Source organism: Hyalella azteca, unplaced genomic scaffold, assembly GCF_000764305.2.
Source record: "Hyalella azteca isolate HAZT.00-mixed unplaced genomic scaffold, Hazt_2.0.2 contig14782, whole genome shotgun sequence".
Lineage (NCBI taxonomy): Eukaryota > Metazoa > Arthropoda > Malacostraca > Amphipoda > Hyalellidae > Hyalella > Hyalella azteca.
In genome coordinates this window covers 1-66,241 of record NW_025944657.1, presented here as the reverse complement: position 1 = coordinate 66,241, position 66,241 = coordinate 1, and the positions used below count along the sequence as shown (strand labels likewise).

At 37.3% G+C, this 66,241-nt stretch overlaps 4 protein-coding genes across 6 annotated transcripts; 2 read left to right on the top strand and 2 right to left on the bottom strand.

Annotated features, from left to right (window-relative positions):
- Positions 1–17,331: 17,331 nt before the first annotated feature.
- Positions 17,332–28,336, top strand: LOC108668816 (carbohydrate sulfotransferase 3). The gene is made up of 8 exons (XM_018156068.1): positions 17,332–17,351; positions 18,046–18,141; positions 18,776–18,924; positions 19,679–19,805; positions 25,907–26,051; positions 26,551–26,654; positions 27,101–27,235; positions 27,719–28,336. The coding sequence occupies exons 1-8, from the start codon at positions 17,332–17,334 to the stop codon at positions 28,038–28,040; spliced, it is 1,098 nt and encodes a 365-aa protein (XP_018011557.1). The 3' UTR covers positions 28,041–28,336.
- Positions 28,337–34,375: 6,039 nt separating this feature from the next.
- LOC108668818 (golgin subfamily A member 5) lies at positions 34,376–48,202 on the top strand. 3 transcript variants are annotated; one of them, XM_018156071.2, is made up of 15 exons: positions 34,376–34,634; positions 34,873–35,110; positions 35,565–35,727; positions 35,929–36,019; positions 36,676–36,779; positions 37,130–37,230; positions 38,926–39,044; positions 40,376–40,516; positions 41,443–41,548; positions 42,249–42,436; positions 43,287–43,491; positions 44,213–44,311; positions 45,044–45,202; positions 45,763–45,835; positions 46,522–48,202. In XM_018156071.2, the coding sequence occupies exons 1-15, from the start codon at positions 34,471–34,473 to the stop codon at positions 46,803–46,805; spliced, it is 2,235 nt and encodes a 744-aa protein (XP_018011560.1). In that variant the 5' UTR covers positions 34,376–34,470; the 3' UTR covers positions 46,806–48,202. The 3 variants fall into 3 exon arrangements, with proteins under 3 accessions (XP_018011560.1, XP_047740123.1, XP_018011559.1); XM_047884167.1 differs by having other exon boundaries at positions 35,929–36,041; positions 36,677–36,779; positions 45,059–45,202; XM_018156070.2 differs by having other exon boundaries at positions 35,929–36,041; positions 36,677–36,779.
- LOC108668819 lies at positions 47,972–49,578 on the bottom strand. Its single transcript, XM_018156072.2, has 2 exons — positions 49,426–49,578; positions 47,972–48,859 (listed from the first exon to the last, which is right to left on the bottom strand). Exons 1-2 carry the CDS (start codon positions 49,502–49,504, stop codon positions 48,546–48,548), a joined length of 393 nt encoding a protein of 130 aa, XP_018011561.1. The 5' UTR covers positions 49,505–49,578; the 3' UTR covers positions 47,972–48,545.
- A 1,479-nt stretch (positions 49,579–51,057) lies between these two features.
- On the bottom strand, positions 51,058–59,356 carry LOC108668817 (RNA-binding protein Pasilla; the record flags this gene model as incomplete). Its single annotated transcript, XM_018156069.1, is given in 6 exon segments — positions 51,058–52,301; positions 56,275–57,003; positions 57,208–57,441; positions 57,862–58,015; positions 58,649–58,797; positions 59,201–59,356. Coding segments are annotated over 6 exon segments (1,451 nt in total), but the record flags the coding sequence as incomplete, so codon positions are not given.
- Between the last annotated feature and the right edge of the window lie 6,885 nt (positions 59,357–66,241).

The window sequence follows — 66,241 nt, the reverse complement described above, 5'->3', positions numbered from 1 at the left end:
GGCTTAAACCGTCCCCTTTTATATGCCTATTAATCAGCATTAAAAGTTATGGAGGCGCGCGCCTTTTACACAATACTTATTGATTTCGGTCCCTATATAGACCTGCAAATCTTAACGATTAATTAAACATTGAGTTTCAAATACTATTTTGTTCAACTATTTTAATCTCAGGATTGATACTTGAATATTTACTGAAGCAAAATGGTTAGGTAAACGGACAGCAAAATGCGAGTGGCCGCAACTCTTAACGCCAATACATCTTTAAATTCATCAGATAATATCTGACTTTATCAGAGGTAATTGAGAAAGAAAACGATAAAATAGAAACCCATTTCTTTCTGAAAGTTTAATACAAGGGTCAAAAATACATACAAATCCTAAGAATTGGTTCATCGATCCTATACAGTCAAATGTTCCATGTACAATCCGTGGGTGCTCTCCGTACAAATGCCAACTCAGCAACCCTCAAGAAATTATATAATGAGTACATTAATGTACTCAATAGCCCATCTTGAATACGAAGCAGTTTTCACAGACATGCGTCATCTGTGTCGAGACATCAGCATCAACACTGCGAAATGAATGAATGAATGAATGAATTACGGATCGCATCTTCATTCGAAGCATTAATCGCGCTGAAAATTCACGGAATCAACATATATAATTAGATAATTTGGATTTATACATTAGCTTTAAGTATATATCAGCCTTATTTATATATCAGCATAGTCAGTAGTGCTTAACGGCAATGAAGGTCAAGTCANAGGTCAAGTCAAATATATAAAAACCTGCATATAAAGAGCAATCTCCCAGCAATATGAGTTTTACATTGCGTTTTATAGCCCTGACTCATCGGTCGGCTCTTCCATGAGACCGAGGACATTGCAGAGAGCAATTCAATACAGCACCACCTCAATAATGCTGTCAAAAGGCTTGGTCGTACAGCTTTGTGTGAAGACTCAAAAGACGAACGTAAGAACAGCTTCACGTATACGCGTATATTTTACGTATTGCCACTATAGTTCACGGTAAAATGATTCGTCTAATACACGACTTACCATGTGGATCAGAAAATCTCAATATCTGATACTGCACAAATGAAGAATTTAGTAATTATATAAAGACGTTGAATTTTTATTACGTTTGCCGGTCTGGGCCATATAAAAATAAATAACAGATTTTTTCGGTGAATCTAAAAATAAAAATTTTTGAGGTTTCAGCAGTAAAAGAAGTAGAAATGAAAAATATACTACACATTCAAAATGTTTAAATAATTGAGAGGTCAGATGAAAAATAGTAATAATTAGTTAGATCTGTTTTGGTTCATATAGCCTACATACTGTAGATCAGGGGATAAAGAGAAGAAAGCTGAGAATAACGATTCAGTTATCAGAGACTTAAATCTGTTTGCTTATATCGTTTTCTTGGTTACGGGATGACGAATATTTTAATAACAGTGAAATTCAATTCCGCGGTTACAACATAATCATGCCTCAAACTTCTATGTACATTGAATTGATTAATAAATAGGTACAATAAATCTGATACCATGGAGCACAGTTCCAACAAGAAGCTCTTCAAGTGATCTCACGCCTGGTTTATACTCATCAGAGAACTAATGTAAGTCGGAAAAAGAATGTACTACAAAAAATAAATAACAGCATAAGATGCAACATTACAAATGAGTAAATAAAAGCCGAAAGCGCAGTATTACAAGAGAATAAATAAAAGCAGAATACGCATCATTACAAAAGAATAAATAAGAGCAGCAGACGCAACATTACAACAAAATAAACAAGAGCAGAATACGCAACATAACAAAAGACTAAATAAGAGCAGCAGAGGCAACATTACAACAAAATAAACAAGTGCCCCATGGCATCGTAAAGCAGCGGTCCTCCAGCCCACGCTACCACACCGCAGAACGAGAGCCGCTGTGAAGCCGTGCACCCATGCACAGCGGCGCGTCTATATAATTGTGGTTCATAGTCTTCAGTGACGATGAAGAAACTTATTGAAATATTCATATTATCACTATTATAATCAATATCTTATAATCTTCGAAACTAGCTTTCGTGGCATAGTTGATACCGTAATTAATCAGATTTGGGATAAAATCTCTCATTAGATTTTTAAAGCAATAAAACCATGACAATCCAAGCCGTAACAAGCTACGGTATAACACAAAATGACAAGGCAGTTTAACGCTCGATAATCTAATATAAGTTACAGGGGACGGAGCCTGTAACACGCAATAGTATAACGCAGGGTGACAAGGCAGTTTTACTCCGAAATTGGCCGCCGAGGGGAAAGAGACTGGATTGTAATTTGGTACAATGTGGCTTAACAACTTTCGCTCCCCTCGCTTTCAACCCCCAAAAGGGAAACTGACGTCCTAACTCTTAGCGGCAGCAACCCAACGAATCTGGCAGCCCGTTTTTCCGGAGCCACTGAATATTTTCTGACAGACCTTCCGCTGGCGTGCAGGCACTGATTGCAACACACCTTGATAGTCTTTAGCGTGTAGCACCAGCTATCTTGATCATTAATCATTCAAGAGGTCACACATTTATGTCTAAACTGCATATCACGCATTCCAAACAAAGTTTTTTGCAAATGGTTACATGCAATATAGTTGTATTGGTAAATAGACACACCCTGAAACTGGTGTTCACTATCGTACTTAGATGGCACCTGCTAATCACTTATCTCTGCAGGATAAATTCAGAAACAGGTTATTAAGGGTCACGCAGCCTAGCCTATATAATGTATATATTTAAGGGAATAATATATGCAGGGAAGGTTCCCCAGGTCAGCCTCAATAAGCCATGCAAAAAAACGACGCTACGCAACAAAGGTAAAAAAATACTATAGGGTTGGTCATCCTTTATCGCTAACGATGGCGTGCGGTGTTCCAGGGTTTGATTTATGAAATTTTCATGCATCTAGANAACATCTAATCAACGTTATTTCAACGAAATCAACTCGTAATCAACGTATTTTCGACGTCATTTGCCTGCAGAGCAACGCTCGACGCCATGAAACGTTTTCCGTCACGGGTGCGTATTATTGATTTTTGTTGTTAAGCCTCAAAGGTCGAATAAGAGATCGATGGCAGACCGCGGGCATCGATTAAAGAAGACCGTGAGAGCAGAGTAAGCTGGGCAGACCGTGGGTCCCATGAGAGCCAATTATTATCAAACACTTCATCCCTCCCGGGTCCCAGTCAACTACAAACCAGTCTTGTTTTCAACTGAATTCAACTGAAAACTAGTTTTATAGTTATTCAATCCAAGATGTCTTCCGTCTTCTATGTCTTCCTCAATGAGATTTTTTTCTAAGCCTGGTTGGTTTTAGCGACAACTTTAAGAGCCCCGTGGACGCGCTCAGCTTTTATTTTTTACATCACACACATGTAATGTAAACATACAATTTCGGTGTTTGCACGATAACCAGTTCTGATTACACTATCAATTCCAGATATCATTTGTAAAAAAAGTAAATTATTTCCATAGCAAATAACTAATTTCTATTACATTAACTCAAACAATGTTGTTTTTGTTACTGACATAAAAAGTGTACTCGTAGCCAAGTTACTCGGGACGAGCAATAACTGAAATGACCGCCCGAACAGCCTCACATGGCGTCATTACAGCCATAAAGAAACGTCCGCTAACACTGTAGCACTCGGTAAAAAATATGGGTCACATTGATCAAATAGTGACATGCTTTTTGCACGTAGCACTTATACGCTCTTTTGCCGAGTCATCCTTCAAGATGACCCACAAAAGGTTGAAAGTGCATCGCTATTGGGACAAAGACTGAATCACTTCACTTACAGTGAGCTCAGTTGTGGTACAAATAGAGGGAAAACTTGTTGCATTAATAGATAAGTCAAATCGCACAAAAAGAACACAATGAAAAAAGGAAGATGCGATATAATTAGAAATGTTGAAAGTTAAGAACATGGCCAAATTTATATGGAACAAGAAGTTAATATTAGATGGTAGGAGAAGAGTGATTTGAGATTAATTTATGAATTATTGAGTTATTTGATTAATGATAATCAAATGGGCACGATCAAGACGCGTATCATCATCATTCCTGCAACGCATAACCTCTGCACCACACATCACACACGCACATTACATATACATACACACACGCACATCATACACACTCACATCATTAACACACACGCACATACACACTTACATCAGACACACCAGACACACTTACATCAGACACACCAGACACGCACATCAGACACACCAGACACGCACACCATCACTTGTTGCACGTAGCAGTAATACACTCTTTTGCCGGGTCATCCTTCAAGATGACCCACAGAAGGGTGAAAGTGCATCGCTATTGGGACAAAGACTGACTCACTTCACTAGTTTACTTATAGTTAGCTCAGTTGCGGTACAAATAGAGGGAAAAATTGTTAAATTTATAAATATGTCAATTATATCATTATACAACAATTATAAATATGCCAAACAGAACAGAATGAAAAAAAGAAACTGAGATATACTTAGAAATGTTGAATAGTTAAAAACACCGCCAAATTTACATGAAACAATAAGTTAAAATTAGAGAGCAGGAGGAGAGTGTTTTGAGATTAATTATTAAATCAATGAACAATTTTATTATTGATAATCAAATGAGCAAGACGCGTATCATCATTCCTGCAATGCGTACCCTCATCACCACACATCAGACACGCACACCAGACACACTCACATTAGACACACCAGGCACACGCACATCAGACACACACACCAGACACACTCACATCAGACACACCAGGCACACGCACATCAGACACACCAGGCACACGCACATAAGACACACCAGACACACGCACATCAGACACACGCACATCAGACACACGCACACCAGACACACTCACATCAGACACACCAGGCACACGCACATCAGACACGCACACCAGACACACCAGGCACACAGGCACATTAGACACACCAGACACACACATCAGACACACCAGACAAACGCACATTAGACACACCAGACACACTCACACCAGACACACTCACATCAGAGACACCAGACACACGTACATCAGACACACCAGACACATCAGACACACCAGACACACCAGACACATCAGACACACCAGACTCGCAGGCACCTCAGGAAGCGTCCAATTGAAGCCTGGGTCGCGCTGCTCTCTCAAGCAATTACCCTCACAGCTGAGGGCAGTTCAGCTCACTCACCTCCTGCACTGTCCACAAATCAGCAATATATTCACAATAACCATTTTCAACTAAAATGGAAGAAAAAAATATAAAACATATCAAATGATCCCTTTTAATGGAAACACTTTTTTACATCTTATGATGTTGATGCAAAATTTTTGCAAATTCGGTCAATACTTCATTATAAATTGTGTTGCGATGGTAAAGATATTAAAGCTATGACATTTATCAGGTAACGCGTTATAAAGCATAGAATCGAGTTTCGAAATATGTTAACATTGCAGATTTGTTAAAAAATAAAGCATCACAGTAAGACCCATAGATGATTTTTCTCAGAAATTATATCCCAAGAGTACTAATTTAGGGAGAAATATATGAATATACTGTATTACACTTATCTCGCATGACTTACATGACTGGGGCCATACTTTCAAAATTCGCTAAGTGAACGTAAGTACTTACGCTCTATTTTCTTGTCTATGATTGGTGGATTTTGCTTGAAAGGCCGTCAATGATTGGCTGATGAACTTACGATCTCTTTAACTTTTTTTTGAAAGTATAGGCCCTGGCCTAAACAAACACAGCGTGTATCACGACACACCGTATTTTATCTCGCGCTCGATCTCGTATACCTATAGAAAATATATAATTACAGCTGCGGAAAAAAACCTCGCGAGTCCCAAATGTCTGGTAATATCGGACTTAAGGAATGAAGAAAAAACAGCATATCATTAAAAATTTGTCAACATGATAGGAACAAGGAAGGGAATACAGAGCTGAACTTAACGTATTTATTAAACCTAAATGTGTTAAGGTAATTGACAAGATAAACCATTTTCTCGACTGTGACATTAGCACAGAAATCACTTAATTTGTAAAATGCTTGCAAAATTATTACGACGAACGTGATTCTGCAGAATTCCATAGGGAATGAAGTAGAAATATAAAACTGCAGTTAAATGCGGCATGAGTAAAATTAGATATTTCATCAATTAAATATTTTATCGATCAGATACGTTTTTCAACAAAAAATGACTACTGCAACAACAAATCGACAAAAAGTGTTTGGTATCGAGAAAAAAAGTGTATAAAAGCATCATCGGACGCCAGTTAACGTAAATGAGAGTGAGAGTGAACACTGCACAAGGCCGTGCGATTGAGACAAGCTATAGATTGTAGTCCAGCAGCCGTACAGCCCGTACTATAAGAAACTACACGTATAGCGTCCGATTTCTCGCCCTGTTATTGGTGATTTTCGCTCAATTCTGTTCTGTTATTATTGATTTTCGCTCAACTCTGTTCTGTTATTATTGATTTTCGCTCAACTCTGTTCTGTTATTATTGATTTTCGCTCAACTCTGTTCTGTTATTGGTGATTTTCGCTCAACTCTGTTCTGTTATTGTTGATTTTCGCTCAACTCTGTTCTGTTATTGGTGATTTTTGCTCGAAAAGCCGGCAATGATTGGCGGACGGAGTTAAGTTACGAACTTTTCACTATTTTCGACAGTTCCCTGGCAGAGCGGCACGCAAGGGATGATTATACACGTGCGAGGTTCGCTGATACCATCACCACAGCCTCTGGAAACTACCACCTCCGCATGACTGAGAAGCGCTTTCCTGTGTCATGAATAACATGGATTGTCCAATTTTTTTTTATTGTCCAATTAACTGGAGCTCTGAGCTGCGGTTATAACTGCGAAATTTCAACCTAACAAATGGGTAATAGACAAAAAATTGCTGCAAGGTCGATGTTTAATCAACTCTGAAATGACTTATGGAGTTAATCTCTACATATATAGAGATTTTGCTTCTCGTGCAAAAATGTCCTGATCACTTGATAACAATATTTGTAAAGATTTCACTGAGATATAAGCAAAAGAGTAATACAAATTGGTTCTTACATGATGACGGGCTTATGACGAACACTAGTACTAAATATATAAAAGGGAGCAATCCTTCAGTGTTTAAAATAACAGAAGTTCGCAAAAAGAAAAGACTAAGATTATGAGAATAACAAATTTTGAACACATACAGCATTATGTTTGAGTGTATTATATCCTATATTGATTCCGTATACTGTGGTAGAGTATACATTTTATATACTGTATGCACTAGAGTATATTGAGAATATTATAGATATTTCATTTTATATATGCACTAGAGTATATAGAGTATATTTACTTTTGTATATCAAATATCGTGTTAGGGTAGAGCAGATATCAAAACTTTGTTATTTTCCGACATGAAACTTTAGTTCATAGAAGCTTTGTTAAAGAGCTCATGATAGGGAAAAGAGATTAAATGAATTAACGAGGCAATCCATCAGTAATCATGGCAGAGCTCAACGAAGCGTCATACATCAACAGTAACTACGAGTAGCTGTAGTCTACCGCAGCAATTACCTGGAAGGTAACTAGCGTTACTGACCGGTGAGAGTGATGAAGATGAGGTAGGTTAGTCATCTATAATTTCAAGCTTAGATGGAATCTAATCAATCTATACTTAGAACCAAATTAATTTCATATACCTAATATTTGGGTTCAATGTTATCAGTTTTTCATTCACGCTCATGTTAATTTCAATTTCTAGATCAAGGTTTTGTACGGATTAGTCCTTTCTTTTCGATGAAAATCCCGTATAGAACTGAAAACAATAATTTTTAGGTCCGTGAACATTACACGTTTTGTCGAAAACATCGTTTCCAGCGACATGCTCCAACGATTATTGCATAAAATTCTGCAAGAAAAAGCCCTTCATTTCCATTAAACTCATCATCTAACAGTCAATTTCCAATCATGTACAACAATATGGCTTGAATTGGCTTAAAGATGCTATAATTTCACGTCAATCAGGTCAGTTAATGATATTTTACATCGTTAGTTGATGATCATGAGAGTTTCATGTTCCGCATTCGACAATAATAAAACACAACCTATACTAATGGCATACATGCAATAAAACTGATTCAAGTCCATAGTTGCGGTTTATACACGCGCGAATAATCATCACAGAATGCATTTGATTAAAATTTTTCAGGGAATCGAGAAATTATTAATTCAGTTCACTGTTGGTCGATCGGAAGGCAGGTTTCAGGAAGTAATTTTCATTTATTAACGAAGTTTCGAATGTAACATCATTCATAAATAATGAAATTTTGTTAGAAATAAGTACATAATACACATAAATATCACATAATACAAAAATTTAGAACCAGGCAGTGCCATATATTTAGAAAGCAATATGGGATCGAAGACAGAAGCTACAAGTTGACCCACATATATCTTTATGTGCAGCGCAGAGGGAGGCTCGCACAAAGCATGTTCGTAATTATCAGAAGTGCGACTTGCCCACAGCAGACATCGTTACACTATTGATTACACGATGCAGTTGGCGGCGGTATAGTATAGATAGTATAGTATACTATACTATATATAGTATACTATACTATATATAGTATATAGTATAGTATAGATCGGCGGTATTATAGATCTACCGTTATCTACAACTGGTGCATTATGGGGCATGTGCATTAAGCTCTTCAAAATATGCTACCACTTAGTAGAAATAATTCATTGATGATTATGGAATCGAAAAATATTTTTAGATGTGTAAACAGGAGAAAAATATATTAGACATACTCTTACTTTTGAGAATGAATATAGACATGCAACGGTTTTAACGGATCTCTTGAGTTCGGTGTTCCTGACACATGCAAATTGCAAACGAAGTCATGACGTCGAATTTAGTAAGAGTGTACGCTTACCGCAAGTAATGAGGGTAACTTTGATAATAATAATGATTTGTTCATCCATAAGCAGAAGAGAAGACCACTCAGGGAATACATTTGTACTGTTCTCATTAAGAGGACGAAAGATATATTCTGTTCGCATTGTGCCCTTGTTAATTGTACACTCAGCAAAATGAATGGCAAATACTCTCCAAATAATTATATTTTTGCACACAACACAAGCAGAAGAGCGGACGTAGCACTAATGCACACTTCTATCAAGAACTGGGTCAGGGGCCATACTTTCAAAACTCGCTAAGTGAACGTAAGTACTTACGCTCTATTTTCTTGTCTCTGATTGGTGGATTTTAAATAACTGATTGGCTAATGAACTTACGATCTCTTAACTTTATTTGAAAGTATAGGCCCAGGACGATCAGTGCAAGTAGTGGCAAAAGATGCGTTGTTATTAGGACAAAGTGTGGCTCATTTCTCTGCGTATACGAGAGGGACAGCAGTCTCTCCTCACGTGTAACAGAGGAAGCATTTGACGTGAAAATAACTGGTGCTACGGAGGACATGCTTCGCTCCGTCCAATATCATCGATCTTGGTAATTGTCACAGCCAGCTGTACTACGCATGCTTGAGGGCAACTATAACGCCAACACACTTATTTTAAATTTATGTTTATTTATTTAAATTTTTGGGAACATTTCTCTCATCATGAATTAAACGACTAGTCGACATTTATCAATTGATAAGCCTTCTTTTATCATTTAATAATCATTGATAAGTCTACTATAGAAGGCAATTTATTTTATTTTCAACAAAGATCTAGATTATTATTCAACAATCGACACCTAAAAAGAATATTTATGCTTTATTATAAAACGCTCATGATTAATAACACAAACCCATAACAATAACAACAACTAATTAACATAATAATAACAAACAAATATCAGTAACTTCATCCAAAGCAGCATAACAATAACAACAACTAATTAACATAATAATAACAAACAAATATCAGTAACTTCATCCACGATCGAACTACGATGAGCAGGTGAAATAATTGTCCATTGTCCTAGCAGACCAAGAGGTGAACACATCCCAATAATTATAGGTAATTACTATATATCCTAATGTTACTCAGATAAATAAATGGGTCGTGTTGTCCAAACTGTGTCACAGTTGCTTCGCCTAGCACTGATAACTCACTTTTTCACGCCAAACTGTGTCAGGATGACCCACATAAGTACAATAATACATAGTTGTTTATTTATTCATTTATTTAATTATTTTAGACATACATTTAGGTATTTTTAGACATACATTTAGACATAGTCTCATTAATTTCTGTGAGTGGACCCGTTATGACCAGCAATGAAGTTCCGTGTTCCCGAATATTTCAATTAGCAATTAGAGGAATTAACGGTCGTGGGTGGCGACAACCCTGCACATTCCCCAGCATCCGTAGCGCTTATGAATCATAAGTCGAGTTAGCTTAATACATTTGGGCAAACTCAAATTTACTGCAGTTCAGCACCAAATGGAAAGAATATATTATAAAATAATATTTAAATGATTTATAATGTAGCATCCAATAATTTTGATCTGAATACAGACATATAGTTTCAATTTTCGCTTTGGTTCAAAAAAAGTTCTCAAGGTTTTTTTAACGGGCGGCAAAAGAGAAGAAATCTTTTAAATCAACATACAATTTTTCATTCAATGATATTGGAAACATTAACATCGCTCGTCGTCGAGAATCAAATGTCGCATATAACTTTCTTCTTACAATAGAATAGAAGTGTCGACACTGAAGAAATTATCTTTGTTCAGTGGACAAGTCCACATACATTCACGTTCATCAGCACTCACAACCACAACAGCACTAACAACAAAAAAAATAAACAGAAAATATAAACAAAAAATATCTCAGTTCCCCCAGACATGGGAAACAGTGAGCCTCGTCTGTTCGGCGCCGAAGAGACTACAAAGAAAGCAAATTGGTTTCGAAAGCGTCGCACTGAACACCGCAGACTTTAGCGAGATGGAGGGGCGATATGAGCGAGGCACCCTCTGGTCCTCTCCCTCTCTCCAGAGTCCCAGACTATCTCAGCCAACCATAACAACTCTGACGCATCGCCTCCATACATCCTTATTTGTTTCAATAAGAAATTTGATATTTCATTGTTTTGGAAATACTTTATATTTTGGCTTTTCAAAGATAAGTAACACTTCCTCGTTTCCTTATGAACTTTCTTCATACTTCAAAGTTTCCATAATATAACACTTCGGATAACACTTCAGTAAGAACTTAGATACTTGGGCGTTTCAATAGAGATGTCGATATTTTTTTCGTTTTAAGGGCAAATATATATCGTAATGTCTTTTGTTATAACTCTCGATTATGAATATTTTAAGAGTCTAGAAACCATTGAAATGTCCGCTCGATGTCGAGCCAATCCAATGGTATTTCACTATAGCTTGCTTGAGATGCAATTAACTTTGAACTAATTTCAACAGAAGTTGATAGTCAATGTTGATCTTGCAATGATCTTCTCTTTGATTCTAGATTTTATTTCCGTTAGCTCCAAGGAATGTAGTTGCGGTATGTGTAGCGATACACTGCCCAAATTCCATGTATTTAACGAGATGTCATTTGTAAACCGTCTAAATCAATAGTTTATTGGATGATTAACTGACTTATAGACTGTTTAGTAACCATCTATATTATGTCATTAAAAGGTTCACTGCCAGTCAATATTATATAACTTAAAATTACCCTATATGGGCTCTTTTACTCTTTTTCGGGGAAATAGAAAGGCAGCGGGAACAAGCTGTACGAAAAAATAAATTATTAAGTGTAAATGTGTGTGAACGAGTTATTCACATATGCATGCTTGGGGGACCAACTGGTCTAAATAATGGGATATCGGCAAAAACTTATATATAATACCATAGTTGCTAATGATTGTCTTGCTTAAACGTACGTGTGTGAGGCGACCCATACGAGATCTTTATCACCAATAATCATTTTCAATTCAAATTCATATGTGAAAAAATAGTGCCTTTTTCCATAAATGAGAAAATGCGTTAAAAAGACTTGTTCTAAACTTTATGTAAAACACCAATGGAATTTCAAAGAGTTTCTTTTCTTCTCAGCCCACCATTTTAACCAATTCACTCGTATATTGTGAAGACCAAGCTTATAAAACGCGTCTGAAGTTCTTGCCTTTCAAAAATCTGCTCGATATGCGACCGGTATTACGGTTGAGCGTTGACAGATCCTTTATGTCGTCCTTACAACCAGAAGACAACTGATTTCATTTCATCTTCATCCCTCGACGTCTTGACGGTTAGTATATGTTAAAGTAATTTAATCGAGTTTAAAGTAATTTAATCTTGAAAAGTGCTATGATAATCATTGTTAAGCTAAAGTCATTTGATCGTATAAAAATATAACTCGGTACTCACTGCAATGAGCGACAGAGAGCGCTTTCTCTCAAAATCGACGAAAACGTGAAGTCACGGACGGACGGACATGACGAGCACAATAGCGCCTTTTTTCAATAAATGAGAAAATGCGCTAAAAATAATCGTCGTAGACTTTATTGAAGAAAATACCTCCAATTCAACCAACGTTGAATTTGGAGAAAATATTAAGTTTGAAGCATATACTAATGAATAAATGTATACTTTAAATGTTTATGTTTCAAAATGTTGAATTTTAATTTCTGACTTAAACTCCTGCTTGCAATGCCTTTTGGTTGCATACGTATAGAAATCATACATGACCTCCAAATAATATATCTGCTACTTTGATAATATAAGCTGATAATATAAGATGATATTATTGTTAACAAATAAGTTTTCCTAAACACAGATCCTGAAATTATATACAAACATCTGAAAGAAGCTGTATAATAAAGCCTTTACAATTTGCACATGTGGACTATATATATATATTGTAGTAATTGTACATTGTACAGTGAACGAGAAAGAAAGAGACTGTGCAATGTACATGTACACTGAACGCAGTAAATTCTAGTAACAGGTGTGCAGCGCTGATAAGGGATGGTCCTATAGTCACCCTTCTATACACTTAGAAAAATGAATGGGTCATATAGTCCAAATAGCGACACGCAGTGTACAATACAATACGTACAATACGTAGTGTACAATACGTAATGTACAAATAGTTACCTCTTTGTACGTAAAACTGCTGCACACTTTTGCCGAGCTAAACTAGTACAGGGTGCCCGAAGCAAGCGTAAAAAGTGTATAGATATTTGGACGAAGTCTCACATATTTCTCCAAGTGTGTGTAGCATCCAAGTAATAAAGTTACGAAAATCTTATTTCAGTGAAGCTGAACTTAATACCTATTCATGATACGCGATCGTGATGCATGGTAACCTGCATGACGGATACTCTGAAAGCCTGGTAACTAGAATAACCTTCAATTATCAACATAAACTGGGAGCGCAGCCGTGCACTAATAAGCCCTGAATCGAATGCCTTGGATCTCTCCGGGCATCCACCAATCAGCCGCGAAAGGAACCTGCTATCCGTAGCCGACCCTTGACATCATTCTGCTTTGAAAATTTTGAGCTCTACACCCCTCAGACACGAGGTCGAATAGCATAGAGTCGAATGGCCGTCCACCACTGAACGTTGCGTCGAAGCATCACTTCATACCCTGGCCTTCGCTCGAACTGGAACTTGCGCGCAACAGCATGCGACCACTCGGTTTTGTCCTCCTCCGGCCTTGCATAAAACCTGCCGTGCACCACCAGACCGCGGATCGAATTTATAGTCACCCTTCTATACACTTAGAAAAATGAACGGGTCATATAGCACAAATAGCGACACGTAGTGTACAATACGTAGTTTATAATACGTAGTGTACAATACAATACGTACAAAACGTAGTGTACAATAAAATACGTACAAAACGTAGTGTACAACATAATACGTACAATACGTAGTGTATAAATAGTTACCTTTTTGTACGTAGAACTGCTGCACACTTTTGCCGAACTAAACTAATACAGGGTGCCCGAAGCAAGCGTAAAAAGTGTATCGATAGTTGGACGAAGTCTCACTTATTTCTCCAAGTGTAGCTTCCAAGTACTAAAGTAACGAAAATCTTTTCACGATTTCAGTGAAGCGGAAGTTAGAACCGCGATCGTGAAGCACAGTAACCTGAGGGTTTCTCTATAAGCCTGGTAACTAGAATAAGTCACTTATCAAAATAAACTGAGTACAAAATAGAAGGGTCATTCAGTTGCAGTGATATTTGTTAAATTTGAGGTCATATCGAGCAGCCCGCGCGCCTCAGCAGCGATGACAATGACGATGAAATTCACTGCGCACTGGTAATTGCAATGACGTACCGGATGTATTGAACAGAGCAGGCAACTCTTAATCTTCATGATGTGAAATAAAAAATAATCTTCATGATGTGGAATAAAAGACGACGTAAAGTAGGATGTCCGTTGGCGCTCATACGTAGCAACAATAAAAATGTATATTTGTAAACAACAAACTGAAAGGAATAAACTGTCATATTATTTGCATACAATGATATATGCCTTTGGTTGTAATTTTAGAACAGATTACATCAATAAAGTTTTAATATAAGCAAATAAATCAACGTTAAAGATCAAAAATTGAAAAAATGAGGTTTCACCAGATGTGAATTTATTACATGAACTCACAGTACTACTTAACAACATGCCTAACTGTTGCATTATACAGGGGAAGATGATTTATGAAGCATATTACAGCTGCAGTGGCTGCGCATATACGGAGGCTGCATTACTCTAAAGTTCATCGGAACGTGAGCGGTAGGTCCGGAATAGCGGAAGTCTAGCGCTAGGTCCGGAATAGCGGAAGTCTAGCGCTAGGTCCGGAATAGCGGATGCAGCGAATGGCCGTCCCGTTATCTCTCCAACGCCTTTGTCCGCTTGCTACGTTTGCACAAAACACAAAACTAGAACCAACAGCTTGCATAAACCAACATATGTCATAATAATGTCATATATAATTTTCGGTGCATCAGTTCCAAAAAAAATATTACTCAGTACCTACTCACTACAGTGCGTAACAGAGAGCGCATTTTCTCCGAATCGACGAAAACGTGAAGTCACGGACAGACGGACGGACGGACATGACGAGCACAATAGGACATTTTTTACATAAATGAGAAAATGCGCTAACAACCAATGTCGGCACAACATAATGCAGGAGAAAAGTAAGTGCACTGAATCGCTGAAACTTCCTAAAAAATTACCTGGACATTACTGAAAGGAAAAAATTACTGATAGGAAGAAATATACCAGTAAAAAATGTCTGAGGTCTGCTCTCAGAAGGATGCCAATATAATTAATTCAGCAGGCGGTTATAAACAATTTGGGGTCGCGGCAATAATAGCGACTAGGCTGTCGCTCTCCTATTATTATGGCTGATATTGTTGACCCTCCAAGTTATTAGAGGTTATCAGGCGGTCATTACACTTATGACGTCGAAGGGTACACTCATAAAAATTTGTGGAGACTTTGGTCATATAGTGATGCATTTTTTATCCTTGTGTGTGAGTCATCCTGACTCAATTTCACCCGGTAGAAGTGCGTATCAATGCTACGGGTAGAAAATGTGTCACTTTATTGACCCATTCATACTTTATTGATCTCAAATAACGGGCTGCATGTACCTATTATAAACATTATACATATATAAAAAAGAACGGACGAAAACCAACATAATGCAAAGAAACGCCAATGTTCAATATTACAATCAAGGCAATCATATATATAACATGAACTACCCATATACATAAATAATTGAGAACAAAAGTTTATGAAATAACAAACCATGTAAACAACAAAAGCATAAAGATACACCGAAACTATCATAAGCATTCGACCCTATACGTACCTCAACACATAAACAAATGCCATTGTTTCATAATCCAATCAAGGCAATAATACAATATGGAGCACCCAAATATATAAATAATTGTGAACAAAGGTTTCTGAATGTGAAGATAATCGTGGAAATTAATCTATGGAGAATACGGCAGTGATGTTGTAATTCAGGCAAAGCATGAGGTCGTACAGCTGAAATCGTATGATTTACCGTCTTGCTGAACATGTTAATTAGTTCATGTGCAGATGTAAAAAAAATAATGCTAATCGCAGCCACGCATACTAGCAGGATTATAAAAAATATATATAAAAAAGAGAGCGAAATCCAAATTAACCAATGAAAAAGAGGGTATAAAATGAGGGTATATGGAAAAAAAGGGAAAAATAATAAGGGAACGAAAGAGGTTGGAAGGAGGATGATTGAGATCGTAGGCATAATATTTGGTGCAAAGGGAGAGGAGAAGTGAGGCTGGGCGGAAAATGAGACAAAAGTGTCCGGAACGCGGGCTCCTATTGATTAAAGTTCACATGAACAGGACACGCCCGTCTTAATTTGATCAAAACCTTGAGTCTGTCTGCAGCTAACACGGCAACACGGCTGATGTTGCAAGCACATGACACACGGCAACACGGCTGATGTTGCAAGCACATGACACGGCAACACGGCTGATGTTGCAAGCACATGACACGGCAACACGGCTGATGTTGCAAGCACATGACACGGCAACACGGCTGATGGTGCAAGCACATGACACACGGCAACACGGCTGATGTTGCAAGCACATGACACACGGCAACACGGCTGATGTTGCAAGCACATGACACACGGCAACACGGCTGATGGTGCAAGCATATGACACGGTTATCAGTGACACGGCTAACAATAAGTAATAATTATTACACTTAATACGTCGCAAGCTAAGGTGAAACCACTGATTCAGTTGACTTCGACGATGCTACGTATTAACCCCGTATTTTACAATATAACAGTAAAAACGGAGTAAATAAATTAAATAAAAAAATCGAAAGAGTAATAAAATATTCTCAGAATTGTTACGGTCACTTCAATGTTTGTCAAAGCTTTCATTTGACCGTTCAGCACACACATACAATTTACCTTCATGGAACACTGCGCACAATGACAACCATATCTGAAATCAAATCCAAAAAAGCGAAGTGGAATAATCAATAACAAAGGAATAATCCATAAAATTTATGGTATGCAGAAGAACTGTAGGCGATGGAGAGGCAAGCTACACGTAGCTATTGTACTCGGAATGTAGACTATTGTGAGTAGTACAATGCGAGCAGGTTAGATAGACCTGCAGTAGAGTTAGAGCTATTGTACTATGTTCATAAAATCTTGTCATCTCACTCATGAACCCTAGTGACTTTATTTATCCAGAGAGGAATCTATGGCATGCATGAGAAACATACCACGATGGACTGCTACCCCATTAGGTGAGAAAAAATTAAAGTTTAATTTCTTCAGCATTTGTTATGAGTAATTTGTCTAGGAGCTCCAAGGCAATCAAACGGAAAATCACGTTTTGATATGCAATATCATTACAAATGGACAATATTTTTCGGTTCTGTAATTGTACTTTAAGCACTGACATCTAAGTGATTATCTAACAGATAAATAAACGGAGAGAGAGAGCCTGGTTTTCATCCTATTGCTCGTTCTGTGAATATAAACGAGTGTAAAATATTTTCCAACATTTCTCTGAAAACCATCTGCACAATTAAACCGAGTTCATTTTCTCCGTCAGTCTCGTATTATTATATCTCTTATTATTCTTATTGTTGGCGTATTATCGCGTCACGCCAGGTTTTCAATTACAAGTCCATTAGGCTATAGAACTATGCATGTGTTTCAGGCACAGTGGACATCGTCCCTTACGTTCCGCCTATGCAGGGTATAATATACGATACATTATACCCTTACGTTCCATGCAGGGTATAATCCCCACCACAAAGAGCTTCCCCGCGCCCCTGGTGAGGGTGGCAAAGCTGGAGAGGTTCTCAGGACTCCCAAAAAATGTATTATTATATCTCTTATTATTATTCTTCTTGTTGCCGTATTATCGCGTCACGCCAGGTTTTCAATTACAAGTCGATTACGGAACACTATGGAACTATGCATGTGTTTCAGGCACAGTGGACATCGTCCCCTACGTTCCGCCCAGGGTATAATCCCCACCACAAAGAGCTTCCCCGCGCCCCTGGTGAGGGTGGCAAAGCTGGAGAGGTTCTCAGGACTCCCAAAAAACTATCGATTGATCAGCTTTTAATTCAGCTGCTGATTCTCGCTCAAACTTACGCTGAAGAGCGCCGAGTGGCTGTAAAATACTTATAAATTTATGATGTCCCGTTAATTTTTAGCCAGGAGTAATTTAGTTATTTGCTCTAGGCTATCATTGATCACTGCCGGTTGGGTCACGGTAAATAACCATAGACGTCGAATGATGAAACAGGCACCACAAAACAACATTATACATTCGCTATGCCAATAAACATTACATCACATCACAACATTTCAGTTGGCTTCACCCCTCACTATACTCTCTGCTTCATCACATTACACCTCTTAACACCCACTGCACACTGCACCGCACCTGCTAGTGCAACTACACAACACATCACACCGACTATCACATTACACCACTCACTGCCACATTACATTACACCCACTAGCTCATTACATTTCAGCCGCTCCACACCACATCAAACCTACCAACCTCACACATAACACCCATACACAACCGAAGTACTCCGTTATCACTCCGATTCCTCACCCATAGCTCCGATTAACTCCCTCACCCCTCTCTCCGATTCCCAAACATCACATGCACCCATTGTTACCCTATCCTGCTATTGCCTAGACTCTTCACTAGCACTAGCAATCCATCACACTACAAGCATATACCCACATCAAACACCACACATGCAACTCGCATCCAGCGCCACCCGCAGCAGCGCTCACGTTTCAGCGTCCGAGTCCGTTGGACTGGACGTACAAAGCGCGATGCAGGCAAGCGATGCTGGCGCTCGAACCTCCCTTCCCGGCAAATGACGTTGAAATAATCTTGATTACGAGATAATTTTGATGAAACAACGTTTAATCAACGTTACCTAACGTAAGATGACTGGAGGGTTGCGTGTAAAAACATAACCGACGTAAGTTTGGCATTGCAATCGCTAGGCCCGTTCNAACATACCGGAAAGTAGGTTCGGCATTGCAATCGCTAGGCCCGTTCAGTTGCAGAGGCGCAAGCTATCTAGAACGCAATCAGCGGCATTCGAGGGTCTGGGTTGGAATAATTCGCCTGCACATGCGTAAGTCCTTGCAGAACATGCGTTAACAAGTGCTGCATTTAGCGTATTCGCAAATATGTTCAGCACATGCTTGGTGATATCCCTAAACGATTACGGTACCTATCGCTACTGCAGTGGCAACAGCTTATATAATAAACACAGGCTTGTAATAAGCAGTCAATTAAAGACTACAAATGCTTAATATACTCATCTACAGTTGTCTACGCGCTTAAATGCGTGAAAAGCATATAGAGCCGTTGGACATCATCAGCACCAAGAGCACCGTATATACATATAAGCGTGCCCGCATGACGCTTAACGTCTCACATCCTCTGTTATGGGAGAAGTCGCTAAATAAGCGAGCCGCTAAATAAGCGAGCCGCTTCTGTACATCAAGCTTTTCTCGCTTGACAACCGCTAATATAAAAGAATAAAAGCTTGCAGTGATGAATAATTTTTTTTTTTTTCAGTGGAAATTTTCAATTCTCGCGGTGAAGAATTGATCGTGAAGGTTTTGTGTGATTCCACACTTGTAAGCCAACAGGAGCAGCAGGTCAGGCAGCCACCAGCAGCAGGTCAGGCAGCCACCAGCAGCAGGTCAGGCAGCCACCAGCAGCAGGTCAGGCAGCCACCTATAACCAAGCTCAAAAATATTCAGCAGGCCTATCCAATGTTAACGCTCTTCTGTCACGCATCTCAGGCTCAGCCAAAAATATGACCATTGTAACTTTCATCAAATATTGAGAATCTCGATTTACTGAATTCGTCAAATAACTTCAAAAAATGTGATATTCATCATAGTTATTCTTCTACAGTTTATTTTGTACAACAAACTCTAGAAGTCAGTCACACTACTATTGTAGTGTGACTGCCTTTGGATATACAAATTAATGAAATTATAAAAGGTGATATATTCGCGCAGCTTAACGATGATTGCATTTTAACCTTCGCATTAGTTACATTGATTAATTTAAGCATCATTGACTCGATTTTAGCTCAAAAAATATCATAAATGTGCATAGGTCGTAATATTAAAGGAATAATGCAAAAAATTACGAGAAAAATATCCGAACTTGAGCATTGCGATCAACAGCATATATTTATATGAATGATCACTATTAATGCTTCATTGCCTTGTTGACATTTGGACTGTTATTTCGAGTGGGAACGAGCCATGAGCGTCGCAGACGAGAGGGAGGATGCGTGGCAAGAAGGCGGTTTCTATCTCCCCACTCCACCCCTCTCTTTGCACCCTCTCTTTCTCTCCCTCTCCCGGAACGCTGATCAATACGAAGTCTCTTCCAAAGAGGGAGGGGAACCCCCACCCCTACCCCCCTGCATGTCTCTTTACCAGCCCCTCCCCACCACAAACGACTTAGCTCGAAATAGCGAAGATTGTGCAAGCCTTCTTCTCTCGTCGCTAGGCCGCCTTAGGAACATGTTTAGAAAATCATAAAGTTATCTGTTATGTTTTAATAAATGAAAATTTGTTAACGATACTTGAACTCAGAATATGACAAAAATATTTTCAAAATATAGATACAAAAAAATAAGCTGTACGTCGAAGGATCATATTGAGGGTATTTGTGTGTTAAAATAAAATACACATTCCATAATAAACTCATCATGTAAGGTGTTAAAAATAACGTGCATGCAACCGTTCAACTCCCGCTATCACATCTTGAGCTCATTAAATACCAGCAGTCCAGCAAAAAACATTGAACACCACGAAACAATTCTTGCTAGAATAAATCAAATGCAATGTTGCAATGATCCATGATAAACACTAAACCTGTCAAACGTACTCACGATTTTTTTTTATTCAAACTCATGGCATCAAGAGTAGTTGAGCAAGTAGCAAGTTTGTCTCATGCGCGCGACATTCCTGAGTCAACCGAATTCAAAGCAGAGCAACGACACTCGAGATGCAGCGAAAAAAAATCTCTGTCGTCAGAACAAGTCGCAGTTGACTACTAGACCTCACCAGGCAACTACATTCTCACCAGGCACATGACGTTGAAATATAGCATTGATCAAACGTAGTTTCGGCGAAATAAACTCTAAATCAACGTTGTTTCAAAGTCATTTGCCTGGAGAGTGGCACTTATAGTGACCAGATAGCTGGAAGTTCAGTGAAATGCATAATCATAGATGTTGAGTCCGATGTGCAGATCGAGTTGGGAACAGGAAAGGTAATTTCAGCATTTTATCGACAATAATTTTTCTCTTTCAAATTTCTCAAACGAACCATCAGCTGCATACAGTGTAGAATAATGTCAAATCTATTTACGGAGTACATAAAGTTTTTGTTTTTCAAATACCTATAACTAAATAAAAGTTTGACCTAAAATAAACATTAAAAATAGTATATATAGGAGTTATACTCTTAAAAAGAATTACAGTAACAATCAATTAGAAGGGCACTAATACTGTAAAATTAAGTAATCCAACTTCCAGCAACAGAAAAATGTCAATATCATTCTAATAATATATCAGAGGCGTTGCAATAAAACTCACCCAAGCAGCACATGGCGAGGACGACAGGAAGCGTGACACGGAGTAGTAAGGGAGGGTTCCTGAGAGCGTGATGAGTGTGGGTCGCCATCTTTACCGTATGTCTAAATTGTAGCCACTTGAGGCACTACCGGTAACTGCTTCGCTTATACCAACACGTGGTGCAAATACGATAACTTTATAACACTCAGCCTAGGCTGACTTTCCAAGATCAATGGCTTTTCTCACAACTCACTAACGATGACGACACCTTCCAAATTCAAACCACAAACGCCCTAAATACTCTTTAAAGCGAATTAACGCAATAGCAAATATACTCAAAAGAACCTATTCAATTCGTTTACAAACTGTATTAGAAACTCATACATAAATTAAGAAAATACTTCCCGGTGGAATAGGATCGGAGTGGTAAGAAAAATGGTATCAATCATTCAATGGCTCTCTACGCTGGAACGAACTACTGCGTCATCGCGGGTTGTCTGCAAACTAAGGTAAGTCAAAACTTTCTGTTATTCGTTGATAAAAACGCAAAATTATATAATAGGTATGTCTCAATGCTGCACAAAAAATCATATTATACGTTGCGCAAAAAATATATGAAATAATCTGGACATAGCTACTGTTCACTAAAACTGCGAGCGAAACGTTTCACTCACGTTACATGTTACAGGACTTGCTTTGGAAAATGTTTTTTCCGAGTGCGTGACTGCGTGGCAGAGGCGAGAAAAAGCAAGAGTTCTCTTTATTGTACTTGTAGAGCCTTTACAGTAAGTTTAAATTACTTTATAGTCTATGACACATATATTCCGTTATTATGATATGTATATTTTTTCTCAATATCTCGAAAAGCATATCGAGAATTTTCGGCTTTCTGTGAGACCGAAGTTGTACTACCTAAGTTAGGCTAGTGTAGGAATTAGGAAAAGTGCCAAAACGGAAGGCTGCGGCGACTTCACATAAATCATTATCCTCATGAAAGCCGTAGATGCAAATAAATCAAGTTAAAATCACATTCCTGTTGCTAGTGCTACGCTAAAAAATATATAAAACGTCGTTAGCTTGCAAATTGTCGAAAAGGGTTAAACTAGGAGTTAAGGTAAATCCGTAATGTCGCCTAAATGAGTACGGAGTACGGACTGTCGTAGTTATTAATCGTGATGCAAGTCTCGTAGGTAGTCGTAAACGGCAATTGAATCAACTTAGATGAAGACTAATGGGCAAAAATTTATACCATTAGTCTTTGAAATTCATGAAACATAGTGAAGGTCAAATAAGACTTTAAATTGCACTCAAAATATCAAATGTTGTCAAGGGCAACATCATCTTTAAGAACACCTTTAGTTTACAAAACCGACTAAACTCAGACAATTGAAACTAATAATTTAGTAAACGAGAGCGCATTTTGCCAACAAATTTTGCATTGTATATGATAAAAAAAAATCATTTTATATGAAATCAGTAGACATCTTGGATCAAAAAGAACTAACAGAAAGTTTTGAGAGAGAGGAATGGAAAAGAAGCTCACTATCACGTTCACTCCACTCTCCCCAACGAGCCGTCGCAGGCAACTGGAGCTTCGCCGCCGACCGAGCCGAGGCCGGTCGCTGCGTTTAGACTTGGACTCGCCCGGCGCCGGACATCATAACCGACGTCTGCCGGTCTGAGGGTTGCTATCTGACTTCGAGGGTCGAAACAAGGAAATTAAGCTCGCATCTGAAACTCTATTAAGCGTTAAAACAATTAGGGATGCGAATATAACAAATTTCGTGTAAGCCTTTGCGTTTAGTTTATTAAATTGTTCAATATCAGATATTAAGTAATATCTCGAATAACTTTTGGATTACGCTTGCGCCAGCAGTTCCACGTTAAATGAGTTCCTATGCAGCTCTATACTTTAAAATGCTTAACTTTCAAGTGATCATGTAACTGAAAATATTATGTTATTTTCAAGTGACTTATTTCCATGAACAAAATAAAGATTGGCTGTAATTGTAAGAAAAAAACTGGAACGCACTCTCAGTCTACTATTTCCCCGCGATAATGCGCTCGGAACAATATTATCTTCAAAATAATCATGTAGGATTCCTCGAACATGTAAGACGATTTTTAATTTGTCAATCTCCTGTGATCGTGTTAGCAATTCATTATGCAGTCATCGTCATTGCGAAAGCTTCACCGCCTGTACCAAGCCTGAGCCACGTGAGAAGTTAGGCACTTGTTGCGCTATCGGTCGGCTTGTACCAGCCACTACGTATCAATGATAACGATTGTTAAACAAAACATCGGGGTACTAGTAACTTATAAACATCATTTGTCTAGTGAACTTCGAGGAAGAGCCATTGGATCAGGAGTGCAATGCGCGTAAATGATTCATCTGTCACAGATTTCGAACATCTACAGTTTGGTTCCGAACCAATTGATTATTTGGGGTTTCTGGATGTAAAATAGTATAATAAGCGCGGCATGTTGAATCCGAACCGTTTTGATATTCTTCTCTGCTCCATGCTGATCGTTACATTATGATTTATGTTATAGTGAAGAAACAATTAATTTTGTTCACACAGGATACCTATTTTTAGCGCATTTTCTCATTTACGGAAAAAATTGACTATTGTGCTCGCCATTTCCGCCCGTCCGTCCGTCCGTCTGTCCGTCTGTCCGTCCGTGATTTCACGTTTTCGTCGACGAGGAAATGCGCTCTCTGTCACTCACTGCAGTGAGTACTGAGTTATATTTTTTAGTTTTTAATTTTTTAAAGGATTAAAAAGTGCTCTCACAAAGTTTTCAGCATCTTCACTGCATAAAAATGTCATTTTGTTCATGGCTTTCCCCGAAACTTCCTAAGAAAATATTTTTTATCGTTATAACATTCAATTTTGCTCTGCTCTTTTATTATGTTCTGCGAGAACCAAGTACATCACTAGAAAATGTTGATTCCGATAACATTGAATACATTGATGATGAAAAATCTGGGCCCTTGACACTGGAAGCTAAACGAAGGCAATCAAACATGAAATTGTTTGATCCTGATAACGGGTTAATTCGTAGCTCCTTTGGAGGTGAAAAACATTTGCATTCGATCACTGCTATGGACAAGGAAACAAGTAATGACAAGCAGGAAGGACAAGTCACAAATGAGCAGCCAGATGTCAAATCCACAAAGACTCCAGGAGCTTCCCATGAAAATACGACGAGAGAAAATCCTTTAGAAAACGAGTCTTCGGAATTGCCGAGCGCCAAGAAACAATTCCCAAAAGACAATCAGCTAAAATTTGAAAATGAATTTTCATTACACGCTAAATCGTCAGCGACGAAAATTTACGAAAGAACGAAATCACTTAATAAAATAAATGAAAATCGACTTCCTCGTAACATCATTCTTTGGTCAACATGGCGAAGCGGGTCCACGTTTCTGGGTGACATTTTGGCTTCTGCAGAACCCAACACGTTTTACAGGCAAGTGTTATGTGATGTATATTTACTTATATATGTGGCACGATATAGGTGTTAGCTTGTATTGTTGAAAATTTTTTCATTTAGTTGGATACTGAGCATCAAACACGATTTGTTCATTTACTTAATTCAAATGAGTGATGAGAGAAGTTGTTTATTAATGTAGGCTTTATTAAAATCCAGTGAGTAATTCTTATTAATCTTCTAATTATTTTTTTTTCAATTATGCGACAAGACCTTATAAGGAGTTTAAATTTTGAATTTAAGTTTTTCATGGGACAATAGGTTTTTTGCAGTGCTACGTTTCGAATAAACATTACCCGGTATCAGATAAAAAATACATTTTACATGAATGTATTCGTTTGAAAAAAAGACTGACTACTTTCACCACCACACCCATCTCTTTTTTGCGCATTTTCTCATCTATGGAAAAAAGGCACTATTGTGCTCGCCATGTCCGTCTGTCTGTCCGTCTGTCCCTCCGTGACCTCAAGTTTTCGTCGACGAGAAAATGCGCTCTCTGTCACTCACTGCAGTGAGTACTGAGTTATATTTTTTCTACATACATTAGGAAGCATTGTTCTGGTTGAAAATAAGTTGGAATAAAATAAAACTAGAAAACACATTACGATGAATACATTTCGCAAAGGATTTAACACGCTCCATGTTACAAGAATTAAAACTTTACTCTGAGATATCTCTTTCTTACTTATTATTCTTATTTGTGACAGTTTCGAACCTCTGTTCCACTTTGGAGCCCAAATCTTTATGATCACCAACAAACTTTTTTACAGTAAATGCCTCCCTGCGAAAAAATGCGACGACCCTGAATTTTTCTCCTCAGTGTGCGCAGAATCGCACGTTCATGTTCTTAAGGTGGGTATGTAGCAACATTTTACTACATAAATAATTACAAAATATGTATATTAGAGTAACATGGCAATGCTTTTAAAAATATAACTCAGTACTCACTGCAGTGAGTGACAGAGAGCGCATTTTCTCATCGACAAAAACGTAAAGTCACGGACGGACAGAGAAGGAATGGCGAGCACAGTAGTGCATTTTTTCCATAAATGAGAAAATGCGCAAAAAAAGGTAAAATCTCTTCGCACTGGGATTAATGGCCACTCTAACTTGAAAACGGATAATTATAAGATAAGAGTTAATCAATCTATATATTTCTGGTTCCAGGTTGAGTTTATGCCACAATTTTGTGAAGTCATTCCTATTCTGCTGAAATATCCAACACGGAAGCCAGTTTACTCAACAAAACGTGCTTTCCTTAACAACTCTATGACCGCGTATATACAGCATTGGAATCAAGAAAGATTCATTGACATTGAAATTAATATGGTTTTATTTCACTCCATTTCAGGTTATCAGACTAAGTCTGAAATTTGCGTCGTCGTTACTCGTTGATCCGAAATTTCAAGACTTGAAGATCGTTTATCTTGCAAGGGATCCTCGACCAGTAATAAGGTGTGGACAAACTAACAAAATATGATAAATGAATGTATTTAATGGAAATAATCGTGATTAACATAAATATAAAGAATTAGATTGTGATACAAAAATCATGATAAATCTTACACGCGTAAGATTCTTACGCACATGAATCATAATGAATTGACGATGGAAATCATCGTGATTAACATAAATAGAAAAAATGAGAATGCGATACAAAAATCATGATAAATCTTATACATGTAAAATTCTTACGCACATGAATCATAATGAATTGACAATAATTATATTACATTTTCAGTTGAAATTCATGCACTATCAGCAAAATCATTGAATAATAAGGCCATAGTAGCCCTTTTCAATCACTGAGTTAATTATTCAGATGCTGTTTTAAACCATTACATAGTCTACATTCATCGTATTATATTTATAATAAAATTATGACTCAATTTAAAATTAAGATCCCGCCGCGAGCCTGTAAACGCTCGCTGGTGTACCCCTAAAAATCTTCAGTGTTATGATCCTCGCTACGCGTGCCTCGGTCTTGATGAAGACTTGAACTACGCGAGGCAGTTACTGGAGGAATTTCCTGACAGGTAATTATGTATTATCTTAATTCATAGAGTTAATTTCCAGACAGGTAATTACGTATTATCTTAATTCATAGTGTTAATTTCCAGACAGGTAATTGCGTATTATCTTAATTCATAATGTTAATTTCTAGACAGGTAATTACAAATTATCTTAATTCTTACTGTTGATTTCCAGACAGGTAATTGCGTTTCATCTTAATTCCTACTGTTAATTTCCGGAAAAGTAATTGCACATTTCTCTAATTACTATTGTTAACTATCATGAAAATGGATGTCTAAGAACCTCTTCTTGAAAAGAAATTATATTTTAAAGTGCGTGTGCTACATTAACACGACCGGCAACTATTATGAGTAATTGAACATCACGAATTAATAAAAGCGGTTAAAAATTTCCCTACCACTGAATATGTGAATATGCGTTTTCAGGATAAATAAAATTCATCGATCTTAAATTACTAAAATATCATTCCTGAATTTTTCTGACAGATTTTTCTTCTTGAGGTACGAAGACCTCTCCACAAAGCCCAGGAAGATCGTCGAACAACTTTGGCAGGATCTAAACCTTACGATTACGGAAGACTTCATAGAATACTTGCAACAGAGCACAACCGGCAAGAAACCTAAAATGCAAGCCAATGATGTCACGCGGGACTCAGCCAATCACGCATTTGCTTGGCGCTCCAATATTGAATGGGAGTTGGTAAAAGAGGTGCAAGAGTCATGCAAAAACGCTATCACAAATCTTGGATGGAGAATTTTCACTTCTGAGAGTCAGCTTAGAAATAAAACAGTTTCCCCACAATTATAAAATCGTAAATAAAACAATGTCCCCGCAATTATAAAATCGTGTGAGATTTATGAAATCAAGTTGTTGATTTAACTGGGGTAGTTTTACAATAATTTAATCGAGAAATAGAAAGAATGGTTACAATTTTATGAGAATATTTTGTTTGGTTCATACATACCACTCTTGAACAACACGTTCGTAGATTAAAGAGAATCTCGGAAATAGTTTAACGCTAGATTACAATAGAGAGCTACACTTTCGGAGTGTCGAAGCAAATTTAACGTATTTAATATTGTATTTGAAAACAAATTATAAAACTAAAGGGCAGTGTAAAATTTATTAACACTATTTTAAATGATTAGAAGTGACAATAAGTTTTCAACTCTAATTCTCAAAAACTTAAATAACTCTGTTGTACTAGAAAAAACTGCATGTTTGTTAGACTTGGATTGTCATAGATATAAAAGCTAGACGTAGAATAGATATAAAAAAGAATTTGATTATGACGTATTATTCGACGTCATAATATTAATAATATTTTTTTATTTTTAGTAATATTTTAATAATAATAATAATATTATTATTATTAATATTATTATTATTATTATTATTATTATTTTAATAATATTTTTAGACAGTGAGTATAGATTGAATTTACCGGAAGTTCGTTAGGAAAAAGAAGCGTAGTACGCACAGCGAACTGAATGCGCGTGAATACGTGACGGATTTATAAGTTCCATTGAAAAAATTATTCGTATACATAATGTTGGTTTGTTGGTAGGTACATTATCGTTTTATAGGAGCAGTGGTAATTATTATGAAAATATTATTGCCCTATGTTGCTATGCAATTATTGAGCTATTGTTATTCATGAAATAATTATATACAATTGATATATTATATTATAATATATTATATTATATTTATTATATTATATTATATTATATTATATTATATTATACTAATAATATATTTTTATTAACGGGTGATTCTGACGTCGTTCATGTACGTTCTCTGCTCATGTAATTTAGCTCACAGTTTAATTAGATGATGTGAATAAATGAGATTTTAATATCTAAATTATTTAATCGCTAGTTGAAGATATGCTTTTTCGCAGCTAATATCATTGTTTGTTCGATTAACTTAGTACCAAGAGCTCCTTGTTCCATGAAAATTTCTTACGTTTCTCAAATTTTCCATGAATTTTGTAATATCCCCTGTTTATCTGAAAAATAATAAATAAACTTAATAATAATGTCATTTCTTCCACGAATGCTCTTACTCCACCATCCTGCGCTTAACGTTATCCGAGGAACTTGTTAAGAAACTTTCGAAGGAATATTTCAACATATAGCAAGGGTTTCTGGTAGGCTGCTCAATAGTTTACAAACACTTGCGCTGCTTCGCTTATAAATTGAGCTCACCGACGCAGTCCAGCGTTGTTCTCTGCCGCCATCCTCTCTGACTGTCCAAGAAGTCTGGCATTTACATCGTAAGTTTCCTTACAGTATAAGAAAAGAAATACGATTGTTAGCAAGACCATAGAGTTAAATAGTTATTTTAGACATAACATAACATAGTGATCTCGGCGCTGAAGTGTAGGCCTGATGTGGCATGTCGCCGATTCTTTTCCTTTTCGTGCCTTGTTCACAGAATATCTAATATCGACATTGCCTTCATATGATCGAATAATCTATTATTAATATTATATGTGACAAGATGAGCATGTTCAAGATTTACTCAAGGAAAATTTCGAGTTCTGAAGAATTTGACATCGACATTATTTTTTATTCATAGTTTTCAGCACGCAATAATAATGTTATCCTAAATTTGTAAATTACTTTCGAGAATAAGATTTGATTTTACACATTAAGCTGGAATATTTTTTTGGTGAAAACAAAACATTTTCATAGACAATTTCTTTTGTGAAGCTCTCAACAAAACTAACTGATTTTTTCAGGTCAGTATGACTCCGTTTATAGCATGGAATGGCGGGACGTCGCTATGGTTGGCAGCCATGATGTTCATCGCTTTGGTCTCCAGTTCTCCAGCATCACTAGATGAAGGTAACAATACCAGGAAACTTGCCTGATCTTTTTACTTTACTAGTTTTTAGCATGAGTGTTTTGTATTTTTCTTGCTTGTGCAGGACTTGCTAGAAGACCGCATTGATTCAATGCCATGGTATTATTTCTAGATTTATTGCATTGGAAATATATTCAGTTCTTAGATATTGTAAAAAATATTTTATTTTAAAAAATTAAAAATTTTATTTAAATAAATAAGGTGAAGATTCTACTTACGAAAAAAGGGAGGCTGCTTCAAGCACTGAGATAGAAAACGAAAAAGAGACTGCAGTGTCAACAACGGAAGAAACTATCAGTGAAAAAACAGGTACCAAGGAAAACGAAGGTGAAGATTCTACTCATGAAAAAAGAGAGGCTTCACGTTTTCATGAACATGAGGGTCATGAGCGGCATCCTATCAGAGGTAGACATCGCGGTTGGTATCGTCAAGTAGATGAGGGCAGTCATGAAAATAATAGAAATGAAGGAAACAGAGGACGTGGGCACAAATGGCACGGAAGAAAACACAAAAAACAACACGAGGAAGAAAATGAAAGTGGAGAAAAGTTTGCTACAACGGTGAAGCCCGAGTCAACTACAGCTGTCAACGCACTCGAAGTAGAGCAAAATGAGAGCCAAAGCCAAATTGCAACGCTAGAAGGATCCGGAAATTCCGAGTCTGTGATCGCCGGGTCTGCAGTTGTAGGATCTGAATCAAATCAAACCTCTCTTGAATCCAGTTCATTCACGACAACTACTGCCGAGGTGCTCACCATCAAAACGGAAGTGACAGAAACTGCAACGGTTAATCCTAGCGTTGAATCTCAGAACAAATCAAATGCATCAGAAGCTGTTAGTTCAACTTCAGAAAGTGTTGGTAATCAATCGAATTATGAGACTATTGGGCCTGAAATAACGACCTCTGGCTCTACAGGTAATGCATCTGAAGTCGCGTCTGAGTCCGAGATAACTCTGTTCAGATCTAAGCGACAGCAGCTTGGATTTGAAGGATCTGCAGATGTAGGGACCGAATCAGTTCAAACATCTTCCGAATCCAGCCCATTTACGGTAACCACAGCCGATGCGGCCATTACCAATACCGACGGAACAGAAACTGCATCGGTTATTCCTGGCGTTGAATCTCAGAATACATCATATGCATCTGAAGCTGTAAGTTCAACTGCAGAAGGTAACCAATCGAATGATGATATTACTGGGCCTGAAATCTCGACTACTGGCTCCGCAGGTAATACGTCTGAAGGCACGTCTGAGTCCGAAATACCTTCTCTGTATAGATCAAAGCGACAACAGCTTGGATTCCTTCACTTCGGACAACCGTCTTCTAGAGCGATTATCGCGCCTCCGGCCGAAATCGAACGACGCAGTGGCAAAATGCAGCGTCCCCCTCCACGCCGTTCAATATTTCAACTGGGTGATTGATGTCAGTTAATTTTCCTACGAGTTATAAACTTGATTTGTAGTTATGCATCTAATAACGAAGATGATACGATTCAGACGAAATCATTGTTAATGCGAAATCAATTTCTAGACGGTAAATGTCTTTCTGCATTATTTTATAACTGAGTTGCCAGGGCCTTCGTTTTTTATGAGCCCCATATTTTTTACAGACGGAAAATTAGTCTTATCTATTCTCCAGTTTAAGTAGATATTACAACTAAAATTTAATGCATTATTTTTGTAATAAATAAAACTCCTGCAGCAATCATTCTTCAGACTTTCAAATGTCCACTCCATAACAACAGAAATTTACTAGCAAAAGTATAATTCAGAATCTAATCTGTACTTTTATTTAATCACAGGTCTTCAGTGTAAGAAAATTATACTTTTTATCCCAAATAAAGAAATATAAGAAAAAAGTTATACGATAAATTATTAATGATATCAATGAACAACTTTCAAATAGCAACGTAAAATTCATCAATCTAGTTTGAAGTACATCAAATATTTTTTCTAAACCCTAACGATGTTCAGATTAGATTGCCAATAAAAATAATACGATTGTATTCATATACACCTAAATTCTGGATTACTCATCCTATGGACATACTTACGAAAATGGACTCTCCGCATGCAGTCGTGGCGTAAGACATGTAGTGGTGAGGCGCTTATTTCACTTATCCAATCGTGAGAAGAAGGATCGCCAGGACGGCTAAAGAAAAAAAATTATACCTTATGCTGATGATGGACCAGATGCTGTAGTTAAGAGGAATTCCAAAGCATGCCGGAGTGCTGCTTCGTACCTAACTCGTAATCCGTAACCAACTTTGCTCAGGAGACAAACGACTCAAGCAGTCAAGGCTGAGTGCAGAGTGTCAAGTGTCAACTGTGAGACTTGTTTAGAGAACTGAGAAGACGCTTGCTTTTAAAGTTCTATAAGTAGATCAGTAAAGTATCACACATAGTGGCAAAGCAGGAAGTTTTTTAGACACTCCCTCAAGTTCAATTTTGAGTCCTATAAGTAGACCAGTACAGGGTGGAATTCTAGAAATGGAGGTTCACTTATAAAAAAGCTTTCTACCCAAGTTGGAATGCTTTCCTTAGATACAGTGCTCGGTATTATTGCAGATTAACTACATCCAAAAAAAAGGGTGTTTTTTTTTTTAATTATATGTTTTTTGAGGTGTAGATTACGAATCTGAAATCCATTTTTGGCGGTCGGCATCGGAAAACCGATTTTTTTCGCGACTTACTAACATCGTAACATGGGGGTTACGTAACTTACGTTACCCACTCACCTTTATTCAGTGCTCTGCCAGGTGACTGACTATAAATGAAAAGGAGGATCAAAAGTGGACAAACTGTTTCAATTGTATAGTACCTCAGATTTGTTATAAAATTTTTTGAATGTCTCTTGTTTGATAGATATTCTCTATTTTTCTTTTATTTAATGGATTTTTCAAAAATTTTCCAGGCTTTTTGTTTGTAATGATCAAGTTTAAGTTAAGTATTTAGTTAACCAATACTGTAGTACATATAACATATTTGGGGGTGGGGCTTATGGGCACAACCAATCACAGCTGGAAAGCATCCCCAGCAACCAATCACAGCTAGAAAGCATCCCCAGCAACCAATCACAGCTAGAAAGCATCCCCAGCAACCAATCACAGCTAGAAAGCAGATAACATTACAAATCCATTAACCAATCACAGCTGGAAAGCTGGAAGGGGCTAAAATCACAATCCCATAAGCCAATCACAGTTGAAAAGTGATAGGATATGTATAATGTATATTATAAAATGGACTGGAAGTGGAAAGTTCCTGGACTTTCCAACCTTTCAGGTCCTGCTTTCCAATATGCTATGTGTACTGGTTAATTTAATATCCCTCTAGAATTCCACACTGGACCAGTAAAGTATCGTTAGTATCCTGGATACCAGCTTCATCATACATAAGAAATTGGTTTAAATCTTGGGTAAATGAGGAAATTAAAAATGAACTGATTCTAAAAAATCTCTGGTTTGTCACTATGGTATCACATCATGGATGCCAGCATTATAATACATATATTTTTAATATTATTTATAACAATTTTTTAGGAATTTAGAAATGAAGTGAATTTTGAAAAATCTCTTGTTTGAAAATCTTTTGAATTTTGAAAAATCTCTCCTGACCTGAGAGACGAGAGTTCTGACTCCTGACCATTAGGCCTATTGCCTTATCATGGCCTATATAATAAGCAAAATCAATAGGCAAATAATAATATGGCATGTAAGAAATTCCCATTTCAAAGCATTTTTTATTGCTAACCAACCACTGCAACTGGCATAGGTAGTAGGTAAAATGTATAACTTAAGTCATTATCGATTATGTAAATGATAATTTGGTTTGGATTTCCTAGCAATAAATCAAAAATTTTAAATGTGTGCAAAGAAATAATGAAAATTTAACAAATTATCTTGAAAATTACTCTTAATTAAAAATAAATTACAGATTATAATGAGTGCCAAAGCAAAGTCTAGTAATACATTTTTTGATCTCGGTAAAATCCAAACACAAATTCACAATGAGTATTGTGGTCAAACAGCTTCTATGAGGCTATGACTATAGAGTATAGACTGCAATCACTACTATATAATATACCTACCTATGACTATGAAGCCAGGCTTCAAACACTCTAGGCTCTAGCTAACTTTGACTGTTATATATACAAAATATAAAACATACCGTAGTCATTTTGCTTGGGATGTTATAATGTTCATATTTTATTTTGATCTTGGCTGGCCAGTGGACACTGTTTTGAATTCTTTCCATCTTCTGCCAACAGCTAGACATTTGGGTTAAATTGGGTAGATATTGGAGGTCAATGATGACTTAAATCAGATTTATTTTTATTAATTAGTTAATCTTTAAAACAATCAGGAGCAATGGCATGGATCAGTGAACTGGCTGGCAAAGCTGAAAGCTTATTAAATAAGCTTGATTCAGAAGCTGCCTCAGTGCTTACTGTTGATAAAACTCTTACTAAAACTGCCATTGATACAGAGTCAAAAAATGTGTCACCTAATAAATTGGACTTGGAAACTCATGGGTAAGTCTAATTATGTATCCACTTAAGGTTTTTTACTGTTTCAGAATGTTTTTGCATTTCTTTATTTTTAAACGATGTTTGAATGAGTTTTGTCTGATAATATATTATAAACATTTACCAATGTCCAATGATTTGCTCAAAATGCAATTTAACCTAAATAAAACACTCGATAATATTCAACATATTTTCACTGTTGGCTTCATATAAGTGCCTGATTATTCCCCAAATCTGTGCTCAGATCAGTCACCAGCTTACCCAATTCATCCAGCGTACCAGGAAGTCTCCAAGCATATTTCGGCAGCCTATCCTCACGAGGGTCTCCCAGCGCACTCAACAAATGGAGTAAATCTTCCCCATCTTCTAGAGGCGGCTCTGCTAGCGCTTCAGCTACACCATCTCACTCAAGAAATGCCAGCCTGGAAAATTATTTGAATTTCAGCTCTGAAAGTGCTAATAATTTGTCAACAAAATCTGGTGTGAGTAGGGGACAGTCCTGTATGTGTCTGCAGGATGTGTTGGTCAGACAATTTTTTTTGCAAAAATAATATAAGATTTACATAAAATTGCTGATAAAATGATGTAATGTCCAAAAATAGTAAAATTTAGTGATGAACACTATCAGCTTATTGTTCTTATAAAGTAATTTAACCTCTTCAATGTCTTCTTAATAATATGCGCTTTATGGTGACATTGATATTAATTAATTTTTTATGTAGTTTGTATTCCATTCCTTTACTCCAGTCTTCTGTAAATATGGTGTAAGTCACTTGAAAAATTTTAATGAGAATTTAAAGCAGTTAGCCCTTTTTGGAAAGGAAGAGGTTTGAGTGATTATATTTTCATTATGCTTCACTGAAACTTACTGAGTAACTTGTCTTGATCTCTGAAAATTTTTAAATAAAATGTAATGATTCAACTTTATTTTTACAGGTTTGGTCACCTAGCAAAGTGGTTGTCTTGGCAGCAGATAATCATAGCAATCACTCTCGTCAGTCATCCTTATCATCTGTTCCATCACTACCAACTTCTGGCATTACCAGGCTTGATGATGGGAATATTGAGCCGACACAACCTTTCACAAACATTAATATTGGTAAAAAATATAAATTATATAATCTGTACAAATACATAATATTGTTACAAAACTTTTGCAGGTAAATTTATAGTCAATTTCAGGAGATTGCCAGTAAAGTTTGAAACATCTCCAAAGTATTTGTGTGAGGAGAGACATCAACTAAAGAATTTGAGGATATATCACTGAAATCATTGCAGTCAAATATTCTTACTGTTACAGAGAGCAGTGCCAGCAGTGTGTCATCAAGTGGGTCTGGTGTCTCAGCTCAACTCGACTCTTATGTCACACTTGAACACAAGGACCTTGATACCATAAATACCACAGCATCTAGGGTGAGGGCTGTGCCATTGATCAGGGTATCTGTCTTGATTCAGTTCCCCATGTAAAATTTCAAATTTTCCATTGAATTCTCTCTGCTAGTATACCTACACGTTTTTTTTTTGCATTAAGTTAACTATCTAAAGGTTGGGTTTGGTGATTGTTTGCTTTTTGCAGGTCTCAAATAGGAAAAAATTCTGTTGTAATTATTACTAATTTTAAAAAATTGCATGTATATCAGAAATCAACAAACTTATCATATTTATGCATCTGCCCTGGCATTTATGATATCAATCTTTTACAAGCTGCTTGCTCAACCGCCTTGGGAAGATTTTCAATTTTAACCTTAATACTTCATTAACAACACAAGCTCAACATAGTTAAGCTTCAACTTGTGAATAGAAGTGTGAAGATGTACTTGTATTTTATAGTAAATAATGATATTTACTATTATTGTAAGCTTTGATTTGTCTTCATTGGTTTGTCGCCTATTCTTAACAATTCCTCACCTTGATTTTTACCTGAATTTTCACTAATGATTGCTAGTTTTAAAACCCTAAGTTGCTGATCAAATCTTGGTGACAACCATTAGGCACTCCAAGCTAGTTACCTCTTACAAGTTACAGATTATGGTTATTTACTTTGTCAGTCATTGGGTGACATCAGTGAAGTAGATCTGCTGAAGAAAGAAGTCCAGAGCCTCAACCAGGAGATAAAGCAACTTGTTGGAAAATCAACTTCCCTCCATTCAGGTATGTTATGATTGGCATAATAATGAAAGAGCTGATTATTATGTTCGGAGGGCTTAGTCAGTTATTAATGTAATTACAGCTTGGAGCTGTAACTACAGTTACAGTACTACAGTTACAGCTCCGTTCGGAGTCAGTTAAATTTGTAGTTACAGCTCATTTAGTGTCACTGAACTTCAAATTAAGTAAATTTGGCTGAGGGTTGCTTCTTCATCAATGATATATGTTTGAAAATTATTATTCAACTGCCTTTGCTAATATTGCAACATTTGCCCAGCAAATACACAAAACGTGTAAAAAAGTGGTAGGATAGTAGCACGATACTGAATTATTTTTTCATTTTTGTACAATAGAGCTGCAGGCTGCAAAGTCTGCCCCCAATAGCATGGCAGAACAGCTCAGTGCAATGCAAAAGAATCTTCGTGAAGTACAGCACCGAGAAATGCTTTTACAGGTATAATTTTCTGCATGATTTTAAGCCATTTGTCGTAAACGATTCTATACGTATGTGAGGTCAAAGATCGTGAAACAGGTATAATCTCTATCATTATTCTAAAGTAATTCCTAAGTTAGCATTTGCATTTATGGTATCGTTAAAAATTGTCGTAGCTAAGTTGCTTTCAAACTAGCGATTTTCAATGACTTGGCCCACAAACGTAAAAAAATTTCACTCATCATTCAGACATTTTTGCTGTAGCTTCAAGTGATGGATTGACATTATTTTAATACTTCAACATAATTTAATTTTAGATCACGAATTATTTGGTTTCAATATTTTTTTTATTGCTATATCATGTTTACTTGTTTCCATTGAGGGAACCCATGTTAAAAATGAGTTCACTGATAAATTTCATACATGTGTTGGTTAAAGTCAAAGTAATTATCTTTAGATACATTAAGACTATATGGTCACTATTCCAAGTCATACCTTACATGATACAAGTAGGTTTAATTTTAATATACTATACCTACTTTAAGATCATAACATCCGTGGACTTAGTGATGATGAAAATTGTAAGTCTGTCAAAATAGAATAATGAATCTCAGATAATCTAATTTATGTGTAGTTATGTAGGTGAGTTTCTGTTTTATACTGGAAATTAATACAGTATGTAAATTACTGTTTACACTGTAAATAAAAACAGTACCGTAAAATGGGGTAACTTAGACCACTTTTTTTCTTATAAATGATGCCATTTTCTTACTAGCTAAATTAAACTTGAATTGAAACATGCAAAATACAGGTCTATACTCTAGCTTCACTCACCATAAATTGCTGGCTCCTGCCTCTCATAGTCTTTATGTAATTTCAAAAAAAGTGATGGTCTTTGTTACCCCAGCTCTTGGGGTAACTTAGACCGGGTGGTAAAATCAATTATTTTTTTTGGTAAAATAATTCCAAATAACTCCAGGTTTTGGTGCATTGTAGTAGAACTGTTCTAGTTACATATGCAAATGACAAACTTGAGGAAAGTGTCATAGTTTGCAAATGGGGGGCGCCACCCCATAATGAGGGAAATGTGACTACCTAATGGCAGCCCTGACGGGGTAATATTGACTGGCTTGGATATTAAGTTAAAATTACCATATATAAGACTCTGTAGAGTCTGAAACATAAAGAAAAAACATAAATAGGCTGTCAAACATAAAATATGTTATATATGGTAATTTTATATTAACTTCCAAGCCGGTCTATGTTACCCCGTCAGGGCTGACATTAGGTGGTCTAAGTTACCCCATTTGGGGGCGGCGCCCCCCATTTGCAAACTATGACACTTTCCTAAAATTTGTCATTTGCATATGTAACTAGAAGAGTTCTACTACAATGCATCAAAACCTGGAGTTATTTAACCAAAAAATAAAAAATTGGAGGGGGTACTCTGACAGGCTTTAAATAATAGCTTTTTTTCGTGGGTCACATTTTAAGTTTTTTAACCTATTAGATATGCAAACTTTTTAAATCTTTCTATTGTGTTATGTAGCCTCAGTATTAGGCCTTTAATGCCCATTGACAAAATTTATTCTATGTCAAATAGTTTTTGAGTTGTGGGAGTTTTTGTAAAAAAAACGAAAAGTGGTCTAAGTTACCCCGCCGGTCTAAGTTACCCCATTTTACGGTAGGTATGTGAATTTATTGATTGTTCTTCAGGATGAAGCGGTGGAGAGAAGCAAGGAGCTCAAGGCACTGGAGCTGAGATTAAAGGACAAAGAGGAAGAACTTTGGGCCAGAAACAAGGAACTTGAACGCTGCAGACTGGAAAATTTGAGGTGAATTATTTGGCCTCTTACAGTAAATCTGATATTGTTTAGAGAAAATTAATATTTGTTGTAAATTTGTACAAAAAATGTCGATGCTGCAAAGTCTGAAGAATTATATGAAAATAGTGTTGCCCGAATTTAATGCTTGTTGGTATTGAATTTGTTATCCATTACTAAGAAAACAAAATGAAATAGTTTCTATTGGAATTTTTTGAAAAAGGTCCAATGTTTTGTTTGATTAAAATGCGGGTGGTCAATGGCTAGATAAGGCATTGATTTTCAATATCGAACAATCTTCTTTAGATGACGTTGGTTTATCAAAATGCAGGTTTAAGGAAGTAATTTTAATTCATTAACGACGTTTCGAATGTGACAACATTCATTTTCATGTTATAGGCCGCATTGTATAGTAAAATTGAATACCTAGTAATAGTAAAATTGAATAGTAAAATTTTGGTAGAAGTAAGTACCTATATGAGACGCGTAAATATGATACGACACGAAAATTTGGAACATGTAAATAATTCCGAAACAATCTCAAAGCTTAGAATATCCAGTAGTTGTGAGATGGATAGCGGGAGTCCAGTGCGTAGAGATGAGGCCTTCAGCTATCGTCGGTCGTATGTTGTCGGACCACTGCAAGATGACGATGCTGGTGGGTTCCTCCAGCACAGCGGGAGTGACGGTCTCGTTGAGTTTGGCGTTGTCGGGGTGTCACGGAGCCTGTTGAATTCATTGCGGATGCATTCAAATGAAGTTGTTCGATTGTAATACTTTGAGACCTGGTCTGGTGGCGAGCTTGTCTCACGTGGCAGGATAAAGTGCTGCTCAATGTCGTAGTAGTTATTCTACTATCGGTTCAATAATTGTAATAACTACTACGGTGGTAGTAGTTATTCCAATTACTCCAAATAATGAAGAAGTTTACAACCTTATTTGTAGAAAAATTCATAGATCACAAACAATTTTTGAAGAACATAAGCTCTTTTACGAGGCAAAACAAGGGTCAGATTTGTACACCTGAATGATTTTTAAAAATATATTCTTTACTTGCAGCGAATGATTGGCTTGTAATTATTTTGCGATTGACTAGATCCTCCTTCCTCCTCCCAAAACAAAAACTTCACAAGATGTAGGAAATGTTACCCTTTTTAGTATTTTTGATTCCACACATTTTGTGTGGTTGTTAGAATTATTGAGATCAAAATTCAATACCAATAAAATAAAGTGTTTTATTGGTATTGAAAATTACATTTTACACTGGTTTAACAATTTTTTCATATCAAAAACTCGATCAGTTGTAGTTTTTTAATTGATGTTGAAATTTGTTTTGTATGCAGATTATGTGAAGGAGCGTCAGTGAGCTCTGAGCGACACAGCACCACACTGCAGACAGCTTCTGCTCAGCTCGAGGAAGCCGAGGCTTTGCTGCGACAAGAGCAACTGCAGCGGAGAACTGATCAGCAAAATTATAGTGATAGGTAACACCAAAGTTATGTCTTCCTGGTCAAAAAAATTAATGTTGTACCGATCAACAAAATTATAGTGATAGGTAACACCAAGTTGTTATGTTGTGCTGATCAACAAAATTTTAGTGATAGGAAACACCAAAGTTATGTTGTACTGATCAACAAAATTATTGTGATAGGTAACACCTAGTTGTTATGTCGTACTGATCAACAAAATTTTAGTGATAGGAAACACCAAAGTTATGTTGTACTGATCAACAAAATTATAGTGATAGGTAACACCAAAGTTATGTCTTCCTGGTCAAAAAAATTATAGTGATAGGTAACATCAAAGTTATTATAACAACCACAACATCATCAAATTGCTGTGTCGTCCATGCTGGTGTTTTGTTATTAACTGTTTTTGTTTTTATCAATACGACCAGTTAGTTTTTAGTGATACTTTTGGAGGACCTAATTTATTTAAGAAGCTTGGAACAACTGAATATCTTGCCGGCTCGTTAAATTCTAATCAGCATCAATCGAATTACTTCGAGAGTGGTTCACGCCCTTAGCTAAAAAAAAATCTTTTTACAAATGCTAATTCTTCCAATTGGCTAGCTCAGGTACGGACAATGGTTGTTTAATCTCGCTTGTTTCTGTATTCAGAGCTGGAATTGATTGATTTTTTTCTCTTTCTCTTTGACAAATAATTGCGTCTTAACTGATTGTTTTAATCGTTTGTTTAGGTATTGTAAGAATGCTTAGCGTCAAATAGTGTCCTGTCTACATCATTTGTTACATGCTCTCTAGGTTCGATTGAACAAGACAGCATGACAATCGTTTTTTAGAATAATAATAAAATACTAATAATATTAATAATGATATTAATAATAATATTAATAATAGCATTAATAATAATATTAATAATGATATTAGTAATAATAATACACACACAGACTGCGGGTTGTGGAGGAGGAGCGCGATGCTTTGGCAGGTCAAGTGCGAGCTGCAGCCGAGAAGCTACTGCAAGTGCAGCAGGCTCAAGAGGTGCACCAAGCGCAGGTAAGGCATGCCTTTGCTGTGCTTAGCTTCTTTATGGTGTATGGGGAAAGATTTGTACGTATGTACCTTTGCTTTTGGGTAAGGAGTAGGTTGAGGCCAATTTGCACTGTGCGCTGGAAGAATCACGTCCCAGACTTTGGTCGATTCGCATCCCAAGCTTTTGAATATTCACATCCTAAGAGTTTTGCTTTGAACAAGATGATTTTGTCATTATGCTCTGGTTTTGTTGTATGGATTTGGTGGCTTGTAGGCTTTCCATTCATCACTCATGGCACCAAATTCTGATGCTGTCATGTTCTCATGTCTAAATTTTTGATGCAAGTAATAAAGTTAGTCTCATTATTACTGGAATGCTTCTGCACCGAGACTTGTTTCAACGTTCAATTTGTTAGACGGAATTAAATGTTGATTGATGACGCAAAATTTCTCCTGTTTGCCACAGATTAATGTTTCTTTTGCCGAACTTTTTCATTTTGTTTCCCACTTTAACAGGCCACACTTTAAGCATGCCACGCCTTGTACATTTCATGATTGATAAAAACGGCTTAGTTCATTTGATCGTGGAACTGCAATAGTTGTATTAGTGCCGTGAAAAACTGACCTATTACCTCCCTCCTCTAACCTAGTTTCCACTACCAGGACAAGCAACACATTTCATGCAGTGTTTGAAAATATTTTAAATTTTGCTATTGTTACGCAGGTTTCAGCACTTCGCAGTGAGGCTACAGCGGCAAGAGAAGAGCTTGAGAGCTACAAGGCCAAAGCAAGGCACATTCTCTCCAGCAAGGAGGCTCTAATTGAGGCTCTCAAAAAAGGATCTGGTGACAGCACTGGTCTACACGCTGATCCAAACTACTCCTTACTGGACACTGAATTAAAACAAACCAGGTTGGTTTTAATTAATTTTAATCAACAGTACGAAGCAAATTGCTTGGTAATGTCACAGGTTGTAAATTACTACAAACTATGATATTGAAATTGAGCTCTTTATATTAAGCTCTACCTGAGGATCGGGTTCTTCGTTGACTAAGGTAGTGAGGGATAAGTAAGACACATAAGTCCTGATAAAGTATCTTGTATACGGGGTGGTAATACAGAGTTGCGATACAGAGTTATGAGCCACGGCATCGACCGTAATTAGGTCGGAGAACTCTACCGACACGCTACATCGTGGAGTGCTCATCAGCTACTGTGGGGTTTGCTTAAGGTTGCTAGACCTTTTATAAGCTTCGCTTCCGCCCACTACTGAGGTCTTGATCGCGTGATCTATCACGTGTCTATCAGATGTTGACTCGTCCTCAATCTCTATCAGGTCAAGTGAATTGACACCGGACAATAATGTTCCTGTATTGACCACGTGGGCGTTACTCGCAATCCATTTTTTAGCTGTGCAGTGTAAGCTTCTTTCTTCTATTGAATGCTGGAAGTAAAATAAGTGTTATCTCAGGTAAGTTTATTGGGATTTTGAAACGATAGACAAATCCAATAGATGAAGTTTATTGTGATAATTGCTGAACGGATGTTATTTGATGGAGAAAGAAAGTACCAATGTGTAAGTAAATAATATCACCCAATAACTGAACACGGACAAGAAGAATCTAAGTATTGATGGGGTATCTTGAAATTTCGAATGGTAATTCTAGTATTCAGCCCTGTTTTGCTATGATAGTAAACATAATCACATTGATTGAAGTTGACATATAACGCATAATTGAAAAAAGTTAAAATTTACTTACAGAGCAGAGTTGTCACTGTGTCGCTCAGAGCTAGAAAGAAGCGGAGCAGAGCTGAGCAGACTGCGCTCAGAGTTATCAGAGCTGGAACGTTGCGCTGAGCAGGAGGCAGCGCGTCACAGTTCAGCTCTGAGCGATGCTCATGAGCAGCTTGTTCAGCTCGGTCAGCTCAAGGATGAGCTGGAACAGGAGAACAGGCAGGCGCGGCAGGTTAGTTGAACACACACAAATTTTTGTGTAACTTACAATGCGTGCATTTCTCTAAAATTTTTGCTTAAATGTCAAGAAAAACACACTAAATGAAATGTAAGAAACAAATATAACTCAGTAATCACTGCAGTGAGTGACAGAGAGCGCATTTTTTCGTCGACGAAAACTTGAGGTCACGGACGGACGGACATGGCGAGCACAATAGTGCATTTTTTCTATAAATGAGAAAATGCGCTAAAAACAATGCTCAGTAACTCAATTTACATTAAATTTTATTAAATTCAATTTATGTTTTATAATTTACATGCAGATTTATGCATTACACATTGAAATACACCAGCCATATATTTAACTGTAGCGAGCCTTTATTATGATGTGTTGGTTGCGTTAAATTTTATTTCGTTATTTTTACTTGGTTATACGCATTGAAAAATTGGTATTCACTGAGCAAACTTTATCGAATTTTCTACAATTACGTTTGGGAGATGATTATGCTTTAGCTTGAGATGAACCCCTTGAGTGGCGCCTTTACTTAGATTATAGTTAATTCAATACTCTGTATTGTTATTTTATTGATTAATAAATCCAGTTCTAGGTTGAACTTGGAAAAATTTCACGGTGACACTTCCGATAAAGTTTTGTATGCATTCGAGTTAAAATATTTCAGGAAAACTATCATGATTCTGTGAAAAATATTTGTAAAGTTTTCCCTTCTATTCAGGAGGCACGATGTTTACAAGAGGAACTAACTAGAGAAAAAGTGAGGCACGCGGCATTCGTCCAGGAGGCGCAGCTTCAGCAAGACTCTCTGAGAAGACAGGTGAGTTGAGGCTCTCACTGAGCGTACTTCTAAAATAAACTTCAGATTCGACATTTTATTAACAAATTTGACGCTAATTCTTAACAAGAGACGCATTCAAATATAAATACAAGCGATTTTCATCCTTCCACACTTCGTTTTGATTAATGTTATCAATATTCCTGCTGTTTTTCATCTTAAATTGCGAAATTACGTTTACTTTTGTTGTTGGTATTAGTTTAAACATGTTTCTGACAATAATTTTAATGCGAATTCGAAGCGCGAGGCCTTTATTCCATATCTGATTGTGGTTGTAGGGCACAGCTTTCATAAATGGTTACTAGTTTGAAGCTCCGTCAGCCAATCACTGACAGCTTTTCACGCTAAACCCATCAATTAATTAACGATAAATAGCGTTTGACTTTACCTCCCCTAATCGTGGTTCTTATCAGTAATATTCAATACGTAAATTCATAACCGACGTTACTGACTGTCCAGTCGGCATCGCTCCAGAGTCCAAAGCATAATAGCGACTTTTGATTTCACGTCCTCTAATTGTGGTTCTTGTCAGTAATATTCAATACGTAAATTCATTACCATGAAAACGATGTTAATGAATTTCCAGTCTGCATCGCTTCAGAGTCCAAAGCATAATAGCGACTTTTGGACTTAACGCCCTCTAATCGTTGTTCTTACCAGTAATATTCAATACGTAAATTCATTACCATGTAAACCACGTTGCTTTATTTGCAGTCTGCATCGCGTCAGAGTCCAAAGCATGGCGGGGAAGGCGTGGAGGAGCTACAGAGACGCGTGCAAAGTCTGACAGAGTCTCTGCTGCAGAAGCAGAGCCAAGTGGATGGTCTCAACACCGAGCTGCAAGTCCGCAGCATGCAGCTAGCAAGGCTGCAGGTGTGTAGACGGATAATACCGTTATTTCGTTATGTTTTTAATCCTGTTTCATTTCTTTGATCTTCTCACGTTGTGTGTGTCGAACCGATGATTCTATTGCTTTGTATTCTTCAATGTTATTACATTGATTGTCGGGTGTTTTCTGTCTTAGACAGATTATCCAGTTGCTTCGTTCTGTTTGTAATCCTTTATTTCATTTCATTGATCATCTCGCATTTTTTTGTGTTAGTTTTTCGGCCATTCTGTTCCTAATCTTTATCTTTGTTCCGTTGGTCGCCACTCTTTTTTGTGTTAGTTCTCTGGCCCGACCTAATTTGTACAAAGTAACGGGTATTTGATTGGGTAGGCAAGTGTTTTGGTCGGCACCATGCACGGAGTGTGTCAAATTGATCAATTGTTTTGAAGTGCTGGTGAGCATGACCAAAAAAAAAAAAAAAAAAATTCTCCTAACTCTCATAACGAAATTAGTCCAGTGAATTTTCTATTCTTTTGATGGTATGTATCAATACAACTTTTTTTTACCACATTAGTCAGCCTTTAACTTTTATTTTCGTCTACAGCAACAACAACACCAGCAAGAGTCGCACTTACCGGTTGGCCGCGACGCTCCTCTCTCGATACCCATGGATGACCGTAAGTCTAGTAATTTTAAAGTAACCTTCAAAAATCTCATTTCCTTTTTTTATGATGACCTACTTCATGAATTTAATTTACATAAAAGAAATATATTGCTTGACTAAGAAAGAAACAGTACAATCAACCAATTTATGCAATCCTCAAAACGTAAATTCTCGTAACCTGAATGCATTGCGGCGAATGCCAATTGCTATATTGAGGTAGCTCTATGAGCCGCAGTGCACGATTTGGTCGTTACTCGAGATATGAAGGATTTCATAAACTCAGCTGAACTCTTTTTTGTCGGTCTTTTTATTAGCGGTTGTGTTTAAAAAAAAAAAAAGTTTTGGTCATGCGAGAGAACAAAGTCAGTATAATGGATACCACAACGAACGTGCAGAGTATATTGAACAGGACAACAGCTTACGGAATGAGGCAAATAAATGCCATTTGAAATTTTCCCGTTAGCCATAGATTAATGTTTCTTATCCCAAATTTTTTCATTTGTTTTCCACTTTAACTGGTCGCAATTTAAGCTTGTCACGCCTTTTACAAATGTCGTTATTGATGTTAATTACTAAATTAAAACACTTATCTCTCCTTCCTGATAACATTACACCAAAGCGTGGGAATAAATTCTGTCAAATGTATGATACGCTTATATGAATAATATCAAATAATAAATAATATGATGTCATTTGCAGTGCGCAGTCGCGCGGTGCCTACGCTGCTCGTAGAATCGCCGTTTGACGGCGGGGTGACGAGGCGCGTGAAACGGGCCTACTCATCTCTGGATAGATTCTCCGTATCACTAGGCCTATTTCTGCGTCGGTATCCTGTAGCTCGCATCATCGTGCTGCTCTACATGCTGTTGCTGCACCTCTGGGTGCTGATCGTGCTGCTCACCTACTCGCCCGAGATTCATCACACTGGATATCAACCTGACGGAGCTGGCGAACCGAGGTTGAATCCTCTGCCACATAAGTGATCTGTGACTTAGTATCTTGATTTTATATTCATTGCATCAGCTGTTACAGAAATGCAGTGCGTGTAGCTTCGAGAGTCTAGCTAATAATTAATAGGTTCAAATATGATTGGCCAATGTAAGAGTCGATTAATTCAGTGGCTGAATATTCATAATGTAACATTCATGTGTAGTTTCTCATCAAACGGGTATTTTGGTTCAGAAAATTTGCACTAGTGCAAAAGACCCTCGAATATTTATTGCTATTACGTGCGGCCACAGGAAGGCCCCATTTTAATGGTAGCTTAGGCTTCTTATTGAATTTCGACCACTAAGAAAAAAAAGATTAGTAATCGGAATCAACATCAGTTTGCATCGCTTCTCGAAAAACGTTTTGGTGAATTTTGAAAGGTTGCATACTGTTCTGTCAAAAACGTCACTGAACGTTTGCTTTGATAGTGACGAAATTTCCGGTAGAGAACTTCTCTTGTATGATCTGAAGTGTACAGCGTTAACGATGTTGGTTAACAGCCGCCTGTGACCTCGACATCCATTGATCATTGTTGTTACTTTGTTAACTTTTCGGAACTGTTTAAAAGCAAACTAGTATTAAAAATTGTGTTCTTGGCACAGGAGGGCCAAAGATGTCTTCCTCCTGGAAAGATGGAGCGCAATTTAAGAATATATATGTAGATATATATATTTTCTGTTGTCTCGTATTGTTTGATATAATGGTAGAGAATCTCCTGTGGACAGAGGAACGTCTGTCGACTCCGTTGGCAAGTTTGCTCCGTTTGAAATTTAGTGAGCTCCATAGATGCAAGAGGCTGGGACGAATAACTTCTAACGTTTTCTTTCGTTATATTTTTTCTAGTTTTCTTTCGTATTGTGACCTTTGTGATGGTTGAATATAGATATCGCCTTGAACGTGGGGAGTTGATAATACAACTTTATGTTTAATTTTAATGAAAATGTTTGCTGTTCTACTTATCGGCATGTTCTACTTGTGGTCTATGATACTGGGGAATGAAGCCCACCGAGATTTGATATTCAATTCGATTCATTGCAAACTTGGTTTCAGCTTCAATCGATTTTCGACAAATCTTGTAACTGCCTATATACTTTCTTACTCGGCAGTATTCCCGTTATCTCGCGCGTTTGTAAGGCTTGCAGGTCATGAAAGTTCTTGGGTTAGATTATCATGTTCTTTTTTGATACCTTACTGTTACAGCAACTGGTTCTCTTCGAGCATATTTCAGTTCCAAGGTCATCTGTTTTAATTAAATGAAAGAGAAAATATTGACGTAAGGAGGTAAGTATAACGTCGTAATTTTAAACACTGTTAACAGTAATAATATGTCGTTATATTCTGAAAGTATTCAAACGTGTATTTTTTATATGAATCAAGCAATGTAATGTCATTTGTCTTCATTCGCCTCCACATTCCTTCTGTTCTTCCTTCATTAGCCAATTAATGAAAGTTTTCGGTCTCTGGCGATACAAATGTTGATGCCCCAGTGGAAGGTTAATTCACTGCTCCAATTGAAAACCCATCAAAGCAAAGGTCGACTACGTATATCATGAGTCTGATGCACTTAAATCGAATGCTAACGTGTTTGAGAATATGTTATTTTCTCCTGCAAAATGAGTGACTAGTATAAAAATTATTCAAGTTTATTTAATTTAATCGATATTTTGTTGGTGTCAATACTGTTGAGTGGTCATAAAGTCAGAAGTGTTCCCTGACCAAGGCAAAGATCGAAATCACTTATGAGCCGCTGAAGGAGGAGGCTGCCCAAATTGGACCTTGCCATTATCGTCTTGAATTAGCTTTCCCGAGTCCAACAGTTGCTTGATGACGTCATTAGGCGAAGGCGGTTGCCCGAACACCGTCTGCTGTTCGCCGCGTTGTTCGGGAACAAAGAGCAGCCTGTAGAGATTTTCTAGGTTACGGACGGACAGTTGAGATGACGATTCCGGGTTGTTGTAGTTTCCATCGTTTAGGAAGCTCAAGAAGGCCGTAGCCCATTCCTCCAAACTGGAAGCCAGAGGCTCAGTTGACGCCATCGTTAGGGTATCTGTCGATAAAAATGTTCACGTTAACTCCAACTACTTCGAATTCAAGCGAGATGTTTTAGTTTTGAGGACTCCTTGTCGAATAATTTTACGACACTAATTGCACGGTTTCTTAGTGTATAGACATGAATATACTAATGCTGAAGTTCAAGGCTGAAAAATTGGGAGTAGACCTGACCAGAGTGTTAGCAGTACAATTGAGGGGGACATAAAGACCACCCAGTCGAGTCTATGATCAATTTTGCAAATTTACATTGAAAGTTTAATGCTTTTAATGGTCCATAGCCTAGTTTTTATCTTACCGTGCGACTTTTTTACCTACAATTTAGGAAATGTAGAGTTTCTAATTTATAAAAGTTGTTCCTAGTTATTGATTTTCTACAAGATAAGAGCCAAAGGCACTAATGGGCAACTTTAATATTCCTTTAGTGCGTAATCACAAGAAAAGATGACAAGCAAGATTACAAAGACGGCCATACACTCTAGGGTCACGAAGTGGGTTTGCTTGCATGAATTATAAAGATGAAAGCAGAATAAGAAATAATTGTAGTTGATATAACAAACTCACTTTCTTGGGCCTCAATTGAGTTGTTTTTAAAACAAATTATTGCGCAAATCACTATCCACTTCTTCACAAACTGTGCCATCTGAGATTATCTGAAGAGATAATGCGGGAGAACTGATTTCATGTACTTCTTCCGTCCAAGTCTACAGCTGAACTGCTGACCTTCACACAGATGACAGCGCGCGGAGTCGCAGACGCTGAGGGAATTTCTCGGAAACGAACGCAAGACTAGCAAAATGTTTGACAGAAGTTCCGACCTTCGTTCATTATTGTGTTCCGGGAAAGTGAGCGTACAAGGTCTCGGCAGCAAGGCCAATTGCTGTACAAATTATTCTTTATAATGAATAACAAAATGAACTCGGTATAATCGAATGCGAAGAGTAAAAGATCGACTGATTATTATTTGTTGCATAGGCATCGTAAAAGAATTACTCTAAAATAATAATTTATGCAGCACCCAATCTTAAATTCTAATCTAAATCAATTAATTCTTTTTAAAAATTACTCACCTCATGAAATACTCACCCTAAGGTGGAAACGAGCTAAGAAAATCACGTCAACATCATAATGCTCGACCAACATCACTACCAATAAATAAAAGTAAGAACAAGTGAACCTACTAAATAACAGAAAGAACAAGTGAACTTACTGCGTAAAAGACAATCACACGCTTCTCACCGCTTACTTGTTTATGGAGGAAGACGTACACGTCTGCTTCTAAAGCAGCGAAGTTGTTACAGCAGATCACGACAGCTCTCTAGAGTCAACAGCGTCTCAGTACGACACTGTTTAGAAAAATGGTCACGCGGCTTTCATCACAACACTACACGTGACTGAGGCAGGACAACTCTAGCTAGAGTGACGGAGCACAGTAACGCCCCTTATCAACATCACTATAGCGTCATCGATAGTGCCGAATAGCAAGTGTTTACTGATATGGTATGCGCTTTCAGCTTCATTCAATCAAATGCTTGGCGTTAAAGATTAAATTGAAGAGAAAGCCCTCGATAGTAGGTTCAGGCAGGCAGCAGTTATTACAGACGTGAAAAAACTGTCCTCAATGCTGCACGCATCTTAAACTTTTATCTACTAACGTCTAATTACGAAGGCCAATTGATTAGAATAATAATGGTGACGGTCATAGTATTTTAGCAAAAAGATTACGACTAGTAACTAAGTAGACAAGAAGGTTAAGAAATTGCAAACCTAATTGCAAACCTAGCGGCAATGCATAGAGCTTGTGTCAAGATCTTATTAGGAACAATCGAATATAACATGTCCAACCTATGGAGATAAAGATGCAATTAAATAGAAATCATAACGGCGATGAATTATTCGAGCAGCACGCGCAATGCTTAAACAAGACTTTTTTCTAATCGAATTCCAGCTTCAATTGTCAGTGTGCAACAGTGTTTTACTTCCAATTTTAGTACTTCTATGACAAATATATATTTAAACGCGCAATTTTATCACAAAACAAAAAGTGCTTGAGCCTCTAAACAACACGAACACCACCACGAGACGAAATCAAACAAGTCCAATCGCTGGTGGTAAGGACAGAAATGTCCGTTTAATGTTGTACGCTCGATAAGACCGTTGTTTGCTGGCCTTGACAGGGATAAATGAAGTCTTCAGTTCGAAAAATATAGTGTATTGTGTGAAAATATTCTGTAACGCCACAGGGTATAATGCCAATAAACTTATAACTACTGAACATCGTTAGTGCATGCAAAAAAGACAGATAAGACTATCATCGAGCGGCGGGTGATAGCAATCTACAAAACATACTCAACGCAACGAAAGTATGGTAAGGAAACTTAAAAAATATAACGATCCGTATGTTCAAGAAAAAAATTCCCTTGCAACCACATAAAAATAAATTTTGCTATGCATTCTCTAAGATATAGTAAACTAGAAAAAACACGAAAACTGTAATTTATTTCGTGGCCAATGCCAGCCAGATACGGGGAGTTGGAAGGGGAATACACGTTAACAAGTTTCCCCGAATACACGCACAAAGTGAAGTAGTCATAGAGCACCCAATGTAGCGCAAGATATTCAATTAGAAGCAAACAAATGAATGAAAAACTCCTATGCCTCAATAGCGCATCGGCTTCGGCGCTCGGACTTTGGGCTAAAACTTCTCAAGTTTGTCCGCACTTAGAATAAGGAACTCGAGGTTCGTTAATTCACCGAAAACAATTTGCATCTGGTCAATGTGCAACATATGGGAAATTTACAAACCGATAACCACATCGACTGAGAGCACACCCTGCATGATTTGAGTTAGTTGGTTCTTTGAAAAACCATCTCGTCTATTCTCTGCATCTGGTCAATGTGCAAATTTACAGACCGATAAGCACATCGACTGAGAGCACACCCTGCATGATTCGAGTTAGTTGGTTCTTTGAAAAACCATCTCGTCTATTCTCTGCATCTGGTCAATGTGCAAATTTACAAACCGATAGTGACACCGACTGAGAGCACACCCTGCATGATTTGAGTTAGTTGGTGCTTTGAAAAACCATCTCGTTCATTCTCAGCATCTGGTCAATGTGCAACATAAGGGAAATTTACAGGCCGTTAATCACATCGACTGAGAGCACGCCCTGAATGATTCGAGTTAGTTGGTTCTTTGAAAAACCACCTCGTTTATTCTCTGCATCTGATCTATGTGCACCATAATGGAAATTTACAGGCCGTTAATCACATCGACTGAGAGCACACCCAGCATGATTCGAGTTAGTGGGTTCTTTGAAAAACCATCTCGTTTTATTCTCAGAGGTCGAGAGAGCGAGAGAGGGTTCAGGCATGTTACACAACGATCCCTACAGGGTTCTAAAGCTCGTTTCAGCCGCCGTCTGAGGGTAGCTCCACACCTGGCAGAAGAGACCCGAGTTAGTTAACAACGTCTAACGGAAGCCTAAAAACTACCTTAAATGTCTAGTGTCAACAATAATATTCGTCATATTTCACAGACAAAACAAAACAACCAATAAACTCTGTTAAGTAACAATCAACTGGTAAAATACAAGAGAAAACTATTCTTTACTTCAGAACTATAAACGATTTGCGTAGTATTAGGTTAATAGTGCTCGTAAATAGAGGTGATAACATTTAGTGAAGCTGTCCTAGAGTCTACAGGAGTAGATGAATGACACATGAATATGTTCAAAAGATAGACTGATCACAAAGAGGTGTACTCACTGAGAAGACGAGTAGTGGAGTATGATGGTGGTGGTGAGGATGATGATGGTAGTGGTGACACTCATAATGTTCTCCTTAGTTAACACAGTTCACAGTTTGTAAAAAAAAGCGAGCAAGTGTGGCTTTGCTCTAACAATTTTGAAGAAATAGTGCGTAGCCATTATTTCCCATCGCAGAACAGACATTTTCTGATGTAATTCACCCAAAATAATTATAAACGACCAGAGACTTGGGAATTTAAATCAATAATTATTACTTGATGCTACAGGGCAAGCGCGTTTGAAAGTGAAGTCGTGTGAAACTGAAGTTCAAAATCATGGGTATACAATACTTCGAAATTTCAGAACCTTTAGACTCTTAAACACCCATCTACTTAACTAAAGATGAGAATAATCAAGGGTTAACATAAATAAAACCGCGTACCGTTATCGGAATGAGAAACTAATAAAAATGAACACTTTCTATTGCTCTGAATATTATTATATGTGGCTGATTATGAGACACAAGCATTTCTTAGATCAAGATGTCAGCATGAAAGTGGTATAAAACGCACTGCATTTGTGATAAGAATTTCAAATTCAAGTCAAAATTTACGAACCAGTTACGAGGAGTGATAATGATTACACATTTTAATAGCAAGAAACGCACCAAGCATCAGAAATAGTGAAACAAATCTCAGCGTTGGTATAAATTAGAGGATCTGGGCACCAAAATCCGGACTGGGTAGAGAAATCGACTGAAATGAAGAACATGTGAGGTGAGAGCGGCTGCGAGACAAACTGCAAGTGAATATGCAATGAAATTGCCACTGTTGCCAATGCTCATTTTGCTTCTGGTGCATTAGGTGGGATTCGCAGGGTCGGAAAATAGATGAAGAATTTTGTGAAGACATCTTGTAGCAGGTATCAGATTTCAGAGGACAGATTCGTTCGGTTCAATTAGTTCGTTGTGGAGCGTCACCGAGCTGGGATGAATGAAGGAGTTTTTCAAGAGCAACAAGTTTGAGGTTGACGATCTTGGAGTGCGGTGATGACGAGCGATGTACAGCATGAGATGAGATGCGGGAACGAGGTAAGAATGACAACGCAAAAAAGCAGTAGCGTCAACATTTATTACCCATTGAGTACAGTGATACCCTAAACAAGCTTGTGAAGTAATAGAACTAGTAGTAGAGATGATGTGAAAGGATCAGACACACGCGAAATAATAAGACGTGTTCATTTGAAGGAACTCGTGTGTTTGGTTCGTATCTTCTCACGTAAATATCACCATTAAATTATTTTAAAATGAAATGCTAATTAGAAATGATGCAAAATTAGAGGTTTCCATGAAGAATTTTAGAATGTTTGAATATCATGAAATGCGGCTTGAGTGCTTATCGCATCGATTACGCGTCTGAGTGAATAGTATTCGATGTGAATGATCACGATAAATGAACGATAGAGAGCACATCGCATTTACAAACATTACCGTTGATGAACAATAAAAGAAAATTTTCGTAACACAAAGTTAACTTCGAATGGTCACCGAAAGGATACGAGACTTCACTGCTCAACAATTGAATGTGATCGAGTAAAGTCAGTGCTATGAAAAATCCCGTCGTCTTGTACGTAACAAAACAAAAAAAGATTTGAAAAATAAAAAACATAGAAAATCAGTCTTCAAAACCCGGAGAAAAAAAAAACAAGTATGGAAATTAACTTGAATGCGCAGGAGTTCTGTACTCTGTTAACTTTAAAGAATCATGCACGTAACATTAGCAATCTTCATGCCATTGGTACTTCGATCATGAAAAATTCCTCTCTGTAAATCTTGGAGTCAGAGCGATGTTTTGAAAGTTCAAATAACGCGCATGAAAATCTGCAGTGAAAGACACTTGATCAGTAGAGGGCATGTGTTAGGTGTTACCTTATCGCTAGCCGCTACCATTCTACCGCTAGTAACACAAGTTAAGTTACCTTAAGACATCGCACCATAGACTGATTATGTTCTCAACAAAGTAATCATTTCTAGTTCTAGAAGTCCATAAAGTTCCGCAAAATTGCAACCATCTCAAAAACTTTAATAGAATAAAGGACAGACTAGCAAACAGCTATTTAAGAGCGTTTTGATGTAGCTAACTACACATAATATTGCCTTACTCACGAAGATAAAAAGAGGATCTCAACAGCGCCACTTCGTAAAATTTCAAATGAACAACTGTGGAAATGAAACGAATGAACGTTATGTACACTGAAATGATCAAAAAATATTTCTCTCCATATTTACAATGGTGAAATAGATGGAGGTGCGGAATTTTACCATATGAGCGATTTGCGATGAAATATAAGATCTTATCTCCGAGCCCCAGCTTTGCCTTTTGCCTTCGCATGCTGCTTGTATCAAAAGAAACATTATTAATCATCTCTACAAATACCATTAATGGAAAGAAGTGACAAACGAAATCACACACAACGGAAATCATTTGTGTGGCTTCCATAAATTTATTAATGTGCTGATGGTAAAGACGCATCCAAATTCATCAATATATGCCACATTATAATTAATTTAAACTAAATTTTGATTTAGCTTATACAAAATTTCAGTAAAAAATGTGAGCTTCATTACTCATTAACACTTGCCAATATTAAATTTACTGTAAAAGGGGCAAAAAATAAAGAGGTGACGAATATGCAGGCAGCGTGCAAAGACATGAAGGCACTCCCTCTACCGAGCGCTTGCGATACAATGAAATGATTTAGTATGTTTGAAGATAAACTACTAAAAAAAACGTCACGCTAAAAAGATCAAACTCAACAACAGAAAACACCCCAAAGCAGTCGTGGCTTCGTATCAACTCTTAAAACGAAATCAACAAGTCGTTAGCCAATGATGGCCATTCGTTCAAAGCCAAACTCTAGATGAATAACTCTCTTACTAAGCTAACGGAAACGCAGGAATAGATAGATAGTATTTATATATTACTGAATATATAACTCACACATTCTCCACCTTAAAGAACCTCTTTGTGTTCTTGAAAGAATACAAGAACTTCTGTGGCATACCAACAACTCTACAAATAACACTGAAGAAGATGATACGAGTGCGTAAACAAATGAGCTTCATGAGGTGGAGGAGGAGGGGTTGTTGTCCAACTGGTTCCATGAGAGCATCGTAAAAGTTATTCTTTTCATGATATCAATAAAAGAAGATAAGTGCAATGGCATGAGAACTGAAGAGGCGCAGGCTCGGTGAAGGCGATCGAGAGAAGTGAGAACGCACTGCAGGATGAAGTTTACGACGTCTGTCACGTGGCGTCAACACGGGGATACTTGATGGTGAGCGATGTCATGCGTATTAAAAACAACAGGAGCCCACGGCCACGAAGAAGCCAACCAAAGTAACATGATAAGGTGGCGAGCTGATGTCCGGGGTTTCATGAGACGGATCAAATGCTGTGAAGGAGATGAGAGAGCGAGCGCCTGACTATGTTAAGTGAAGGTTGATGAGGTGTTCAGTTCATGGAGGTCATGATTGCATTCTGCCTTGCCCGCTTGCTCTCTTCCTCAGAAATGCGCTGCTCTATGAGGAACTGAGCGCGAGCAACGGCAGCACTGCGGCCCGAAATGGTCACGACTCTGTTACGGGTGCCAGGCGCATAGTTACCCTTCTTAGAGATCTGGATGACGGTGCCAGACAAGTGCTGGATCTCGACCAGATTCTTCCCGCCAGGGCCCAGGATAGCACCAACGATGTGTTCGCCCACTTCCATCTCTACGTCCTTGGCAGTTCCCGCGTCAGCCGCTCCTCCAGCAGCCAAGTCACCAGGTGTAGGAGATTTCCTGAGGGGCGTTCCCAAGCCAAAAGAGTTTGCGTTGAGGGGCAGGTTGGTGTCTCCAGACTGTCGCCTGAAGGGGTCGTAAGACTCCCCGGTGCCAAAGCGGTCAACTTGGCGCTGAGGAGAAGTGGGACCTCCCAGGCCTTGTCCCAAGTTGAGCCCAGAAGCAACGGTTGTGCCGATAGGACCAAACGGACCGTTGTTGCCATTACTGACACCACCGCCGCTACCAGCTCCGCCACCCCCGCCATGGTAAGAGTCAGCATTGTTGGAGCCCATCAACGGCTGCATCATGTGCTGGTTGCCTTGATTGGAACCTGGGACTCCACCGAGACCCAAACCCAGACCAATGATGCCGTAGTTGATGAGTGTGGCTATAGCACCACACACCTCCCCACCTGACGGTTCAGAGAAACCTGCGCCACGTAGCACGGTCCTCACGTGTTCCAGCAGTTGCCCAGTTATGATGGGGTTACCCACACCTCCACCAGGGAACGCTGAGGACAGGTTTAGGGTGAGGTTCACCCCACCTCCCAACAGGCTGCTCAAGCCTGAAACTGAAATACACGAGCAGAATTAGATATTATAATTCCACAACTAAAACATTTATTTGCCCCCAACATTAAAAAAAAAGTATACCTACACAGACATATCTAAGTAGGGCTCTATAATAAGAGATAAAAAAGTCAAGCAGGAGACAAAATTGTGGAATTGACATTATAGCACCTACTTTTAGACCAGAATGCAGATATACCACTAACCTATCCCAGCACCAGCAGAAGCTGCCATTGCGTTGTTGTTTTGATGAAACGACCCGTTGGGAGAATGGGGAGCCATGGGTGTGTTGGCAAACGGCGACCCGGTTGGATTAGGGTTAGCCACGGGTCCGTTGATGTCAGCATAGCTCACGTTGAGGCAGGTGCCAGAGTGAGGATCCTCTACAATCTTGGCCAATACCATGAGTGCCGCGTTCTTGGTATTTTCTGCATCACTTGCTGCAAGGTGAGAACAGTGAGAGGGAACATGTAAGGTGAGAACAGTGAGAGGGAACACTTGCACATCATAACAGTAACACTTGCACTATAGGAAGGAAAACTTGGTTATCTCTATCTTTTGCAGCAGGTTCATGAGGATGGAGAGATGGCAATATTAATTTAGAATCACAAAAATTTTATTTCAATAAAACTTTCAAAGAATCTTGAGAATAAAAGAGGAAGAACTATTTTACACAAAAACAACAGTTATGAATGAGAAAATAAATTTAGCTACAAACAAATATTTAATAATTGTGGGACAATAGACAACCGTCTGAATCTCTCTCTATCAGAATCTTTTTGTTGTCATGGCATTGATCGATTTATTCAGATAGAAGTAACACAATATACATGAATAAAATTCCATCTGAATCTACTCACCAATGATGGTGATGCATCGCTCAGCCAAACTTTGATCTTTAGCTTTTTGAGATATCTGGACGTAGGCGCCGCTCTCCTCCTTGATCTGCTTGATGTAAGCTCCAGCCTTACCAATGATCATACCTGCTGTGCTGTTAGGTACCAAAATCTTGAGCTGCAAATTAAATATTTGTTTACATTTACTGTGTCTGTCACTCAGACTCCCTCAGTAAAAAAAAATAATAATAAAATAAAAATGAAAACAAATAGGAAAAGAATGAAAAAATATAACTCAGTACTCACTTAAGTGAGTGACAGAGAGCACATTTTCACGTCGACAAAAACGTGAAGTCACAGACAGACAGACAGACAGAGACAGACGGACATGACGAGCACAATAGCGCTTTTTTTCCATAAATGAGAAAATAAGCTAAAAACAGCAAGTTTTCCTCAGTCAAATAAAGACTGTCTAAGCAACCTCAAGCAAACTCTGTATAAATGACAGTAACTTAGTCATTTAAATTCAAATAACGGTCATTTGACTGTAATTAATTCAAGCAATGGATACAGCTCTGGACAGTCAGAGAGTATTGATTGATATCTGAATTACACTGACAGAAGTTTAAAAATTATTTTTCAGCCTTTATAATTTATCAAAAAATTCTGAGACTCAGCACTGCTTGGAAAGTTCATAGTGGTCTTGAGTAATAATATGATTAGCATATTATACAATGAGGTTTCACAGAAAACGCATAATTCCCAATAATCAATTATAATGTGAGTGGCACAAAAAGGACTGTTCACAGACCTGCTTCTCACGGTCAGCTGAGTTTTTGCCATCAAAGTCCACTTTAGCATTAGGGTCTGGCTTCTCTTTGATCTTCTCCATGACAAATGTGAGGACGGTTAGAATGGCATCAACATTGCCTGTTATGAGACAAACACGCTCTGACGTGCCTGCACAAAATAAAAAAAAAATTAACAATTTCCCGGTGGTCAAATATGGGAATTAATGTTAAAATCAGTATTAGAGATTGTCACTACATAAGTTTTCATAAAACAATTTTATATTTGTGAAATTATCAATAGAATATTCTATTGTTCAAGTTGATGAAAATGAAGTTGCAGTTACTCACTACTTGATACATGTTTTTAATCAAGATTACTATAGCTCATGAGCATCACCAAGATTTTTATTAAAATATGAACAAGCTAGTACAGCCAAAAGCTTCCCAATAAACTCATTGACAAGATAGTGAGTGAGACCACCTCCCACCATTCCCCATAATTTTTTTCAGAGATTATATAACTTAGTTATTCAGGGAAGACACCCTAAATAACACACCACTATTCAACGCACCAGGATAGAAGTCGTTAGCTTTGGACATTTTAACCCGAGCGCCTGTTTCCTTTTGCAGCTGGGCTATTGTCTCGCCACCCTTGCCAATGATGGCTCCTGATGCCACACTGGGAACCAAGATTTTGAGGTGGTATGTGCCATCGCCTTGGACATCTGCTGACAAAATATTTGTTATATGAAAAGAGTGTAGGAGTAAATGGAAGGCAAAATAAATGAAATGTAAGAAACTATTTTAATGGCTTTGCTAGGTTTATATAAAGGTTATGACTGCCAGATATTTTAAATATAAATGCATTCTAGCAAACAATGCATGTCAAAAACAATTCTTTTAGAATCAGATGCAATGCCATCTTAACTAAATTTGAATTCTTGTGTACAACACAACATTTAGAAACTTGAGATATTTGAAACAATGACTTCTGTAGGAAATTGATGCATGGTTTAATAAATGGGATTCAGATCACCTAAACACATTACATGATCAAGTAGTATTAGTATCTGAAAAAAAGTTCAGTATCAAAAAGCTTTGTAACATGGTCTGCATGTATTGAAATGCAGGCTGATGTCCAACAACATGGTAGGTATGTACTGTATACTTGGGACATGATCTGATAATATTGGGATGTTGGAGAAAAAGTGGAACACAGTCTGTTAATACCATCAAATGGAGTAATAAGGGACAAGCAGGGTAAATCGGGACAGTGGTCCTACATTTCGTAGAAATGCAGCAGCCAAACTAATCAGAATATTGCAAAACTAAAAATAGTGGCATAAAGTTCAACATTTTTACCATCTATATAGCATAAAGCAAGTTAAGAAATCGTACATTTAATACCTCTAAAAATCCCTGAAAAAGTGCAAAAGAAAAAAGATTTCAGAAAAGTACCTCTGTTTAGGCCTCTAGAAAAAATATATATTTGCCTTAAGGGGAGCCACTGGTTTTTCCTAATTAAAAAATCTTTTTTATTTACAGACTTATGAAACTTGGTACACATGCGCAGAACAGAAATCTAAGACATTTCTGCTCTTGCAAATTTTTCAGAAAAAATTGAAGAAAATGTGAAATTCATAGAGAACAGCAAAAAGGGGGTACTGTAGAAATCGATTTCCTAGTATGATTTCCAAGATACAACATCAAAACGCATATCATTCAATGCATAAGGACCATATCTAGTGATTGATCGCTGCTCTTTTGAAATCCTCATTTTGGTGGGTGGGGAGGGATTATTTTGTCAATTTAACCCCCTCCCCTCTTTTAAGAAAATTGTAAAAAAGCTGCAACCATTCAATAGATTTTTTTTGTATGAATCAAACATGGTATATCTCTCAATGCTGACCCAATTAAAATGGTGTGAATTTACAAGCCATCCTATAAGCTTACAGATACAGAATAAATGCTATACGGCTGCTGATATGAAGCTTGTCACAGTGGACAAGATTGCTGTGAATGCTCTATGGAATGTTCATGGATATGGTAATATCACATCATTAATATGGTAATGCATGGATATGGTAATATCATATCAATGAAGGAAAAACAAGTAAATCACAAAAAATATTTATTCTTTAACTACATCATCTACAAAAGAAGAAGAGGGCTTCAAAGTACTGTTAGTAATGGATGAGAACACTTTGCATGCTTCAAACATTTCAAAATTAAGTTTTATATCAAGTGTCCTGGATTACCCCATTCCCAGGGGTAATTAGGGATGATTTTATTTTGTGTCTGGCACCTTAACAAATATCATGTGGATTTTTTGGAGGTGCCATACAATAGCCCTTGCAAAGGCCTTTAAAATGAACCCAAACTCATTTACATGTTTCATGGCAAGAAATCATTAACAACAAATGCTCAAAACTGTCTTTTATTATCCCATTATATGGCAATTACTTTCGCATACTAAGTATGAAATGAGCAATGTTTTTTCATGTAATCCAATTTATCTAGTGCTTTTTCTTGTGGTTATAAAGAAATGAATTTGCAATTGGCATTAAAATGAAGCACTTATTTTATAAGTCAAGAAATAACAATAAGAAAGGTGACCAAAACAAATCAGTATTGTAAGGTTCAAGTAAAGGACGACTCCAAGTAGATTCGACAAGTAACCCTAAACTGCCACCGATCTTAACAAAGGAGAAATGAAAGCATACTAAATAATTATTTATTGAACAAAGCACGTAAATTGAACACAGATATATATAAGGTTGAAAAGATCCTAATAATNATCTGAGACCTTCCGCCCCTTGTGGGTGATGAATAATTGAGACCTTCCACCTCTATGGTGATGTTCATCTTGACTTTTGGTGCGAGATAGCTAAATAGCTGAAGCACTAGTAAAGATTTGGCCACTAAACCAACTAACTAACTTTCCACAGCTGCAGCTGGTACAAATAGGCATCATGGGAATGAAGGTAAAATTGTCAACATATTCATCCCAATTCTCACTTAAATGACATTGAATGTATTTGTTAAGTATTTTATGAATCCCATTTATATATTGGAATGGAAATGTCACAACTATTTCAGAATCTGCTCTTGAATGCACCAGTGAAAACCAAACTTTTATAGTCAATCATATATTATATAATTGATTATATAGAATTATATTGATTATAGTCATCATAATTAATTAAAAAGTAATCAGGTTCATTCAAATTAAATCTTCATCAAAAATTATGCAAATTTCAATTAAATTGAACTGAATATGCAGTATTTTAAAGGCTTAACACTAAAATGTCCATTCCAGTTCATTACTACCTCAAACAAAGAGATCGCCAGTAATGCTTGGAAATGAGTGCCATACAAGGCTTCTTGAACTGGCTCTGCTTACTTAGTTTACAATAAAACAATCAATATTTAAGATTATATTTACTAGCAATTTTTTAATATGAGATAGTTGGCAAGGGTTTATTGAAATGCTCTTCTGCTTTGGCAGCCAAAATTCAGATATAACTCAGTTGTATGTGTGCTTTCATTTAGGGAAGCAAGCATCTGGTAGTAAAATCAAACATTTTGGCTTTTGCTGTTCTTAGTCTCATATTAAAGCTGACATTCTGACCTATCCAACACTACCAAAACCATCTCTGTACATTGACTTATGCATTCATGACAGATCATGAAAGGGTTAGGGATGGAGTTCCTTCACATTTAATGAACATAGACAAAAATTTGCTGCCAAGCACTTAAATAAACAGTTTGACTAAGCTGCCCTTTAGTTACCCAGCTGCTGTCATACAGGATGGTGCTCATGCAGTTTTTCCCACCATCCATCATTGACTTTAAGCTCCAGTAACATCTAGTCTTGCATCCTTGCCACCTTGAATGCCCATTTTGAGGCGCTCGGAACTTTGTCACACTACTGAACATTCACACTTGTTGGCACTACAAACTTAACTCCTAGAGTTTTCAACCTTTTTTTAAGCAACAGCAATGAGAGATATACCATTCGATTTGCAAATAAAATATCTATCAATTTATTGTAGTTTTTATGAATTTTGTTAGTTTTGAAATTATTTTGAAAAATGGGGGAAATCAAAAAATTCTTAAAAATTTTATGGAAAATGCTCCCCCACCCACAAAAATTCAAATTAAAAAAAAACTACAATAAATCAATAGATATGGTCTTTACGCATCAAATGATATGCGTCTCGATGTTGTAGCTTGAAAATACTAGGAGGAGTATAGTTTTCTATGGTACCCCCTTTCAGAATTTCATCTTTTCTTTCAGTTTTTCAAAAAATTTTCATGAATAAAAGCTATTTATTCTTCTGTTTTACACATCTGTACCAAGTTTCAAAAAGATCTGCCTGTAAATAGCAGAGATAAAAAATTACCAGACACTCCCCTTAACTAAGCAGCAATGCGAGTTTACTCCCTCAAATCACTTACGCAGTGTGCATCATGTTCAACTCTTATTGGTGGCATGATTTGGTTAATAATTCATTAATTTGACTCAGTGACATATTGCTAATGAATTATTATTTAGTCTAAATGAAATCTTGAAGTGTTGCAACCATCATTTTTTATTCTTTCAGTGCAACTTTAATCCCTCCTATTTTTATGCTATCTATTAACTAAAATTTTTGGACCAAAAATGTGATAAGAATCAGCATTTTTAGAATTCCATTCTGGTCTGACATGATTGCATAGTGTCAAAGCAGATAGTTTTTAAACTCTCCCTAAAGTTTTTTTTTTGTCCTATATGTAAAAGACTAAAGTATCATGGATATCAGACGTATCTTACACAAGAAATGGGTTTAAATCTTGAGTAACTGAGGAAATAAAAATGTCTAATATTAAAAAATTTCATGATTTGTCAACAAGTATGACCAAACCTATGCGATCACTAACAAAAAATTTAGGGTTCACTCATTAGTCATTACACAGGATATTTTGGCTTGGTTCTGAACTGCAGATTGTGGAAATTAAAATTTTTGAGAAATAACATGTTTGTGAAACACAATTTCTTCAAGCAAACAAAAATACATTATATTAGATCTACAAAATTTCATACCTATTGAAATTCTATGATATTAGAGCCATGATATTTCAGAAAAAATTAGGACCTCTTAACACTAGAGTTAAGGGCAGACATGGAATACATCTACTTGGCAAGGCACAACTGGATTTTTCAAGCTGTGGTTTGATGGGTTTGCCAGCTGCAATTCTATTTCTTTGAGCCATGAATTCCATATCTTGGCCATGAAAAGCCATTTATGAGCCACAAACTTATTATTTACAAAGTCCCATGCACGTGTTATCCCACATCTCTAAGTTTACCTCAAGTCCTAAGAACAGTCACTAACATTTGTCTTCACTTAAGCGGCAACTGAACAAGTGATAATGCAGTCTGACCGCCCAGCGGCCCAGACGTGCCCGCAACTACGCGATCTTAAAGGAAATGTTTTGGGTCTACTTGTCGTTGATGTTATTTATTACATTCTGCATGTCATTTTGGCAGGAGCTGGGAGCATTGAAGTATATATACTGCCAATTGTAGAAGATGAAAACTTTATGAAATGGCTTGTTTGCGAAGTGCAAACAGCAATTTTTTCAATCAAACAAAAAATTATGACATTAGAGCTGCCAAATTCATACCTACTGACAATTATATGATTTTAGAGCCACAATATTTCAGAAAAAATAGGACTTCTTGAGCAGTGGTTTAGGGGAGAACACATGATCATGAAATCAATGACAATCACAGATGTATTTGCATAGTGGCAGAGCATAGTTTTTTAGACCATCCCTCAAGTTTAATTTTGAGTACTATAACTAAGTAGACCAGTAAAGTAGGGGTAAACACACCATATTCTGACACCTTAAGGTCGTAACAAGAAATAAATGGCTATAAATAGATCACCAAATGCGCAACTCGAGTTCCGGTTGGTTTACGTCACAGTCCTCACTCTCAAAACACCACACTATGCTCCAGCAATGATGAAACGTCACAAACTGTTGCCATATTCATTTAAAAGCCTTTAGAATTCAAATCTACAAAATCACTGAATTCCAACACTGTGTGTGACTAAATGCGGCATATTGTGAGAGTTGAGACCAATTCCAACAGCGCTTCAAAATCGTAATTCCGACACAATGTGTCAGAATACGAAACCTTGTGTGTCGTAATTCCAACACCTTGTGTGTCGTAATTCCAACCCCCTGTGTGTCGTAATTCCAACCCCCTGTGTGTCGTAATTAGTTTTTATGTGTCTAAAACCGTTTCTTAAGTCAATCATCTATTAATTTGTTTACCACTTAAAATCCGTAAATACAAATATACCTAAAGGATTCCTAATATATTCACAGACTTATTTAAAAGTCTCAAACCATAATATTCTTTCTACACAAACAGTTCATCACTATTTAGTAAAGCAAGGTCAACTATCAACTTTCATATGGTGTTTCAATGTTCTCACTAGCTGACTTGGACTTTTGCTCTGCTGATCTCAACATTTTCTGCTAGACCTAGTGTTTAGCGCCGCATAGTGGCAAAGCAGAGAGTTTTTTTTTAAACTCCCTCAAGTTCATTTTTTTTAGCCCTTCAAGTCAACAAGCAAAGTATCATGGTATCCACCAGCATTATCATACATAAGAGATTGGTTTAAATCTCGAGTAAATGAGGAAATTAAAAATGAACCGATTCTAAAAAATCTCTGGTTTGTCACTATGTTTTGCGGAAATCTTGCGCACGATAGTATGATGTCACTATTTCAATTTTCAACCATCTACGCATGCATGGAACCCACTGTGCAGAGAGTGGATGAATATTGCAAGATCTTTGGCAACGCTTCAGTAGCAAAATTTACGCCTTCAGATCTTGCCGACACATCTAGATTGAAATTCTTGCATTTAATATATTTGTCATTCTTTGGCCAACTATTTAAAAAAGTAAGGTTTCCGCTATGTTGGATGGATCAGGATGCAGTGAAGCTTGTCCAGAAATCAGTTGCGATGAGTTCCCGCCAAAAAAATGTAAACATCAAGTTTATGATTACGTAGTTGCAGTCACATTAGAGCAGTCAGACTGCATTATCACATGTTCAGTTGACACTTGCTGTACAATTGGACTGTTTTTAGGGTAAAATTAGTTATTTGGGGTAACACGTGCATCATAGTGGCAAACCAGAGATTTTTTAGAATCAGTTCATTTTTAATTTTCTCATTTACCCAAGATTTAAGCCATTAAAGCCAATATCTTATGTATGATGATGCTGGTATCCATGATACTTTTCTGGTCTACTTGTAGGACTTGAAATTGAACTTGAAGGAGAGTCTAAAAAACTCTCTGCTTTGCCACTATGACGTGCATGCAATCTTGTAAATAAGTTTGTGGCTTGTAAATAGTTTTTCATTACTCAACATAAATGGCTTTTTATTAAAAATTACCTGGCAACTCATCTTCAAATTACCCAGCGACGCTTAGGGCTTAAAAACCCATATATTGGCAATGCTGTATCCACCCTCTGCATAGTGGCATGCATGGTGGCATTCCATAGTATAAATAAAAGAACATGAGCTTTTGGGAAATTGGAGCGCTC

Bases quoted from the DNA above. Each gene is read 5' to 3' on its own strand.
- LOC108668818 (XM_018156070.2), top strand. From the start codon at position 34,471: ATGGCATGGATCAGTGAACTGGCTGGCAAAGCTGAAAGCTTATTAAAT. The intron at 40,517-41,442 runs GTAACACCAAAG...ATACACACACAG, and splicing joins CAGCAAAATTATAGTGATAG to ACTGCGGGTTGTGGAGGAGG. The intron at 41,549-42,248 runs GTAAGGCATGCC...ATTGTTACGCAG, and splicing joins AAGAGGTGCACCAAGCGCAG to GTTTCAGCACTTCGCAGTGA.
- LOC108668819 (XM_018156072.2), bottom strand. From the start codon at position 49,504: ATGGCACAGTTTGTGAAGAAGTGGATAGTGATTTGCGCAATAATTTGT. The intron at 48,860-49,425 runs GTGAGTTTGTTA...TTTTATCGACAG, and splicing joins CTCAATTGAGGCCCAAGAAA to ATACCCTAACGATGGCGTCA.
- LOC108668816 (XM_018156068.1), top strand. From the start codon at position 17,332: ATGGACTGCTACCCCATTAG. The intron at 19,806-25,906 runs GTCAGGCAGCCA...TATTTGTGACAG, and splicing joins CAGGCAGCCACCAGCAGCAG to TTTCGAACCTCTGTTCCACT. The intron at 26,655-27,100 runs GTGTGGACAAAC...TTTAAAATTAAG, and splicing joins GATCCTCGACCAGTAATAAG to ATCCCGCCGCGAGCCTGTAA.